Source organism: Rutidosis leptorrhynchoides, chromosome 10 (assembly GCF_046630445.1).
Source record: "Rutidosis leptorrhynchoides isolate AG116_Rl617_1_P2 chromosome 10, CSIRO_AGI_Rlap_v1, whole genome shotgun sequence".
NCBI classification, from domain to species: Eukaryota; Viridiplantae; Streptophyta; class Magnoliopsida; order Asterales; family Asteraceae; genus Rutidosis; species Rutidosis leptorrhynchoides.
In genome coordinates this window covers 53,303,782-53,364,729 of record NC_092342.1, presented here as the reverse complement: position 1 = coordinate 53,364,729, position 60,948 = coordinate 53,303,782, and the positions used below count along the sequence as shown (strand labels likewise).

Here is a 60,948-nt window from a genome sequence, read left to right as displayed (position 1 = left end):
CTTTTGCTTTAGATACATTCATGAAAGGATATGGACACATGGCTTGTAAAGTGTCAGGATAGCTTTAAAGTATTTGATAACTTATGTATATATTATTTTCAGTTATTCAAATGGGTTGAAGGGTTCAATTCTTAGAACACCCCGATTCTCGAATATTTGGAATGTGTAATGTACTAAGGTGAAAATTTCAATATTCAAGATATTTTCATTTACGCATGAGTTTTTGTTTTAATTTATTTAATTCTCATGAAACGAATTGCACTAAATTGGGGAGGATTGTTGGAAATTTAGTGTAATTGAGGGATTTAATCTACACTTGTAAATGGGTTAGGAGGTACGGAGTGTACACCCATTAAGAAATAGATTACCCGGACCCGAAAGTGGTTTTCAATTATCACAAGTTTGAGTGATTACGGAAGTATTTTTCATGCACCCACTTTTGCTGTTAAAAGTTGGTGAAACATCTCCATCGTGGAGTAGGTGAAACATCTCCATCGTGGAGTTAGTGAAACATCTCCATCGTGGAGTTAGTGAAACATCTCCATCGTGGAATAATACTTGTTTTTGGGTACCTATAAATATGGACTATGATTCATGAGAACACATACACAAAAACACCTTAACACTCTTATGCAAAAGAGTTCTTGTTTAGGCCACTCCCTATCGTAACTAAACTATTCATCCTCTTAATCTTCCACATCAGTGCCACATCAGCACCAATATCCTATAACTAACTCATAACTAAACACTCCCTATCATGGCTAAAACAATACTCCTCTTAATATACAACGTACAAGCAATAAAGCATCAAGTCCAACAATAAAAAGTCACTGGGACCCACAATTCCTATAACTAACCTAAATACTTCCATTAAATCCATGGTGAATGCGGGTAACTAACGCGGGTAACTAATCCGTGCCTATGGTTCATTACGGGTAATGAGCGGGTAATGACGGGTAATGGAACCATAAGGAGTGGTCTTACTGCCAATAACAATAACTAATCTCTGTCCTATCCCAAAGTGATATTCGTGTAACCCAGGCAATAAGGGTCGAATAATTACTTTCGGAAAGTGATACCACGATTCAGTGATTTATCCGGCTATCGATTATTTTACCCTACACGAAAGCTTTAATAAAACCTCCAACATGTTTTAGGTATTAAGTGAATGTAAATGCTAAAGTTATTTAGTTTAATGACCCGTGGAACCACAGATTCCGACTAAGAAACTTGTCGTTGTTTTTACAAACATATTGATGTACTTAACTTGGTTAGAATAAATGAACTATATTCATTCTCCCATCTCTCTCTTCCTATTTTAATAACAATTACTATTTTCTTTGTCATAAAAGCCTACATTACAACCTTTTATTAAGACATATATTTCGTATACATATATAACGTAACTAATCCCGTAAAGAGATATATTATAAAATTACCATGTTAATATTTTTATTAAATACAATTAATTATTTTGATGACATCATCATGGGGGTTAGAATTTTTCTCTTTATTTTTGAATTTTTTTATATTTGGATAATCCCTATTAATAACATCATTAAAATAATTAATAAGGTTTTATTTTAATTCAAAATTATTTAGGTTAACGACATCATCCATCATATTTAGATTTTTTCTTTTTTCTTTTTTTTAACAAAGGAAATAACATTTTTATGATGTCATCATTTTACAAATTTAATAGAAAGTATAGATAATCTTTTCAAAAATACTTTTTTCCCTGTTGATCCCTATATTATACCCCATATTGCTAACAACGTCCATCATGTTATTTTTTTTGCCTTTATGATCCTTTAGTTATCAAAGTTTTGCAAGTCGCATCCCTCCGTCAACCTGCCATCCAAATTGTCTGTTAAGTACCCACACGTGAGTAACACGTGATGGGTATTTTCGTCCTTCTTGATTCATTGCACAAAATATCTAATTAAGTTCAACATCAACAAAAATGAGATTTAATAACCCGTTATTATAAACTAGTGAAATGACCCGTGAAACCACTAGTTTATTTAAACATAACACTTTAATGAAATGTTTTAGATATTAAGTGAATGTAAATACTAAAGTCATATAGTTTAATGACCCGTTGAACCACATATCCCCTACAAATGAATTCTCTTTGGGAAGAGGTATCCGGCAGTGAGATCCGCTATCTCCTTTTCTTTTTATTCTTGTCGTCGAAGGATTAAACATTTTGACAAAAGCCGTCACCGAGAGAGGGTTATTTAAGGGTGTTGAAAACGAGAAGGATAATATGAAAATCTCGCACCTCCAATATGCAGATGACCGTATTTTTTTTGGGGAATGGAGCCGTGCAAATGCTTACAGTCTTCAAAATCTTCGTAAGTGTTTCGAATTAGCATCGGGATTGAAAGTGAACTTCCATAAAAGTTGCTCATATAGCATTGGTGTTAATGTTGAAGAAACTAAATATGTAGCACGTCGGTTGGGGGTGTCAAGTTGGCTCATTCCTTTTCACATATCTCGGGTTGATGATTGGTGCAAAATGAATAAATATAAGAATTGGAACGTGGTCATTGACAAGATAAATTATAAAAGCTAAACTTTCAAATTGGAGAATGATATCGTTGTCATTTGGAGGAAGATTAGTGCTTATCAAATCGAATCTAAATAGCCTACCATTATACTATTTCTCGCTCTTCCGTGCCTCACCTTGTGTGTTAAAATTACTTGAGAGTGTGAGGAGAATTTTCTTTGGGGTGGGTCGGATTTGGGGTCCAAAATCTCATGGGTAAAATGAGAAAAAGTTGTTTCTTCTTACGATAATGGGGGGTTAAACATCGGGCTTATAAAATTTTACAATATTGCTCTTTTGGGGAAGTGGTGGTGGAGGTTTAATACTAAAACCAATTCACTTTTAGTCAAAATCATTCGTAGTATTTATGGTTCGGGTGGTGGTTTTGATTTGGAGACCGGAGCAATTCGTTCTTCAAAACCAAGTCTTTGGCGAAACATTCTTTTGGCAGGTACTGAAATTCAAGAGATGGCCATTCCCTTTCCAAGCTCCTTTGTCAAATCAGTAGGCGACGGATCAACAACATCATTCTGGGACGATTTGTGGATCGGGGGAAACAAGTTGCGATCACTTTTTCCAAGACTCTACAGGCTCGAGGGTTTTAAAGCTCAAATCAAGGATCGATTAGAAACAGCCGATGAGGTTCTGGTTTTGAAGTGGGAGTGGACACGCCCTCCAACAGGCAGAACGAGGGCTGAACTTGATGATCTAGCCAATTTAATTGCAGGGTTTAGACTTGATGGCAACAACAGGGATCGAGACTCTTGGGTATGGTCACTCAGTCATAACGGGAAGTTTACTGTCAAAGCCTTATCCTTAATTATCGATGAGCAGCTATATGCTGGTATATCGTCTTCTCGTGAAACTGTCCGCAATAATCTAGTTCCAAAAAAGTTAGAAATATTTGTGTGGCGAGCTATTCAGAAGCGTATACCCGTCATGACTGAACCGGATAAGAAATGGATAGACTTACATAGCGTTCGATGTCCATTGTGTGATGATGATCTTGAGTCAGTGGAGCACTCGCTAATATTTTGTAAACATGTCATTGAAATTTAGAATAGTGTATTTCCGTGGTGCGGGTTAGGAAACATGTCTAACCTAAGCATGAATGAACTACTCCGTGGTAATGGGCCGCCCTCAATGACACCTCAAGGTAAAAAAAAAATTTGGCAAGCGGTTGAATGAGTATGAGCGTATCTAATTAGGTCTAATAGAAATAACATGGTGTTTAGTGGTAAAAGGTGGACCACTCCGATTGTGTTAAATGAAATACAAGTCAAATCGTTTGAGTGAATATCTAATAGATCAAGAGGAATGAAGCTTGATTCGCTAACTTGGTTGAACGATTCTAGTATTTATCTTAAAAATAGTGTCGGGCACAAAATGTACTTCTTAGTTTGTGTGGGTTTGCTTCCTTCGCAACCCAATTTTCTGTGTATGTTTCATTTGGGGCTGTTTTTGAACTTTTAGGTTGCTCACTGCCAGTGTTGTAAAAAACCCGATTACTCGTCGATTAATTCTCGATTAATCATTTTTAAGAGCACTCCATTCCGATTTTCAAAAATTCGTTTAATTCGGTCAACGTCAATTGGTGGATCAAAATCGAATTTAATAATCAAAGTCAGTCAAAATCAAAAATGGTTAACATTTTAATATGAATTTAAACTAGAATTTCATAGTTTTGAAGCAAAATCAACAATTTTAGACAATTATGTTAAAAATTATCTTTATATATATGGTTTTTTTCCATAGTTACACATATAATTTTTAAAATTTAATATTTAAATGTATACAGTACAATCCAATTAATCTCCGAATTGCCGATCAATCGTTCCAAAGTCCCGACTAATTAATCCCGAATAGCGAATTTTGCAACCTTGCTGTCACTGCTCCATCTCTTTGCATATATGTTCTTTGATTATTGAAAAAAAAATAATAATAATTTCATAAAGTAAAAAAGTGAAGAAGGAAGTTGACGAGACTTGAAAATGACTAGGTTTTGAAAACAGTATTTCTTGATTCTTCCCAACACGCACAATGCTCTCTGTGTACTCTTCTTATAATCCCCTTTTCTGGTACCTATTATTAGGCTATTACTAAAAAAAAGTTCACTTTTTAAAAAAACTGATTCTGGATTTTTGATTATTAAAACTGCATTTCTGCTACTGTATCAACTATCCCACTTTTACTTTTTATTTTGGAAGATGATACTCGCATACCAGTTTTTGGTCCATACACACTTTTTATTATAAAACTTATAATAATAACCTTCAATTTATCTTGAAACTTAGAACCTTTATTGACATAATAGTTAAGTGTGTATTGATTAATATTGAGTGTGAGTATCATCCTTTTATTTTATTTTATTTTCATTTTATTTTCATTTTATTGTTAAACAAAACAAACTAAAAAGTCATTTTTTTCATTTCCATTATATTAAAAACTACTACTAAAAAGTATTTTCATGCGTCTGTATTTTTAAAGGTGTGATTATGGAAGTTAGACATAAGGGGAAGAAGAAGAAGAAAGTTGTTGCTGGGCTTCATGCTCATGACTTTTCACAGTTGATTTTTTCATGGTCTCTTGATGACATTCTCAATGAGGATCTTTTCAAAAACCAGGTCTTTTTTTTTTTATTTTTTTATTTTTATTGTTAAATTTCTGATTTATTTATTTTGATTTTTCTTGTCAATTTTTACCAGTAGTCTTTATATGTATGTAAAATGTAAATCATATATGTTGAGATCCAATCCAACAAATTATTAAAATCACATTTTGCTATTTTAGTTCATAACTCAAACCCTAGTATTATTAACATCATGTGCATTTGTAGCATTACAAATTACAAATTAAAACTATTTTCTTTTTAAAACCCTAAACCCTAAAATCAACTTTGTTCTATCATGAAGTGTTAAGTTCATATCTAATTCCTTTATTATAGACTGAAATGTTTATTCTATTATTATTGGCTGACTACATGATTAGTGACATGAAGATAAGTTAATATGATTTTGCCCTAAAATTATGAACTACAGATACAACTCTTACTAATTACTAGCTACCAATTGTCTTGCTGCTGTGTATCAAAATGTGTTTTGCAGTTTATTTCGTATCTTAAATTCGTGATACTTTATGTTAACTTGATGCATTATTTGTAGGTGGATGATATACCACTTACATTTTTGTCTAGCGAAAACTATCTCGATTCTTTTGTTTATCCTTTACTAGAGGAAGTACATGCCGAATTGGCTTCGTCTATGGAGATCATGTATCGAGCTCCATTTGCTGAAATTTTCTCTATCAAAGAGGTTAAAGGTGATGGCATTTACGATGTTACGGTTGGTCCTTGGAAAAACAGATATAGTGAACGTGGTAAACAACCATATCGAACGTTACCAGGTGATCTGCTTATTATATCTGATGGGAAACCAGAATCGGCTGCTGATTTGCGTGCAGGAAAAACATGGGTTTTTTCTTTAGTTAATAACATCGCAGATGATGATGATGATGATATTAATGACGACGATGATGATATTAACGTTGATGATGATGATGCTGTTAACAATGATAATACATCAAAAAAGTTTAAAGTTAAATCTCCACTGCGAATCAAATTTCAAGATGGGATGTTTGTTACTTTTTTGATGAATATTACAACCCAGAAAAGAATATGGAATTCTTTGCATATGCATGTAAACATGAATATCATCAAAGAGGTTCTTTATTCTGATTCTACGGTAATAATTTAGCTTAGATAATTTACTGAATCGGTTAGTTTTATAGAATTTGTGAGTGGTAATATCAGTACTAATATGGTTATGGTTATATTATATTACTTGCAGGTTAAAGAAAACTGCAATATCTGTTCTTTTGGTGACGAACGTCTTTTATCTCAAAGAACAAACTCTGATCTTTTGGATAAGCTTAACGAATCGCAAAGATTGGCAATCATGGCGGCCCTTTACAAAACAAAATGTTGTCATAAATCGTACGTCGAACAAATATGGGGCCCACCGGGAACAGGGAAGACAACGACTGTAAGTGTGTTGCTATTTATTCTTTTGCAAATGAATTGTAGGACGCTTGCATGTTCTCCAACGAACGTTGCTGTTGTACAAGTGGCATCACGGGTGCTAAGATTGGTTAAAGAATCATTTAAAACTACAACTGCAAGCGGTGAATGTATTTGGTCTGTTGGTCATTTGCTGTTGTTTGGGAACAAGGATAGGTTGAAAGTTGGTGTTGAGATCGAAGAAATTTATTTGGAGCATCGAGTTAAGAAGCTTACTGAGTGCCTTGGTTCGTTAACTGGTTGGAAGCATTGTATGAGTTCTATGATCGATTTACTTGAAAATAGTGTATCTCAATATCTTGTTTATGTTGAAAATGAAAAGTTCAAGGAACAGAAAATTGCGAATGATAATCAAATCGAAAGTGAAGGTGAAACCGAGAAGTTGGAACTAAAATCGTTTATTGAGTTTTTACGAGACCGGTTTATTGCTTGCACAATACCACTTAGACGGTGTCTTATTACATTCTGTACGCATATCCCAAAAAGTGCTATGACTGAATCTACTTTTGATCATATCATCTGTCTGTTGGATAATTTAACTTTTTTCGATATATTGCTGTTTAAAGAGAATTTGGTTTCGGAAGAGCTTCAGAACCTTCTGGAATCTAAGCTACCGCTAGGCGATATCATAAAGTCAGAGGATACGTCTTCTATCAATTATGTTAGAGCCGTTTCTATATCTGTACTAAGAACTCTGCTGATGTCACTTGAACGTCTCGATCTACCATGTGTTTTAAACGTATATGCGATAATTGATTTTTGTTTTAAGAATGCTTCTCTCGTATTTTGCACAACGTCTAGTTCCTACAAGTTGCATACGTTAATGATGAACCCTTTGAATGTTTTGGTGATCGATGAAGTTGCACAATTGAAAGAGGCCGAATCGACTATTCCTCTTCAACTTCCTGGAATGAAACATGCTATTCTCATTGGAGATGAGTGCCAATTACCTGCGATGGTTACAAGCAACGTATGTCTTTATTACCTTTTGTCATTGTTGTAAAAAAGTAAAAGTCACCCGACGCGTCGGTTTGGGGACTAGCCCGACCCAACTCGCCCAAAAACGTTTTAAAAGATGGTCAGTGCTAAAAAGTCGGTCAAAGTCGGTCTGAGTAGTTGTTTGAGTCGGGTCTGGGTCGGTCAAAGTAAGGTCAAAAACACCCGACTCGTCCCCGACTCGCTACTTGTACAACCTTGCTTTTTGTATAAGCTATTTATTTTCTGTTATTTTATTAAAATTTTGATATTGATGCACTGAATGATCTTGTGGACAGGTTTGTAAAGAATCTGGGTTTGGAAGAAGTTTATTTGAAAGATTGAGTTGTTTAGGGCATTTTAAGCATCTACTGAATGTGCAGTACAGAATGCATCCTTCTATTAGTTTGTTCCCAAATTTTAACTTTTATCATAATAAGATCCTCGATGCAAAATACGTCACATGTGAGGGTTATGAAAGGAGATATCTTTCGGGTCCAATGTTCGGTTCGTATTCTTTTATTAATGTTGTCGGTGGACGAGAAGAAAAAGATGACGATGGAAGGAGCTGGAGAAATATGGTTGAGGTTGCTATTGTGATTAAGATTGTACAAAATCTTTTTAAAGGTTTGCTTTTATTTTTTATTAATATATATTAATATTATTAGTATCATCGAGAAGAATGCAATCAGATTAATTATGTGAAAAGCTTGAAACATCAGAACGTGTGACGTCTGAACTTATTTCTTTAGCTGCTGTTGTATCTTGTTTTATGTTATAGCAGGTGTAAATTTTGCTTTCATGAACCCAAAGTTAATATTTTGTATGTGTGTGATCAAATAGAGTTAAATTTAACCTTTCTTCTGTATGTATATAGCATGGAATGAATCGAAGAAAAAAGTTACAATTGGTGTTGTATCTCCGTATGCTGCTCAAGTTGTTTCGATTCAGGATAAAATTGGTCACAAGTACAAAAAAAGTAATGGATTTTCGGTAAAGGTGAAATCCATCGATGGTTTTCAAGGTGGTGAAGAGGATATTATCATCTTATCAACTGTAAGGTCTAATAGCCATGGGTCTGTTGGCTTTATGTTTAGTCCTCAAAGGACTAATGTTGCTTTGACACGAGCTCGGTAATCAATCTTGTAACTTTTATATTATTTGATCTTTATTGATTGATTTGTTTTGTATTTTTATTTTTTTATTTTTTTTTAATTATGTTTGTTTTAGACATGCACTCTGGATACTGGGTAATGAAAGAACTCTTGTTAATAGTGATTCCGTTTGGAAAGATATAGTCTGTAACGCAAAAAACCGACTCTGTTTTTTTGACGCCGATGCTGATGAATGTTTGAAGATGAGGATCATTGCTGCAAAGAAAGAGCTAGAGCAACTGGATGATCTGGTTAATGGGAACAGTGTACTCTTTAAACGAGAAAAATGGAAGGTATTGTTGATTTCATTTTTTACACTATGCATCATTATACGACGTGTTACTTTGTTATTTCATGTTCGTTGCACTTTATGCCGTCAGGTTCTCTTCAGTGATGACTTCAGAAGATCGTTTACAAAGTTAACATGTGTTCGTTTGAAGAAGTTGGTTTTAAATCTTTTGTTGAAACTTTCCGGTGGCTGGCGGCCAAAGAACAAAAGTGTGGACTTGAATTGTCGAAATTCTTCGCATATTTTGAAACAATTCAAGGTTGAAGGGCTCTATGTTATATGCACAATTGACATTATTAAGGAATCTAAATATGTACAAGTTTTGAAAGTTTGGGATATCTTACCTTTTGAAGACATCCCAAAATTGGCAAATCGACTTGAGAATATATTCGCTGCTTACACAGAAGACTATATTAATCGTTGTGCTGCAAAGTATTTTGAGGGGTATGCTCATCACCATTTTACTACTACTACTAAATTAATGTTCGTTTAGGTTTTGTTTTATCGTATAATTAATTGTACTCATATTGTTGTGTATCATTTAATCTGTTTATTAACAGTAATTTGGAAGTGCCTCGAAGTTGGCCTGCATCGCAAGAACTTACCCGCTTTCGTTCTCGAAGTGACAACGAAGATGAGGATGAAGAAAACGTGAATCCCTGTGACGGTCGAAATTACGTTGAACACTCGAAAGTGAGTGAAAGTTTGTTGCTCATGAAGTTTTACTCGTTATCGTCTGGGGTGGTGAACCATTTGCTTTCTGGTAAAGACATTGATCTACCAATGCAAGTCACCGATGAACAAATGGACATTATTTTATTTTCGAAAAGTTCGTTTATAATTGGGCGATCCGGTACAGGAAAAACAACTATTTTGACAATGAAGTTGTTCCAAAAAGAACAGCTTTTTCATGTTTCTTCTGAAGGATTATATGAAGAAAGCAAACAGATTGATCTTGAAGAAAGTAAACCAAATGTTATGCATCAGCTATTTGTGACAGTTAGCCCGAAACTATGTTACGCTGTCAAGCAACATGTTTCCCAACTTACAAGGTGTGCAAATACTTGAATGCATTACTTTTTCACTGATTTATTTTTGAGGTTGTAGTCGGGGCGAGTCGGTCGGGACCTTGGAGGGACAGGACTCAGACAGCCGGGTTGAGTTGGGTGTTGACCACGTTGACTTTTAGCAACAAATAATATATATATATATATATATATATATATATATATATATATATATATATATATATATATATATAAACCCTAAACTGTTCGGGTTAAAAACTCAATCTAAACCCTAAACCCTAATGTCGAAACCCTAATTTTTAAACCCTAAACAGTGTTTTTCATTAGTCATTATTAATCGAGTCAACAGCAAGCGTCGATTTATTTGCGACTTGACTGTTACTTAGAGCCTAAATTGAATTCCAGACAGGATTTAAAACCCATGGAAATTTGATTCTACCATTTTCATGGCGTCTCATTTTTTATTTTTATTTTTTTAAATTTTTTCCTACTTATAGGCCGGAGGTCCTTTTGGAAGCAATCACTCTATCCATATAGAACATTGAGAGGGATGACTTTCTCTACTCTTGGGAGTGTTTCACTTCGTGTGGAGAAATGACTTGTCTTTATTCTAGGATAGGGGAAGGATTGTCTACATCTCACCTCCCCCATACCTCGCATACGCGGGATTGGGTTTTGTTGTTGTTGTGTAATTAGTTCTGGTTATCATACATGAATGTTATTCTTCGAGCGTTTTCGGGTCAAAATAATAACAATTATCACAAAGTGTCTTTTTTAAATGTTCATATTTTCACCTAATCTTAATATTTGTGAAATCTTTTTTTTTTAAAGGAAAAAATAAGATTTATTTCCCTCTTCCGAAAAGTGCTTCCCTCTTGATTATCACCCTATATATATTACACATAAATATATTAAACATAACTATTTCAAACATAGATATATGGCACAAAATTTGATATAAAAAGTATTAACTTTTTTACCTAACTTTGACTTTGACCGACTCACACTCGACTAGGCCAACTCAGCTCGACTTTGACCGACTTTTAAGGCATTTTTGGGCGAGTCGGGCAGACTAGTTCCCAAACCGACGCGTCGGCCGACTTTTACAACACAGTATATTTTTACTGCATGAGTATCTATAATTTATTTTACTTTATTTACAGTATTTCAAGCAGTGGGAATTCGTCACTCGAAATCAATCTTAATGAAGCAGATATGATTACGTCAGATTTCGATGAGATTCTTGACACATTTGTTGATATCCCTGTTAAAAGTTACCCTCTTGTTATAACGTTTCATAAATTTTTAATGATGTTGGATGCTACGTTGGGGAATTCGTTCTTCGAAAGATTTCAGGAGGCGAGAGAAGTTTCTCATGGTAATAATCTTAGTTCACGATCTGTTGCATTGCAGGCGTTTATTAGAACAAGGGAGGTAACATTCGATAGGTTTTGTTCACTTTACTGGCCCCACTTCAATAATAATTATACAAAGAAGCTCGATCGTGCTCGAGTGTTCACCGAAATTATATCTCATATAAAAGGAGGCCAAACGTGTGATGGCAAAATGAACTTTGAGGATTACGTTTCTTTGTCTGATAATCGTTCGTCTACTTTAACAAAGAAGAATCGAGAGACGATTTACACCATCTTTCAAGCCTACGAGAAGATGAAAACCGAACGTGGAGAATTTGATTTGGGTGATTTAGTTAATAGCATTCATCATCGGCTTAAAAACGGGATCTACGAAGGTGACCAAATGGAATACGTTTACATCGATGAGGTGCAAGATCTGAGTATGAGACAACTATCGCTTTTCAAATATATTTGTCCAAATGTTGACGAGGGCTTTGTTTTCGCGGGTGATACAGCACAGACGATCGCAAGAGGTATCGATTTTAGATTTCAAGATATTCGGTCTTTGTTTTATAAGGAGTTTTTAGCCACCAGAACAAATGGAAAGCAAGCAAAAGGTCTCGTATCCGAGATTTTTCAACTCAAACAAAATTTCAGAACTCATGCTGGGGTACTCGATTTAGCGCAGAGTGTTATTGAACTTTTGTACCGCTATTTTGCTCACTCAATCGACATCTTGGAGCCTGAAACGAGTCTTATTTCTGGTGAAGCTCCTGTGTTGTTGGAGTCGGGAAACGATGAAAATGCGATTGTGACGATCTTTGGTGGCAGTGGTACCGGAAGCGGGGGAGAAATTGTTGGCTTTGGTGCTGAACAAGTGATATTGGTTCGTGATGACAATGCAAAAACCGAGATTTGTGAATATGTTGGAAAAAATGCGCTTGTTCTTACTATAGTCGAGTGTAAAGGTCTCGAGTTTCAGGTCAGTATCTGATCCCCTTTTAAATCACCAATTTTTTATTTTTATTTTATTTTATTACAAGTTTGTTTATGTTTAATTTGCAATGTTTTTAGGATGTATTGCTATACAACTTTTTTGGGACATCACCTTTGAAAGATCAATGGAGAGTTATCTATGAATACATGAAGGAACGCGATTGGCTCGATGAGAAACTTCCGCAATCGTTCCCGAACTTCAGTGAATCACGCCATAGTGTCTTATGTTCCGAATTGAAACAATTATATGTCGCTATAACTCGAACAAGGCAGAGGCTTTGGATATGTGAGAACAAAGAAGAGCTCTCGAAGCCAGTTTTTGACTACTGGAAAATGAGGGGGCTAGTTCAGGTTAGAAAACTCGACGATTCAGTAGCACAGGCAATGCGAGTTGCGAGCTGCGCTCAGGAGTGGCGTGATCGTGGTAAAAAGGTTGAATTTTGATCTATTATTACTTCAATGTTAATATAGTCTCTGAGTATTTTATACTTTTATTCACAAATCACAAGACTTTTTTTTGTTTTCAGTTGTTTTATGAGAGTAATTTTGTAATGGCAACAATGTGCTTCGAAAGAGCTGGTGATGCGATGTGGGAGAAACTGGCTAAAGCCTCCGGTCTTCGGGCATCAGCTGATCAAATGCGGGGGACAAATCCCGAAGCTTTTGTAGGGTATCTTAGAGAAGCTGCTGGAATGTTTGAGTCTATTGCAAGACACGAGCCTGCTGCTTCCTGTTATTGTGATTTGGGGGAGTATGAAAAAGCTGGTAATGTTTTTTTTTTTTAATAAGTATGTAGATTTAATGCTTGATTAAGAGCTAATTGCTTTAAATGCTAAACAACTGTTTATAGGCTAGAAACACTGTCAAACTTATAAGAAATCAGATTAAAGGTAACCAACTTTTTATGGCAGCTGATGTGCTGTAAAGTTTTACATCGTCAATTTTTGTTTTAGGCCTAAATAAGTTGGTTACCAGCAAGGTTATAAAAGTCGTGAGTCGGGGGAGGTAAAGATGTAGACAATCCTTTCTCTATCCTAGAATAGAAGAGAGGTCGTTTGCCCACATACGTGTAGAGAAAATTTCTCCACCCATGGGCCGCAAATGACTGACTCTCAAGGTGTTTTTGGGAAACTCGGGACGGGCTAATCCCCAAACCGACGTGTCGGCTGACTTTCACAAAAGTAGTTCTCTAATTAACCTTATGTATGTGTGCAGGAAAAATTTATTTATACAAGTGTGGAAAGATGGAGGCAGCAGCAGAATGTTTCATTTTAGCAGGGTGTTATGGGGAAGCGGCAGAAGCTTATGCAAAAGGAGACAAGTTTTCTGACTGTTTGTCGGTTTGCAAAAACGGCAAACTATTCAATAAAGGGTTACAGTATATAGAACACTGGAAAGAGCTTGCTAAAGTTCAAACTAAAGAATTAGAACTGATTGAACAGGAATTTTTAGAGGCTTGTGCTAATGATTTCCATGAACGTAAAGATCATAAATCGATGATGAAATTTGTGAGAGCTTTTTGTTCTATGAAATCCAAGCGCAGGTTCTTGAGATCGTTAGGCTGTCTAGATGACCTTTTGTTGTTGGAAGAAGAGTCGGGTCATTTTCTTTATGCTGCTGAGCTGGCGAGGTCATGGGGTGATGTTTTAAAAGAGGCCGAGCTTTTAGAGAAGGCAGGACGTTTTAAGGATGCATCGGTTTTATTATTGTGGCATGTTTTTCTTACCTCGTTATGGGGGAATGGAAACCGAGGTTGGCCGTTGAAGCAATTTGATGACAAGGAACGGTTTTGCGAGAAAATAAAGTTGCTAGCGAAAATGCATTCGGACGATTTCTTTGATTCTGTTTGTAGTGAGCTCAAAGTGCTCTCTGATCATCCGAGTAGCTTGTCCGAGGCGAACAAAGATTTGCACGCTTGTCGGGCCAACTATACTTTAAGGGGAGAAATATTTTCGATTAGGAAGATTATCGATTCTCATTTTCGTCTGAGTTCGTCAAAGTACGAGTGGGAGGACGAATTACCACCTGACAATAAAGAACATTGCGAGGATAAGATCTCGCAGAACCGTGTTTCGGTTAGAACGTTAGTTTTCTATTGGAATATGTGGAAGCAACAAGTCGTGGATATATTCGAGAGTCTTGGAAGAATCCACGATGAAGGATCGAGTGAACAAGGTGTTGCTTTTTGTTTAAGTTTGTTTGGGGTGAGGAAACAGTGTGTAGAAACCAATATCGTTTATATGTTGGTTAACGATAACGCCGATTGGATGAAGTATGCTGGTCAAAAGGCTATTCATAGAGACGGGAAGCGTACAAGTATAGATATCAGGGATTTGGTGTTTGCGATCAGGTCTTTTTGGCAGTCTGAGTTACTTTCTGTGGGTTTGAAGGTACTTGAAAATCTTGATACTCTTCGAAAGTCAAAGTCAAACGGTTCTGCGTTTCATCAGAGCACATCTTTACTTCATATTTTTGAGGTTTCAAAGTTTCTTTTAGACTGCCAGTATCTTAATCTCGCAAATCACGACGATAGGAAGCTGAAAAGTTTCTTGAACATTTCTTTAACTTACTTTGATCTCGTGTTTCCGTTAGACTGGCGGAAATCAGTGTCCGCAGATTTGGTTTCCTTGAAAGAAACTGATCTTTCTGTCAGTTTACTAGATGAGATTGTTCTTCAGAGCGTTAAAGTCAAGGGTGACCCCACCTTTTGGACGATCGGGAGGGTGATGATGTGTCTCGGGTCCAAAAAATCTGTAGCACTTCTTGAGGTAATCATTAATAAGATTCCTCAACGAATTCCAGTATGGAAGTTGTTTTTAGAGAAGATTAAGAACGACGGCTTGAAATACGCTTATGACGCTGAAGGACTCAAAATTGCTTTGGATGCTACTTTTAGATTCAGTTGGAGAGTTTCGGGCTACATTTCTCCTGACAGTTTTGTGCATCTTCTCGATCGTCTTCTTTTAGTGCAATCTTTATCGTTATCGTTTGTTTTCACGACAAAATCTTCTTACGTTGGTTCGATCTCGCATATTCACTCTTCTCGTAGTCCAACATTATCAGCAGCCTCGAAACAAACGTTTTCTGAGCAGGTCGTATTCTTTCTTGTTCAAACAGCCCAACAAATTCTTTACAATAAAGAAGATACTATATCGTGGATTCAGAAATCGAAGATTGATAGTCGTTATTACCATCCTCTTTTAGCATTGAAGTTGGTTATGATACTGTCATTAATTTGTCTGCAAGTAACAGATTGCTCGAATGTTATACTTGAACTGCTGTCGGGATATAACAATATGGCTTATTTGCTTCCAAAAACTTTTGTACTAAATCTTCAAAGGAGAAGAAAGGGTCGTTACTTAAAGTTGAATCCCGATGTTGTTGCAGAAGCTTTCGCAAGCGTAGATGATCCTCTCTTGATCATGAGTTCCGTTAATTCAGGGCCAAAAATCCACGCTCCTCGTGCTATATTCGTGGACCTTCAGAAATCGAAAGACGAGATAATGAAGCAATTGTTTCCAAGGAAAGCTACGTTTCATGAGGAATCATTACCAAACTCGTTACCGGATGCAAACAAAAACGTGAAGCCCGCGGAACTTCAAATGAACTGGAACGTTATTAAGCAAATAACTGAAGCTATGAACGGAAAGAAGGGCGTCGCACTGTCCACGTCATCACCTACAGCTATAATAAAGGTAGTGTAAACTTCTATTGCTTGTTATTAGTATATTGTGATTGTCAACGGTAGGTTTTCTTTTTTTTAGAACAGCAGTTTGGATCACCTAAGGGGACTAAACCACCCACGCGTTCCGCCCCCAACTCCTGCTTAGGAGGAAACCCGGCCCAAACGAAGGCATGGGCGGTAAAACCCCCTCCCCAATTGCCCCCGCAACGCGATGTGCGGAAGGCACCCTTGGGTGGAATTCAAGGGTTAAGGGGCAACCTTGTATGCAACGCTGCACTCCACGGGAGTCGAACTCCTGACCTCTCGCTAAGAGAGGCAGGCCACTACCACTTGAGTTCAATTGTATGTTTTCTGATTATCTGATTTGTTGTCAGAAAGAGTTGGATAAAAATATTGGCACATTAGCAACTGCACTTGCGGATAAAAATTTCTGTGATGGTAAAGATACGACAGTCGTACGTGAAGCACACGATGATTTGAAGATGGTTTATTCTGCATTTAATACAAGGTTAGACTTTTAGCAATGTATATGTTGTAGTGCTGTCTCTTTATATTATATACACAAATCTTCACTGAAACCTGTCTATCTTCGGCTCATTTGGTGGTTGGATATATTTTTTTAGTCGACAAAAAGCGGAGCATGTAGCGATGATGAAGAGTGTGGAGAGGTTGCAGAGTAGTGCATCGAAGATAGATGATATTTTAAATCGTTACGTTACTAGTCAGGAGTCAACGGGCGAACGAATGGTAGAGTGCCAGATCAGCGGCACAACTGAGGTTATAGCAACTGTTAAGGACGAGGAGGATCGAGGTGAAGAAGATTCACAAGTGCAAACGGTGAACGGAAATCAAAACGAAGGTCACAAGAAAGGGAAGAAAAGTAACAACAAAGGAAACAAGTCAAAAAAGAACAAAGCTAAAAAGAAAAAGTAGGTTGTAATTTTACAGATAGATGCTGCTGCTGGTTGATCTGTTTTTGGGTTTTATTTTTTGGGTCAAAAATGATACTTACTATAGTTGGTTAGATCCAACAGTTTTTACTCATCTGGATCACTGGATGATGTTATATATCTTTAATATTCCCAACTGTTGTGCTTAGCTTTGTGAAAGAAGAATATGATCAAAATGTTGTATTTGTTAGAGAAACCAACTGAAAATCCAGCTTTGCTTTTATCTCTTGTAACTATCACTCATCTTTAACACTGCTTTATTGATTTATTTAATTGAGCACAAATCAAGAGATTTGCTGGTCAAGAATCGGCATTTATGAACAAAAGACAAAAAGACCTGCTGCAGCGTTTTCTCCTTCTGTGGCAGCTGATTTTCACAATTGAAACCTGCAACTCGTTAAATGAGTTGTGACTTCTCTTTGACTTTTTTGCTACGTTAGTCCTTAAGTTATACATGAAATTGTAATTCGAGTCCCTTAAGTTTTTAATTAGATTTTCGAATCCTATTAATTGCGTAATTTGGCAATCAACGTCCATCCGTCTACCTGTGGTCTAAATGGGCCGTTAAGTCCGTCACGTGATTAACATGTGATGGGCATTTTTGTCTTATTATTTTATTTCAGCCGTTGTTGCTCTGTTAGTCCCTCGTATTTAGAATGTTTAGCTACGGTGATTTCTCAAGTCATTAAAAACGAGGGATTACTGGCGCAAAAAAATCTTTTAATTTATTTATTTTTAATTTATAAATTTATAATATAATTATAATTATATTTACTTTAAAAATTCTTATAGTATAATTATTTTCACTTTTCTTTAATTTAATATACTTCGTATTTTTTAATTTTATTTGTCTACTTTATAAATATAAATTTAAAAACAAGATGAAATCAAAAATTGGAACTAACCATTATTGGACCAAATTGGGGTTTGTAAAACTTGAAACTTGGTGAAAAAAGAGTGGTATTTTGCGGATCTGGTATTTGGGTTGATCTCAACTTTCATGATTTTATTTATGATTTGATTACATCGTTCAAGATTGATAATTATTGTTTGTGTTTGTTTTTTATTTTGGTTTACACAGGAGGTTTTACAGAGGGTTTTTGATCCAATTTCTTGGATCTGTGCTTACTAAATCTTTACTGCATTGATCGGGATAGTTGCCTGATTAGTGTGTTAAAACCGTTCAGTTAGTATAAATTATTTAGGTGTAGTAACATATCTGTCAAAGAAGAGCTTCCCGATTTAAGGTTGTGATTAGGGTAATTACTATAGTGTTCAGTGAATGATGGTTTACCCAAAAGCATGATTCGTGTCAGAAGCAAGATCTTTTTGATGTTGTAAGATGATCCGGGGTTGAGTAATTGATGGCAAAGGAGAGATCTCTGATCCAATAAACAGTACCTTAAAATATGTGATATTGCACATCTATTAATGTTATATTGCACATCAGGTAATGTTAAGGCATTGCTAATTATTAAGTGGAAGATCTAGATAGAAGTTAAACCAACTAAGGTTAAGAAAAGCCATCACCTTTCTTGAGTATACTACTTTGTTCATGAGCCTAGGATATTCTTCGAAAAGGTCCTTTAAATCAATTAAGATTAACGGGAGTGAGTATACTTGTATTGGCTAGAATCTTCAAAGCCTAGACTCTTAGTGACAAGTCAAATATGATTGCTCCCATTTGACTGAGGTTTAGTGTTTATCTTAGGAAGTAAGACTCCGTCTACGATCTACCTTTAGCTCTAGATATTGTGTATCTTTACTTTATCTGTCATTTACTGTTTTTCTATAGTTACCTATACATACATATCAAGTTTCACACATCACCTTGCTTTAAAGGTTATCTTTAAGACACATTAGATCCTACGTTACCGGCAAACATACAAAAATACGAACCCATGTTATACTTATCACTTACTTGTTATAAAAAAGAGACAAGTAGGTGATTTGTAGCTAGGAACTTCAACTAATTATAGCTAGTAGTATTATTAGTGGTAGTGGTGGTGGTGGTGATAGTGGCGGTGGCGGTGGCAGTGGTAGTGGTGACGGTGGCGGTGGCGGTACCGGTGGCGCAACAACAGTAGGAGGAGGAGTAGTAAGCGTAGTAGTAGTAACAGTAGTGGTGGTAGTAGTAGTAGCAGCAGTAGCAGCAGTAGTAGTAGTAGTAGTCGATCTTGGCATCGTCTAATAGAGCTGTTTGCGAAGGGGATTGTGTTCCGTTGGTTGACAATAATGGGGGTGTTGGTAATCAAGTGGTTATTATAGAGGAAAGGGCTACCTTGGCGGATAATGATGTTTCTTACCCTGCTAACCTCGATGACGTATCAGCGAAGGTAAAGAAGGTTTAAAAGGCAATGGATGATACCAAAATAATCACCACTGCCAATGACGATCCAATTGATGATTCAATTTTCCCCTATGCCAGTAAACCGTGTGAAAAGATCCAATGTTTAACTGCTTGGAAGTTTTGCTAGAGAAATTAAATCTCGTTCGAGTGTTTGGTTCGCAATCCAGCTGCAGATGGTGTGGAGATGAATGAGTTCAATTTGAGTTCGAGTATAACCACGCCACAAGAGTTGTTCATTGGTAATGTTCGTATTTCCACGTCAGTTGCTTCGGCATCGGAACCCACGGATGGTATTCGAGTTAAGGTTTCATCTATCGATTTTAATTTGCCTACTTTTGATTCCGTCGATGAACTAGATGACGTTACGATTGATTTGGCGCCCGTGTTAAAATAGAAAAGTGTCGATTTCTCCTGTTTCTGTTAACGAAGTTCAATCGTCTATTGGGGATCTTGTTATTGATTCTAGGCCAGAGTTAATGGGACTTATGGATTCTGGGCCTAGCCGTTGTGTTTATAGTGGGACAATGGATGGTTTAGTGTCAGGCCCCAAGGATTTTGAGTCCGTTGCACTCAAGTTCGACAAAGCTTTCGGTAAAAAGACTACATGTTTGGACTCTAGGGGTAATACCGAGGGGGAATCTATCCTGGCTTTCATTAAGGTTATACATAATATGGAAGGTGTAGAAAAGGGAGCCGTTTTTTATTCAACAAAACCTGACTTCCGAAACGTTGCAAGCTAGGAAGCCGAAAAGGAAACTAAAAAGAAATTGTCCCACGACGAGGAGATGGCGGTGTTTGACAAATTCATCAAAGAAGCTTGAGTGTTCTTGGACCTTTTGTTGGCGTTTATCCTTTTTGTAGTTAAATGATTCTTAATCTTCCTTGTTATCGATTAGATTGGATTTCATCTTCCTTGTTTTATTTTGATGTGCCTTTTGTGATTCGTATGCTTTTCTCTATGTTTGTGGCTGGTGAGCTTCGTGTAGGATTTGTATAGTTATGCTCGGGTTCTTGCAAGTTTAAAGGAGGATTCATTTTCCCGATAACTCGTTTTATAAAAGTTCATCCATTTTTGGCTGAAAAAAAAAAAAAAAAAAATACTCTTTTAAAGCTTTGACTGTATTACTTCAAGAATCAGAAATGCAGAAGTCAGAGCATCACTGAACGGCTAATATCTCAACGTCTTCAATTTATTTATTAATTAACAAATGTCACCCAAATTAGGGTTTATTTGAGCTCAATTCCCATTATATCTAGCTGTTATGTGCTACAATGGATGAAAAAACTCAGAATCCTCCTTCAAAGGTAATTTTCATTTTCTCTAAACTCTATCTATATAGAAATATTACTCCGTATTCGATTAGCTAGGGTTTATGATTGAATCATTCAACTTCGTTCTAATACCTGCAAGTTCCAGCATAAATATTGTCTTTGTTATGTTTTTGTATGGTGGTTCAAATTGTTTTCTTCCTTCCTTGTTGATAATACTCAAATTTTGTAACTTATGTTCATTCTTATAGCAGATACCAAGTGTTATCAGTGCTAATCAAGAAGCATCAGCTGATTGGAAAGAGTATACAGCTGCTGATGGAAGAAGGTAATATATGTATATGTTTATACTACCTTAGAAGATGATCATCTATTGTATAAGAATTTCATTTCTATATTATTTGTATCGATTAATCATTTGTTTTTAAGATATTATTACAACAAGAGAACGAAACAATCTTCATGGGAGAAGCCGACGGAGTTAATGACCCCTTTGGAGGTAAGTCTCGGCATTAAAAGTGTCGCCGTTATGTAGTTATTGACGTCTTGTATATATGTGTAAATCACGTCTTCGTTTGGTTTGAAGTTGGATAAAGTCGTCTTCCGTCTCGATTTTCCAATTTTTTTTTTTATCATACATGGATTGATAAATTTGAGTTAATTATGTCTTTCCTTTTCTTTGCATGTTTCTTGATTTGTAGATGTCACTCCGAAAGATGTTTCACTTTCTAAGCAACTTGTTATTGTGTCCATTAACTCATTAAATTTTTCAATATCATCCTGCTTTGAAGTTTTTGTGCAACTTGTGTTATGATAATGTGCTCGTTCTTCTATTACTGGCAGAGTGGCAGAGTGCATGGCAGAGTGCAGAGGGTAAAAAGTATGATTTATGCTTTTAACTTGATTATATTTCAATTTGTTATATTCATTCTTACTAATGTAGTGTGCAATACGGATGCAGATACTACTACAACAAGGATACAAAGCAATCTCAATGGATAATACCCGAGGAATTAAAGGTTTTAATCATGACCAGTTACCTCTCTTTATTATTTGACTTACTGCAAGAACATAAAGATTATTGCTCAGAACATTTGTATGCACTGTATGCACAGTTGGCTCGTGAGCAGGCTGAGAAAGAAGCATCTAAACCTTCAACTTGTATGAACACAGCTGCTAAAGATGTTTCTTCGATCCCTATTGAAAATGCTCCCTCTAACATTGGTGGTTCTCCAATGAGACCACACGCATGCATCTTCAGTGTAAATTTTTATATATTCCCGATATAGTGATAATTTGTTCCTCAGTTTTGTCTTATTTGAAAATGTTAATTTCAGGAACAAATCTAAAAAATTCATCTTCAGAGGGTGTTACAAAAAATGTAGTTGGAGTCTCAGCGGTGCAAGACACTGAGGTATGTTTATTTAAATTTCTTATTTGATTTTTTTTATTCTTAGTTTGAGAAAATGATACACACACAATTTAATGTTAAAATCTCGGGAAATTGACAAATATACACTGTTTTTCAAAGTCTTCAAACAATATACATTTTTATCAAAGAAATTGGCAATATACACCATTCGGTCGAACATCAAATTGGTCGAATACTTCAACGTAAGGCCGAATACAACATTTTTGGATGTAGTCAACAAAAAACCACCACGGCCGACCACCTAATGGACTCCTCCTCCTGATACATATTGATCAAACCCTTCAGTCTTCACATTTCAAATTCATCCCTTCGTCGCTCCATAAACCCGGCCTAGTTCCAAACCCTAGTTCGCCTGTTTCGTTCGTGCCTGTAGTCGATCATCCAACTGTGGTCGATCCAAACCGATTGAGGATAAAAAACAAGAATCGAACAGATGTGAGGGTAACCTTTGATTAATCCAAATAATTTGAGGATAAAAAAAACAACAATTTCATAAAGATGACAGATGTGAAGGTAACCTAATTCTTAGTTTGTAATTTTGATGTAATTTTCACAAATTCATTGTGACATTTTATCGAAAAAGTTGGCATGCATTTAATATTTTGTTTTAATTGTGTTAATTCTTTAGAATCAGTTTATGATAGTAGTAATTTGATTGCTATAATCCTTATTTACGTAATTTAGGTAATATGGTTGTTTACATTTGCTTTTTATGATTGAAAAATATATGTCACAACACAATTTTAAGTATATGTATATGTATATGTATATGTATATGTATATGTATATGTATATGTATATGTATATGTATATGTATATGTATATGTATATGTATATGTATATGTATATGTATATGTATATGTATAAGCTGTATGTATATGTATATCTATAAACTGTATGTATATGTATAAACTGTATGTATATGTAGTTGTATAAACTGTATATATATATATTATATATATATATATATATATATATATATATATATATATATATATATATATATATATATACATATACATATACATATAACAGTTATGTTTGTTTTAAAATAGCTTTTTTTTACTATATTTGACTAACATTGACCTATTATGGCTGTTGTTTTTACAGGAGGATATCCCTGAAGATGATAGACCTCTTAGTAGATTGAGGCCCACCAAAACAGAGGGTAAGTGTGATTGGTGGGTAGCTAGTAAGAGTTTTTTTGAGAACCCCGAGAAGGAAGTCCCAATCACCACTGCAAATATACCAAGGTTGATGGATGAGGATGTTGATGAGACAGATGATGTTAGTCATTTCGAGATTAGAAAAAGAAAGAAAGCCGTTGATCTTGAGAGTTTCAAAAATGTTAAGAAAAGATTCAAAGAGACAAAAGCTTAGGCCGGTAATTAGGCCTCGTGTTGGTCAAAGATCTGGGACTCAGACAGAATCTCAGACACAACAACAACAATAACAACAACAACAACAACAACAAGTGCCACCTTCTAGTGGTGGTTCTGGATGTACTTCTTCTGGGTCCCAGCCACAGACACAATGACCGAGTTGATCCACACCTCCTCCCACTCAACTTGTGCCAACAGTTGAACAACAGTACAATAATATGAACAATTTGTTGGTTCAAGTAGTGGGGGAGATGATAACTATGAAAACTCGGATAGCAAATCAAAACGAGCTAATTGCTAGTCAAGGAAGGTCGATTGAGTATCTGACAAAGGAGAACGAGAGGTTGTCTGACCTGGTAACTTTCCAAGGATCTCAAATTAAAGCAGCGTTGACCGGACGTGTAGATCGTTATAGGTGATTGACACTGCTATTGAGGATGTATACAATATATAGGCCGCTGATGGATGACACAGCTAATTTTGATATACACATGTATCGCCATCTTACTCTATATCTTTGATGAAGAGAGGTGTCAGCTTAATCCATTGCCGGAAATCCTTCCTGCTGTCTGCGCTTTCCACTGTAATCTAACCCATCTTTGCGCTTTCCACTGTAATCTAACCCATCTTTATGCCTACTTACTCTCTGGGAAGTCTCATAGAATCATAGTGGAAAGTACTGATACAACATAGTAATGGATCTGTGATCTATCCATCTAATATTATTGATCTTTTTATGTCTAGTTTAAGTTTAATCTTCATGTTTTATTTTCAATAAATGTGCTTCGAGTTTGCGGATGAAATGGAGTATATAGGAGGTGGCGACTGACGAGCAATAGGCGCAAACTCTAAGAAAGCTACGGACAGCTTGATTCATGAATGATTATTTAGCATGGCAGAATTTTAGATACACACCCCTAGTTCAAATAGGGTATTTTTATGTTCTAATACCTTTTTGATTCACACCAATGATTTGTATAGTTCTCTCCATCCTTGCTAAAACTTGTGAGATTTCATCCTACTCCCGCCTTCACTACTGTACCTACACCCTCAACTCATTATATAAATAATAGGAAGTCCATCAAATAGATGAAAGACCCAAAGAAAACACAGCCGGCATACAAAGCCAGTAACAAAAGGAACAACAAACGAAATAACCTAACCAAGAACTAACGACACTTAAAAAAACCACCAAACAAAACCAACATGCAAGAAACGAAACACTACCCAAACAACCACGAGAACACCAACCAACAAACACCTAACCAAACCAATGGGAGGTAAAAAAACCAACAAAACACCCAAGCAAGTCGAATGGAAGCAAGAACCGTAATATTACATATAATAATATGCACGTGCCGAAGTTGTGATGTGGTCCAGCGGTTGGTGGCCTGCTTCCTTTAGGGAAGGTCAGGAGTTCGACCCCCGTTGGCTACATATTAAAAAATACAATTTCATCACTGTCATGAAGTATCCACCCATGCCACCTTTCCCATATCGTTTTTTTTTGGGTGGGTCGGGGGGGGGGGGGGGGGGGGGGGGGTTTACTTGGCCGTGCCCTTGGATCGGTTTCAAGGTTTCCTCCCGGGCAGCGATGGGGGCATGGTTATTATCGCTGCATCGGCATAGTCGAAACGGGAGATGATCGCAACGGGTGGTAAAGTCCCCCTCGAATGATCCCAATCGCTGTTAAAAAAAAAATATATGCACGTGCCAAACACATGATACGAGTGATTATGGTCCTTTTGCACAAACATGACAAATATAGGAAATGTAGACCTAAAAGTAAAATACTACTGTTGAGCCATAATATTCTTAGGCTCTTATACCCATAAAAATCCTCTCAAGACACTAGGGTTAAGATATAAATAAGTTAAACTCAACCCTTATTCAAAACAAGATTTCAGTAAGAATTAAATATATTCTATCATTACACGGATATAGCTGCCAAATAGGCAATAACTCAAGAATCGAATAAAACCACCCTCCAACGGATCTTCATATCAGCTAGGGTTATCACAGTATTCGGACATGAGATCTTCCACGTGGACCAGTCCAACCCAAATCCACTTAATCCTCTCGGATTATTACTCAGTTAAGAATTTATGCTTCATCAACCCCCAATCGAATCTTCAAATGCCTTCATCGTTGGTGTTATGATCTTCTTGAAATCAAATGAATCGAAGAGGATCTAGCAAACAACTAAGAGGCTTCGCAATAAGAATCGGCTTCAAATTTGATTACCAAGATTGAAATCACAATTAGATGAAATTGTTATGGCTCAATCAATCGAGTCAACAGCAAGCGTCGATTTATTGGCGACTTGACTGTCGCTTATAGCCTAAATTGAACTTCAGGCAGGTTTAAAACCCATGGAAATTTGATTCTACCATTTTCATGGCGTCTCACACTTTTTTTAACCTACTTATTTGCCGGAGGTCCATTCGGAAGCAGTTTCTATATCCATAGAACATTGAGAGGGAGGTCTTTCTCTACTCTTGGGGTGTTTCATTCTGGGTGGAGAAATGACTTCTCTTTATTCTATGATAGGGAAATAATTGTCTACATCTTACCTCCCCCATGCCCAACTTATGTGTGATTAGGTTTTGTTGTTGTTGTTGTTGTTGTTGTTGTTGTTGTTGTTGATGTTGCTGTTGTTAGAATCACAGAGTTTACAGAGAATAGAGAAGAGAGTGTTTACACACTAAACAAATTCATAAGCTAATTGTTATTACATTGTCACTAGTATTTATAGCAACTATCAAACAAACCCCATTAACTGATTCAGTTGCAACATCAATACTCTTTCCGTTATTTCTATTGTTTGATGCCGATTTTGGTCGTTTGAGTGGTAAAAAACGACATCAACTTTCACTCACTCTTTTTGGGTTGAATTTTCGTCTTTTTCATATGAAGTGCCTCATACACTTTCTCATACTAAAGTCTCATGACTCGCACAAGCTTACTTGGAAGGACCTATAACAATCTTTATGTAAGTAACTAGAGGGGGGTGAATAGTTACTTAATACGTTTTTAACACTTTTTCGATTGACCACTAAATTTGATTAACTATGATCAACCAATTCAACTCAAACTTGATGTGTGTGGTGTTTATGTTCAAAATGATAAGTAAAGTAATGTAAAGAACATAGACACAGGGATTTATAGTGGTTCGGGTGGATGTTAACTAATCCACCTTAATCCACTCCCCGACTACACTAATCGGGATTTCTTGCTTCACTAAGCACTTTTCTCCAAACCCGGTGGAGATCCGATTTACAAGTCTTCAACTTCTTTGGTAGACAACAAACCTAATCTTTCTAACCCTTTGAAAGACCAACTCCAACCTAGCTCAACCTGTCTTCAACTTGGACAAGTATTAATCTCCAAATAAGATTAATCAACTTCCTAAGTTCCTTTAAGGAAGTAGATCACTAAGTTAGCATATGCTTCTACTAATTGAAGTTACAAGACTCATACAATTAGTAATAATGATCCTAAGACAATTCTAGGATATACATCACACTAAGTAAATTCACAAGATAGATAAATTTGATTAGTAAGTTTACAACAACCAAATCCTATATCTATAAGATCATAGAATCTTCTCTTGCTTGATCACATTTGAGTAGTAATTAAAGCCCTTGTGATCTCTGGAAATATGCCTTTGAAATGTTCAAGAGGGTCAGCTTCAAATGCTCTCCAATGCTTGCTATTTATAGTGGAATTCAAAAATTAGATGTTGCCACACGGTCACTGACACGGTCGACCGTGGTTCGATCCTGCGCGCCTCAGTCCAAAATTTGTATCCGTTGTATAGATGTTTGACTCAAATTTAAACATTATGTTTTGAAATCTTTACTTCATCTAGCACCTGCAAAAGAAACCCAAAATCCTATACAAGTATTATATGCATTAAGTGTGTGAGATTTGGTCTTATTGTGTGAAAATGACATAACACTCCAAATGTGGTAAACCCAACATTCTTGGAGAAGTGTCTTGATTGTCATTTTGGGTAATCTCAGTTTGGTCAAGACTTAGTTAGGTTCATTAATGCATTTGGTTCAATCCTAAAGACTAGTCAACATGTCATTAACTTCCTAGTTTCAATTAATCACAAATCATATTCATTTTAAAATTAAGTAGAGATTAATTGAATAATGTTTTTCTAAGTTAAACACTAAGTGTAAGTTGTACTTAGACATGTTACACAATGTGTGTTACTAGACAAGACCAAATTAAACATTATTATTTGTTAACCATGTTACACTTTATTCCTTGAAGTAAACTAGTTATTTGAATCCTAGTGTTCTAACAAATAGCAAGTTTAAGAGCATGTTAGCAAGTTGGCAAATTAATGAGTATCAAACATATTAGCAAGTAACAAGTAATACTAACATATAGCAAGAGATAGTTATTATAATATCAATCATATAGATATTTGCACAACAATATGGTTTAAGCTTTAGCAAGCTTACTTGCAATGTAACACATTGCATGATTAATGTGTAAACACACATTAATGTCCAACACATGTACAAGAGAAGAGCAATCTCTAGTTGGATTTGGTGACCATCCTAAATGTATCTAAGAGTATTTTAGGATTATAAGTCTTTACTAGTTACACTTTAAAATGTTGTTCTTCATTTAGCCTTAATTTGTCACTAAGTAATCTTTAATTGTAATTAGTGTTCTAGTAACATTAGCTTATGTGTGTTGGTACTTGGTGATCATCCTAAGAATGTCTAGACAAGTTTTAAGATCACAAGTTACTGATTAACACTTATGTGTTATGCTTAATCATGGTTAAATTGTCATTAAGATGTAATTAAGCGTGATTAACCAATATTAGCGTTTTTATGACCAAAGCTCAATTGAATATGGAGGAGGCATCTATTCTAAGCGTGTTGAGAAAGGTTTCATGAATTATAGATGTCGGGAAGTGGTCAAATTGAATTCGGTCAAAAGTGGTGACAGTGAATTCTGCGGTTGCACTGCGGTTGACCGTGCAACTTGTTTTCATAAAACGGCGTTGCAGATTCAGTATGGGCTTCTACGGTCAGGTATACGGTCGACCGTACTTTGACCATGTAACTTTATGATGTTTATTATCATTATAAGCTTTGTTTGATTTGGTCATTTGCAAGATCAAGTATGGATTAGTGAACTTGCGTGTTTTATGTTAAGATGTCGATCATTACTTATGCATATGTATGTGTCATCATCAAAACATATTCTTTGGTTAAGCATCATACTTAACTTTGTCGGTTAGTCCATTAACCAACATTCAACCAACACTTTACACACTACACATGCCACAATCACCCACGGTTATGGCCCATGGCCCAAGCCCACGGCCTGCCAGGGCTAAAGTGAGCCTATTTAAGGAGCTTTTTGCTCCCCATTTCAACACACTCCACACATTTTCAATTTCATTTTCCATTACAATAATCTAAGATTTAGAAGTTAGTAGTTAGTCTAGCTTTATTTCAGAGGATACTCCAAGAGTCACCGCGATCTCGGGCAAAGTTCTGTATCTTTCAGGTTCTTATCTGTAACGCTTTACTTAGTTGCTCTTTGACTTGTCATTATCCTGCAACCGGAGTCCTTCCTCAATACGCAGATGACTGTCCAACTCAACAAGAGTTAACTCATCCTTCTTATGTTTCAAATAATGTTTAAATTCTTTCTAAGAAGGTGGTAGTTTGTCAATGATGTATGAGACTTGAATAGACTCGTACATGTTCATCTTGTGTTGTGTGAATTGACCAAGTATACGAATGAGCTCACAGTATTGTTCCATGACCGGTCTAGAATCAACCATCTTGTAATTATTAAAATTTCTCACTAGGAACTTTTTACTTGAAGCATTCTTAGACATATACTTAGTTTCCAACATGTCCCATAGTTCTTTAACAAAATTAACATATTGATAAATATCAAAAAGATAATCAGCCATACCATTGAGGATTAAACCTCTAGCGATATAGTCATCGTTCTCCCACTTGCTCATTTGCATAATTTGTTCAACAGTAGCCTCATCATCATGATCTTTAGGAATAGTAGAAGTCGGAACATATGACACGCTCATGCTAGTGAGAAGAAAGTGCATCTTCTTCTGTCATCTCCTAAAATCAACCCCTTCAAACTTATCAAGTTTGGAGAAATTCGTCATCATGTGCTTCATCTTAGCCGCCATCGATTATATCAAAATAGTTATTTTCGATTGTTGGAGGTTTTAGAGTTTTCATGTATGATAAAATAATCGATGGCCGGATAAATCACTGAATCGTGGTATCACTTTCCAAAAGTAACTATTTGACCCTTATTGTCCGGGTTACTAGAATATCACTTTAGGATAAGACAGAGATTATGTTTTAACTTTTCGCACAAAGTAGGAACCCGTGTGTTAAAGAGTATTATGTGATTTGCTTGTTGTTTCTCCTATAAATGATTTCACTATCTTATATAGGCACCTAAAAACATGGAAGATATTATGTGAATTAATGGCCAATTAATTCTTCATAAATATTTTAATTTCAAGAGTCACAATGGTTACACGACCATTGATCTTCAAGAAGGTTAAAAGACTAATCATAATGACACTAGCTCATAAGTTACATGATTAGATCATTATTGCTTTAACCACAATCTTTTGTTAAATTTCGTGGTTATTAAGAAAACTTAGCATGGAAACAGTTAGTCAAAATTTCGTGCTTATTAAAAAGACCAAGCACGAAAACACTTATTCAAATTATCGTGCTTATCATATATGAGATTACTCATCAATTAATCTTAGGGTGTGTTTGGTAGAGGAGCTTATTGTCACGGACTTATCTCAATAAGCTCACGTGCGGCACTTAGTCTCTACTAAGTCAGCCTTACTCAGACCTTATAATGATTCAAGTAACCAAAAGAGAAAATATTATAGAACAAGTGGAATTGAAGAAAATACTTATATTGCTTGAGAATGCTTTACAAGAGAGAATGTTTGAGATTTGAGGTGTGGTGTGCCAAATGAGGCCACCCCTATTTATACTACTCTTACATCAAAATGGATGGCTATGATTAAACTAAATCAATGGCTATGATCTAAGTACTAGAAACTTTATGACCTAGAAATATCTATGGAGTTTCCATACCATTCCATGAAAGAATCAAGGAGAGAATTCTAGATATCTTCCATATGCTTCTTGGGCCTTCCATGATTTGGATTATAAACTTAGTGGGTTGGGCCACAAAGTTGTTGGGTTGTGACATTCTCCCCCACCTAAGCTCACGACGTCCTCGTCGTGTGATCCTCGTGATACTTCTTGATTTTGTCTGTGAACTGCCATAATAAGTCTTCGGCTTCCCAGCTTGCTTCACTATCGGGCAAGTTACGCCACTTAACTAGGTATTCTCTATAGCTCGGCACACCTCGTCTCCGTACAGTTATATGCAACAAGATATCTTCCACTTCATGATCGAACGAAGTCGCAACTGCCATTGGTGCTCGTTTGGAAACTCCTCATTCTGGGTCTTCCTCGTCTCCATGATAAGGTTTCAGAAAACATACGTGGAATACTGGATGGATCTTTAACTTGGGCGGTAGTTCAACTCGATATGACACTTTTCCAACACGTCCAATCACCAGGAAGGGGCCTTCGTATCTCCGAATTAGTCCCTTGTGCACCTTCCTAAATGTTTTGAACTGTTGCGGTAGAAGCTTTACCATTACTTTATCTCCAACGTCGAACTCAACGTGTCGTCTTTTCTCGTCTGCCCACTTCTTCATATTCTTGGCCGCTTTATCTAGTGATGCTCGTGCCAAGTCCGCTTGTTCGTGCCATTCCTTCATCGTCTTATAAGCGGCTGGACTATTTCCATCATAAGAAGCGGCTAAGGCATTTGGAGTTAATGGTTGACGCCCCGTCACCAATTCAAAAGGACTCTTCCCCGTGGACTCACTCCTTTGCATGTTGTAGGAGAACTGGGCAATATCTAATAGTTTGGCCCAATCATGTTGATTAGCACTTACATAGTGTCGAAGATAGAGCTCTAACAACGCATTCACCCTTTCCATTTGTCCATTTGTTTGGGGATGGAAACTCGTAGAGAAGTTCAAGTCCGTTCCCATGATCTTGAACAACTCTGTACAAAAGCCCCCCGTGAACCTCGGATCTCGATCGCTTACTATCACATGGGGTATTCCCCAATACTTCACTACATTCTTGAAAAATAGTTTTGCGGTATCATCCGCGGTAACTTCGGATGATGCGGCTATGAAGGTACCATACTTAGAAAACCGGTCTACCACGACTATAATACTCCCACACCCTTCCGACTTGGGTAAGCAAGTAATGAAGTCCATGGAAACACTCTCCCATGGTCCTTTCGGTGTAGGTAGCGGCTGTAATAGTCCTCCTGGTTGGCATTGCTCTATCTTGTCTTGTTGGCATATTAGGCATGTCCGCACGTACGTCTCTATGTCGTCTTCCATCCTTGGCCAATAATAAGTGCCTTCTACTAATACCAGCGTCCTCTTGATACCTGGATGACCAGCCCACTTTGAATCATGACACTCCTTCAAGATTGTCCGTCTAAGATCACCCCACTTAGGCACATATAACCGGTATCCTTTGGTGAATAATAGATCACCCTTGAGCCAAAACCTTCGCGTTTTCGCAATCTCGAGCCAATCCAACAAGGTTTTTGGCTATAGGATCATGCTCTAATCCCTCCTTTATATGATATTGAAGGAAGAATTGTGGTTTTGTGATCGCTGCAAACTCCGCCTTACGACTTAGGGCATCAGCTACCACATTGGCTTTCCCAGGCTTATACTCCAACACATAGTCAAATTCGGCTAGGAAGTCTTGCCAACGAGCTTGTTTGGGACTCAACTTCTTTTGGGTTTAAAAATAACTCGTTGCCACATTATCCGTCTTGATCACGAACCTTGATCCCAAAAGATAATGCCTCCATGTCCTCAAACAATGAACCACCGCCGTCATCTCCTTCTCCTGCACAGTGTACTTCCTTTCTGCCTCGTTAAGTTTCCGTCTTTCGAACGCGATCGGGTGACCCTCTTGCATTAGAACTCCTCCAATAGCAAAGTCCGATGCGTCTGTGTGTAACTCGAACGGAATGGTCACATCCGGAAGTCTCAACATCGGTTCTTCCATGACCGCTCCTTTCAACTCTTCGAATGTTGCTTGACATTTCTCATCCCACAACCAAGCTTTATTCTTCTTTAACAATTCTGTCAATGGAGCCGCTTTCGCCGAGTATCCCTTGATAAAACGACGATAGTAGTTTACTAAACCAAGGAAAGATCGTAAATCAGTCACCTTCGTTGGTGCCTCCCACTCTTGAATTGCCTTGACCTTAGCCTCGTCCATGAGTAACTTCCCATTTTTAATTCGATGTCCAAGAAAATCCACCTCCTCTAATCCGAGTGAACATTTCTCTAACTTCACATACAAATCGTTGTCCCTTAGTACTTAGAATACTTGCTTCAAGTGCCTCACATGATCTTCCATGGTGTTGCTATACACGACTATGTCATCCAAGTACACCACGACGAACTTGTCAAGGAAGTGGTGAAATAATTTGTTCATCAAAGTACAAAATGTGGCAGGGGCATTGGTTAAGCCAAAGGGCATGACTAGGAATTCATAAGCGCCATACCTCGTTGATAAGGCTAAAAAGGAACATATATTTCATAGCAAAATCCTCCAAGAAAGACAAGATTTTAGTTGCAATTGTTCCATTTTCAAGTAATATTCGTTTATTTTAAATAAGTGCGAAGACAAAAGGCGAAAACGACGAATTGAAGACACAAAGGTCCAAAAAGCTCAAAAGTACAAGATACAATCAAAAAGGTTCAAATTATTGATGAAGAACGTCTAAAAATGACAAGAGTACAAGTTACAAAACGCAAAGTACACGATATAAAATTGTACGAAAGGACGTTCGAAAATCCGGAACCAGGACATGAACCAACTCTCAACGCTCGACGCAACGGTGTAAAAATTACGAGTCAACTATGCACAAGAATAAAATATAATATTTAAATAATTCATAATAAGAATAATATTAAATAATAAAAAGTTGTTAATTGAGCATAGTTCAGGGGTCATAAGCGAAAATTCAAATTTATAATTCGCCTATAAAAGCCTATATTACGTTCGATGAAGGGAGAAGACTTTTTTTTTCGATCTTTTTTTTCTTCTATCTTTTTCTTATTTTTCTATTATCAATATCAATATCTAAAAATCTCTATCATAATGTTAATGTAATAAGATATAACAATAATCTTAATTTTAAGTTTAAATTATGATAATAATAAGATTTATGATAGAGATCGTTTGAGTGTGTAAGTCGAAATTATGTCCGTGTAACGCTACGCTATTTTTAATCATTGTAAGTTATGTTCAACCTTTTTACATTAATGTCTCGTAGCTAAGTTATTATTATGCTTATTTAAAACGAAGTAATCATGATGTTGGGCTAATTACTAAAATTGGGTTATTGAACTTTGGACCATAATTAAGGTTTGGGCAAAAGACCGACACTTGTGGAAATTGGATTATTGACTATTAATAGATGGGGGGTATTGTCTAATTGAGTGACAACTCATTGGAGTCTGTCGAACCTATCTTCAAATTAATTAACCTAATAATTAATAATGATTATGGTTGTCCTATTTAGTGACGTTCATATGGAATCTGTTATAATCATTTAATTAATCAATTGGGTTGGGTAATTGATTATTCATTCTGATCAAGTGGATGAATTAATATTCATAAACTAATTAAAACAGGGGTGGATTACATACAGTGATAACTGGTGTAATTGTTGACAGAAATGATAACTGCGTCACAGTTTAAATCCTTAATCAGTTGGAATATTTGACTTCGGGTATAAGGGTAATTTGACGAGGATACTCGCACTTTATATTTATGACCGATGGACTATTATGGACAAAAACCAGATAGATGTATCAAATAAACCAGGACAAAGGACAATTAACCCATGGTAATAAATTAAAATCAACACGTCAAACATCATGATTACGGAAGTTTAAATAAGCATAATTCTTTTATTATATTTCTCATCGTATCTTTATTTACTGTCATTTTATTACTCGCAATTTTATTTACTGTCATTTTATTTATTGTCATTATTTTACGCACTTTAATTATCGTCATTTATCTTTACGCTTAAAATATAGAATCGACAAACCGGTCATTAAACGGTAAAACCCCCCCTTTATAATAATATTACTACTTATATAATTATATATATTTTGTATAAATATAGTTAAAAATATAGTAAGTATCACCAGCTCCCTGTGGAACGAACCGGACTTACTAAAAACTACACTACTCTACGATTAGGTACACTGCCTATAGTGTTGTAGCAAGGTTTAGGTATATCCCATCCGTAAATTAATAAAACTTGTGTCATATTTTGTAGTAAAAATAATACTATTTCGTACCCTCACGCTACCACATCAAGTTTTTGGCGCCGCTGCCGGGGACTCGGCGAAACACTATATTTTTAATTTATATTTGAAAAAAAAAAAAAAAAAAAAAAAAAAATTCTGTAAAAAAAAAAAAAAAAAAAAACGTAAAAAAAAAAAAAATAAATAAAAAATATAAACGTTTTTTTTTTTAAGAAAAAAAAAATCGTTTTAAAAAAAAAAAAAAAAAAAAAAAAAAAAATTTAAAAAATTATATATTTTTAAGATTTTGTCTATAAAATTTTTTTTTTTTTTAGTTTTATTACCTTTAGATTTTTAGACTATATTCGCAACTTTTAGTATTAAGTTTAGTTTTGCCATAGTTATTTTTACTTCTAGAATTTTTAGTTTTGCCGTAAAATCCCTTAAGTACTTTTTCTTTAGATTAAAATTTAGGTGCCTTAAAATTTTGCGACGCCATTTTTCGTGCTATTTTCTTATTTATTTTTTTTTTCTCGACGCCTTTTACCTATGTATCAATTACAATTCCAATTAGTAATCTCTATTTGTAGTTTTAATTTTAAGATAGTGATAGTTATAAGGTTGGATTAATCGCGTGTTTTTAAAGTCTTATAAGCCACTCTTCGCCTTTTTCGTTTTTCGACACTTTTCGACGCGCAATCTTTTTCTCTCTTATTTCTCGCCATTCTAGTTTTTAGGACTTAGAATTTTTTTCTACTTCTTCTCTAAATTTCTTAAAATTACGAAAATTTATTTTAAGTGGTTAAATTAATAGACATCAAAATTTTCTGGTTCGTAGTAATAGTTGGATTTGTACGTGGACCGGGTTATTGGAGCCAAACAGTACTCAATTATATTGAGACCAAACGAATCCTGCCCCTCTGCTGCATCTTTTGGCTATTCGAAACGTGGGCAAAATCAGAAAAGTCTATTGATTGGATAACTTATATAATTTTTCTTTCCTTTTTAAAAACTAATAGGATATTCAGTGAATGCACCGAGCAAGACGTTCGCCGCCGGTCATACGTTCACCACCTGTAACTCGATCAAGACATCGTTTAACGAATATCGCCGCCGTTGATTTTTCTTTAGAATCGTCATCAAGTCGACCGAGTACTTCAACTCAAATTTCCGATAATCCAGTTTTTGAAACCAATATCACAATTGAGAATCCGGAGAATACTCAGGGACAATTCCGAGACCCTGATCCATTAATTATTCCTCCGGAACCACCAATCATTCAAACAGAGATTGTTGAGGAAGAAACCATTAAATCAGAAACCTCTAGTGATTCAGATACAACACTTCCAATCATGGAAAATCTAGAACCTCTAAGTATGGAAGAACGAATGAGAGCTAAGCGCACGGGCCAAGGTCATGCCATTATTAAACCAGAAGTTAATGCTCCAGATTATGAAATCAAAGGACAAATTCTACACATGGTGACTAATCAATGCCAATTCAGTGGTGCGCCGAATGAAGACCCAAACGAACATCTTCGTACGTTTAATAGAATTTGTACACTATTCAAAATCCGAGAAGTGAAAGACGAACAAATCTATCTCATGTTATTTCCCTGGACTTTAAAGGGAGAAGCCAAAGATTGGTTAGAATCGTTACCTGAAGGGGCGATTGACACATGGGATGTTTTAGTTGAAAAATTTCTTAAACGATTCTTTCCGGCATCCAAAGCCGTGAGACTTCAAGGAGAAATTGTTACGTTTGCGCAAAATCCAAATGAAACATTATATGAGGCGTGGACAAGATTCGGAAGGATGTTGAGAGGATATCCTCAACACGGATTAGATACTTTTCAAATAGTACAAATCTTCTATAAAGGCGTAGACATCGCCACACGAAAAGACATCGACATAACCGCTGGTGGATCCATTATGAAGAAAACCGCAACTGAAGCTTACAAGATCATTGATAGCACAGCCTCCCACTCACATGAGTGGCATCAAGAAAAAGATATCTTTCGATCATCTAAAGCGGCTAGAGCCGATTCTAGCCATGACTTTGATTCCGTTTCCTCAAAAATAGATGCTTTCGAAAGACGAATGGAAAAGATGAATAAAGATATTCACGCAATACGAATCAGTTGTGAGCAATGCGGTGGACCACACTTATTGAAAGATTGTCACATTGAACCAACCATGGAACAACGAGAGAATGTTTCCTACATGAACCAAAGGCCTGGAAATAATTATCAAAATAATTATCAACCGCCAAGGCTAAACTTAAATCGAAATCAAAACATTCTTTACAATCCAAAAGGACCCGAAAATAACTGGTATAACCAACAAGGTCCGAATAACCAACCGACTCAAAACAACACTTTCAATCAACAAAGACCTAGCTTGTATAAACCACCACAACAACCCGAAGAGAAAAAGCCAAATCTAGAAGAAATGATGGCAAAGCTAGTTGAATCTCAAACACAATTTATTACATCTCAAACCCAAACGAATGAGAGGTTTGATCAGTCATTAAGAACTCAACAAGCTTCCATTTTGAATCTAGAAAAACACGTAGGTACTCTTGCTAGCATGATGAGTGAGAGGGAACAAGGAAAGCTACCGAGTAATACTGAAGTAAATCCTCGGAAAGAGAATGTTAATATGGTGTCAACAAATTCTGAAAAACCAGCACCAGAAGATGGGAAGATTTTAGATGTGAGTAACAATGAAGAAGTTACACCACCACCACCACCCGAGTATGTAAAGCCAGTGGTGACACCATACAAACCACCCATCCCGTTTCCAAGAAAAGGAGTTGAGTATGAGCAAGTAATAGGTAATAAAGTTGGTGATACCATTGGAAAGAAGAAGAAGAAGAAGTATAAGAAAGTGCAAGAAACAAAAACCGTAGAAGTAAACCCGGTGAATACAGTTTCACCAAAACCTCCACCTAGGGTAGGTGATCCGGGTGAATTTATTGTTCCTTGTCTACTTAGTGATTGTGTCATGTATGATGCACTAGCAGATTTAGGTGCAAGTGTAAGTGTTATGCCTCTTTCCTTATATAAGAGATTAGGTGTAGGTAAGTTAAGTCCAACGGATATGAGTGTTCGACTCTTTGATCAAACCATTAAGCACCCAGTTGGAATTGCTGACAACCTACCCGTTCAAGTAGGCAATTTAACCTTTCTAGTCGAATTTATTGTCATTGACATAGAAGAGGACCCAAACATTCCTCTAATTTTAGGTCGGCCATTCTTAGCGTCCACCAAGGCGTTATTTGATGTAGGAAATGGAAGAATGACACTTAAAAGTGGTGACAAATCGATCACCTTTATGATTCGAAAGTCTAAATCTCCACCAGCCAAAACCGTTGAACCAGTAAAAATAATTGGTAAGAACCATGTGGTTTTACCAACTCCAACGGTAATACTTAGCAATAATGAAATGCCTAAGTGTGGGGAAAATGAAGTAACACCTAATGATGACATGATAACAAAGAACCCCGTTGTTGATACGAAATTAAATGATCCCGTTATTAATAGTTCAATGAAGAAACTTATTAAACGGATTCGCGATGCTAGAACCAAGGGGAACTTTAAGTTATGTAACCGGTTAGTATCCAATCTATCACCTAAAGAAAAGGAGAAACTAGTTGAAATTGTGGATATTACACAGGAATCCGACCAATGGCTTAAAGAAAAAGTCACGGATATGCAAGTTGATTATGGACCAAGAGAAATTGACGATGAAGCTAATCACAATTTCGACAACACAGCTACCTAAGTGTGGGGAGATTCAAATGTTCTAAAAGGAAAATGTTGTCGAGAGTTAGTTGTTCTGTTCTCGTGTAGTTCCGAGAATGGAATCCGATTGGTCTTTTCCGCTAGCAGACACTAAAGAACTAGTTTTCTCCCTCCATTCTGAATTTTTGTTTTTTAGGTTTTATATAAAATTAATATGTTTTTTTAAATTTAATGTTTTGTGTGATTTTAAAAACAAAAAAATTGACTTTATTTCATTAAGTTAAAAAAAAAAAAAATTGATTTCTAAAATTCGTCGTGAGTTGAAGACTAGGTCGTTGAGCCGAAATTGCTTTACCCGAGGGCGGGATGAAAAATTTTGTTATCATTATTTTTAATTTTATTGATTTAAAGTATGCCAAAAAATACTATGTTTTATAAATTTTTGAACGTGGGGTTATATACCAAACTTCAAAAATATGTATATATGTTTGTATTTTATGTTATGTACAAAACAGGGTAAAACAGCGCACTTTCAAAGACTAGCATTAAGTTCAGCAAAAGCTAATAATTTTGACGACAATATCAAATGTGAAATAACAACAATATGTTTGCAAACTCGGTATTTTTAATCACTTTTCTACGTTAATCACCCTCATGAATTTATAATTATAGTCTGATTTCATGCAAATGAGGGCATTGCATGATCTTAAGTGTAGGGAAGGGTTATAAATTCTCTCGGGTTTACACTTAGTTTAATTGCCAAATTTTGTGAAAATTTGAAAAATTTTCAACTAAACGAATTCAAAATCATGTTTATACATATTTATGAACGATGAAAACTAGGTGTTAATATCGAAATTATCGTTACATCGGAAAGGACATAAATTGAGAAACAACCTAAAATGCTTGAATTCATTTAAAATGGAATAAAGGAGAATAAAAAGGCAAAGAAAGAAACTTAGTGTGGGGAGAATGTACCAAGTTATTCAATTAAAAACTATCTATCACATATCTTTGTACAAGATTATTGCAGGTACTTTTGTTTTGGATGATACTAATCAGTTTTACCCGGTTTACTGTAATATATTTGAAAGAAAGATGGATCTACACGATGAATCAATTCCATCATTAAAAGGAAGTAAAGTCTTCCGAAAAAGAAACGCGCTTCTTGATTTAGGTCATGAAGTTGTCGTCTAGACCAGCTGTAGGTTGACGAAAAATCTAGAAAAGTCATCTCTAAAATCAGTAGGAAATCCACGGACCTCAGCATCAAACAGGGTCGCCATGTGGTCAGATTTATCCTAACCATGAGAAGGATTTATCTCGTACAATGGGGGGGCACCGTGCAAATTAGCTTGATAAGACTAATGAATCAGATCCCCAGAAAGGATAATCTCCTTAAAGATTAAAAATCAGCTTTTAAGACTGATATTACTCAATCCTAGAGATTGACCTTAAAGATTGAGAATTCAAACTCATGGAATTCAATGATATCTAAACTCGAGCTTGAACGAGAAAATATTTTGATCAAAATTGCAAACCGATTTGTTTTCTGAAAACCCATTTTCAATGCGTTCATTACCATTGAACGTAAAATCCTAAGAAATTCACCTGGAATTCATTAGGTCACCTGAACCAAATCGGGTGTCAACCGTAAGAACGGTGGTTGCATAGCATGGTCGGAGACAGGACCTTGTGCCAGACCGAAAAAATCATAGGATGATCTTTACTATCGCTCCTACCAAGGATAGTTCTAGCATCCGACACGTTAAAAGACCATAATCAAATGCATGTCACGGGACATTGCCCTAACAGTTTCTTGTTCATCGCTTTCCTTTACAACCGGACGGTAGTTTACCGAAAGGTAATATACGGAACAAGTAAACTGGATGTGTGCTTTCCGATACCGGGATAGCAGTGGATTACACGAACCTAAATGTTTTAGCCAAAATAATGATCCACAAATATATTTTGCAACACCAATGATGGATCAAATCAGAAAACTTGTCTAGGGTAAAATCTAGCTTGAATTTTCAAAAGATCAAATGTTTTCATAAAGATCCAATTTCCTAAAGGATCTACATTTTTATAGTCATGTGGGACTGTAAACCGCCTTTCAAATGTGCACTTTGCTTTGGAAACCGAAAGTAAATCGGCTATTTGATTGCAAGTGTCGTTGACCTAAACCCGAGGCAACTGTGGATGACACACCCACCTTTAACCATGGTTCTATTGTTAATATCATTGTTTATACCGCTCTATAAAAATCACTGATGTACAAAGTGTGAAGAATAAAGAAGTGATTCGTGTGATGTATTATATTATTTCAAGACTGTATTGCTTGAGGACAAGCAACGCTCAAGTGTGGGGATATTGATAAGGCTAAAAAGGAACATATATTTCATAGCAAAATCCTCCAAGAAAGACAAGATTTTAGTTGCAATTGTTCCATTTTCAAGTAATATTCGTTTATTTTAAATAAGTGCGAAGACAAAAGGCGAAAACGACGAATTGAAGACACAAAGGTCCAAAAAGCTCAAAAGTACAAGATACAATCAAAAAGGTTCAAATTATTGATGAAGAACGTCTAAAAATGACAAGAGTACAAGTTACAAAACGCAAAGTACACGATATAAAATTGTACGAAATGACGTTCGAAAATCCGGAACCAGGACATGAACCAACTCTCAACGCTCGACGCAACGGTGTAAAAATTACGAGTCAACTATGCACAAGAATAAAATATAATATTTAAATAATTCATAATAAGAATAATATTAAATAATAAAAAGTTGTTAATTGAGCATAGTTCAGGGGTCATAAGCGAAAATTCAAATTTATAATTCGCCTATAAAGGCTATATTACGTTCGATGAAGGGAGAAGACTTTTTTTTTCGATCTTTTTTTTCTTCTATCTTTTTCTTATTTTTCTATTATCAATATCAATATCTAAAAATCTCTATCATAATGTTAATGTAATAAGATATAACAATAATCTTAATTTTAAGTTTAAATTATGATAATAATAAGATTTATGATAGAGATCGTTTGAGTGTGTAAGTCGAAATTATGTCCGTGTAACGCTACGCTATTTTTAATCATTGTAAGTTATGTTCAACCTTTTTACATTAATGTCTCGTAGCTAAGTTATTATTATGCTTATTTAAAACGAAGTAATCATGATGTTGGGCTAATTACTAAAATTGGGTTATTGAACTTTGGACCATAATTAAGGTTTGGGCAAAAGACCGACACTTGTGGAAATTGGATTATTGACTATTAATAGATGGGGGGTATTGTCTAATTGAGTGACAACTCATTGGAGTCTGTCGAACCTATCTTCAAATTAATTAACCTAATAATTAATAATGATTATGGTTGTCCTATTTAGTGACGTTCATATGAAATCTGTTATAATCATTTAATTAATCAATTGGGTTGGGTAATTGATTATTCATTCTGATCAAGTGGATGAATTAATATTCATAAACTAATTAAAACAGGGGTGGATTACATACAGTGATAACTGGTGTAATTGTTGACAGAAATGATAACTGCGTCACAGTTTAAATCCTTAATCAGTTGGAATATTTGACTTCGGGTATAAGGGTAATTTGACGAGGATACTCGCACTTTATATTTATGACCGATGGACTATTATGGACAAAAACCAGATAGATGTATCAAATAAACCAGGACAAAGGACAATTAACCCATGGTAATAAATTAAAATCAACACGTCAAACATCATGATTACGGAAGTTTAAATAAGCATAATTCTTTTATTATATTTCTCATCGTATCTTTATTTACTGTCATTTTATTACTCGCAATTTTATTTACTGTCATTTTATTTATTGTCATTATTTTACGCACTTTAATTATCGTCATTTATCTTTACGCTTAAAATATAGAATCGACAAACCGGTCATTAAACGGTAAAACCCCCCCTTTATAATAATATTACTACTTATATAATTATATATATTTTGTATAAATATAGTTAAAAATATAGTAAGTATCACCAGCTCCCTGTGGAACGAACCGGACTTACTAAAAACTACACTACTCTACGATTAGGTACACTGCCTATAGTGTTGTAGCAAGGTTTAGGTATATCCCATCCGTAAATTAATAAAACTTGTGTCATATTTTGTAGTAAAAATAATACTATTTCGTACCCTCACGCTACCACATCAAGTTTTTGAAGTGATCACACAAGTGGTCTTAGCCTCATCTCCTTCGGCAATTCGAACTTGATAGTATCCCGACCTCAAGTCCAACTTGCTAAAGTATCTCGCTTTCCCAAGTTGATCGAACAAATCAGCAATAAGCGGAATTGGGTATTTGTTCTTGATAGTTACCTTGTTCAGTGCTCGATAGTCTATACACATTCGCAAGGACCCGTCCTTCTTTCTTTGAAATAGCACTGGCGCACCATAAGGGGCTTTTGAGGGACGGATATATCCCGCATCCAATAACTCCTTAAGTTGTCTCCGCAACTCCTCCAACTCAGGTGGAGGCATTCGGTAAGGGGCTTTGGAAGGTGGTTTTGATCCCGGCTCCAACTCGATCGCATGGTCTATCTCCCTCCTAGGTGGTAACTTCCTTGGTAACTCCTTAGGTATGACATCCTTGAACTCATCAAGGACTTTCTCAATCTCCTTGGGTACCTCTAGTTTTCCCTTTTCTTTGGCCGTCTCTTGCCTTGCTACCGCTAAATAGCAAGTCTCATTCTTGTTGTATCCCTTCTTGAATTGCATGGCCGAAAGTGACTTGGACGCACTCTTGCTTCCACGTTCGGTTGACACCATACAAGTTTTCCCCTCATCCAAGATACACAGTGAGTTAGCGAACGGCATAGGAAAACCGCGTACCTTATCTAGGAACTCCATCCCAAGTACTAACTTGAAGTCGTCTATAGGAACGACCGATAGATCAATCGTTCCTTCCCATTCTCCAATCTTCACTTGCACATCTTTAGCCACCCCACTAATCGGTTTAGCATTCGCGTTCACCGTCTTCATCATTCCGCCCTCCTTTATCTCTTTAATCCCCAATCTCTTAGCTTCCTCGATGGAGGCAAAGTTATGAGTAGCTCCCGTATCTACCAAAGCTCGTACCCGGTTTCCTCGAACATAAACTTCCACGAATTGGAGTCCTTTAGCCATTACCTTGGGTACCTCCACCTTGGCCTTGATAGCGTTGAGTATTTGCATCGATCCCATGCACACATCCTCATCCTGACAACCCGCCTTTTGAGCTTCCATAGCATGAAGGCTAGCTTTTTTCGGACAATCTCGGGCTCTATGCGGTCCATCACATATGAAGCATCCATCATTCTTGTAAGAAGTTTTTATGCTCTTGTTATTCCCGGTTGGTGGCTTACGTGTATTATCATTTCTTGATTGGGCGGGCTTATCTCCCCCACCTTTCTCATGGCTCACCTTCTTATCTTTTGACTTGAACGAATCTTTCCTATTAGCATGGTCGACTAGTGCCTCAACTTGAGCAATTGCGGTGGCAAGGTCTTGGACTCCCCGTCTCTCCAACTCCGTTTTAGCCCAAGGTTGCAAACCATCGAGAAAATAGAAGAGAAGAATATCATCGGGAATATCTGGGACCTCCAGGCTAAGGTTCGTGAATTCTTTAATATACTCCCGAATTGTCCCGGAATGATGTAATTTACGTAGACGACTCATCGCATCCTTTTGAGCATCCTTGGGGTAGAATTGATTCTTAAGTTCAGTAAGGAAATCATCTCAAGTATCAATAGTAACCGTACCTTTCTCGATATTTCCATATCGACGACGCCACCATAATGCTGCGGTATTCTTCAGGTAACGGGTTGCCGTCTTGATCTTCATTGCATCATCCACTATGTTGACTCCCTCCAAGTATTGTTCCATCTCCCATATAAAATCATCAACCGCTCGGGCTTCCCGCTTCCCCACGAACAGTGACGGCTTGGGAACGTCCACCTTCGGAGCATTGCATCCAGTGTTGCCACCCCCACTAGCCATGAATCTCAAACAAGAGTTCATGTTGGTTTGTAAATCCACGAGGCGTTGGTGAATAGTGGAGACCTCCCCCTCCATTTCGCCTCGCAACTTCGTAATCTCACCCATGAGCATACCCTTTAAGTCATGTATCTCACGTCTCATGTCAACGTCTAGCACGTTGATTGCACTATTGCAATCATCTTTCAATTTGTCAAAGTCCCCGTCCAAACCATCCAAACGTTGGTGGACGTCTTCGACCTTTGCTTTCACGTCGTCCATGGATGTCTCTACATCCATGATCCTCTTGTCCAAGTTTGCGACAAAGTCTTTGGACGTACCTCGGTTCTTCTTGGCTCCTTGGCGAGTCTCTACCCGGCCACGAGTCTCATCACCCATAACACCACTTGTTGCGCTCACATTCTTCTCGGTCTCGGTTGCCATCTCCTTGAATCAACCTGGCTCTGATACCAAATGTCACGGACTTATCTCAATAAGCTCACGTGCGACACTTAGTCTCTACTAAGTCAGTCTTACGTGGACCTTATAATGATTCAAGAAACCAAAAGAGAAAATATTATAGAACAAGTGGAATTGAAGAAAATACTTATATTGCTTGAGAATACTTTACAAGAGAGAATGTTTGAGATTTGAAGTGTAGTGTGCCAAATGAGGCCACCCCTATTTATACTACTCTTACATCAAAATGAATGGCTATGATTAAACTAAATAAATGGCTATGATCTAAGTACTAGAAACTTCATGACCTAGAAATATCTATGGAGTTTCCATACCATTCCATGAAAGAATCAATGAGAGAATTCTAGATATCTTCCATATGCTTCTTAGGCCTTCCATGATTTGGATTATAAACTTAGTGGGTTGGGCCACAAAGTTGTTGAGTTGTGACATTATGGAAGCTTATGAGAGCTTATAGGAGCTTGAGCTTATGATTTTAATAAGCTCCAAGTAATAAGTTTTGTTTGGTAGACATAAAAAGTAGAGCTTATGAAAATCATAAGCTCTAGAAAAATAAGCTAATTCTAGTAGCTTATGAAAAAAAGTAGAGCTTATGAACTAGAAAATAAGTTCCAGCTAGTTTACCAAACACTTATAAAAAATAATAAGCTACAGCTACCAACTTTAAAAATAAGCTCCAGCTCCAGCTCTAGTCCATAAATTTCAGCTTCAGCTATAAGCTCCGGCTCCAGCTCTGGTCCATAACTGCATTCAAAGTTTTAAATTTTAAATTAGGAAAGTATTCATTATTTGTTAGGAAACTACTTATTATATATCTGGAAACTTAATCAAAAGTTTATTTAGGATTGATATTATGTGATTACGGAGTATATTTATTTAATTAAATTCTACATCTGAAATTTATATTTCGTTCATTCGAGTTTGCGAATCAATTTGCGTTTGAAGTTTAGAGTTACAATGAATTCTAGCCCTCAGAATCCCCATTCGCAGGTAACTTCTATCTTCTCTAAACCCTAATTTATCTAATTTCGTATCCTCTCTCTGTATTATATGAAGTTGTATATGTATTAGGTTTGCCAGGGTTTATGATTCATACTCTAGGGTTTGTTATATGCATACTGTCTGTGAGGGTAGGATTATACAATTATGAGTCTGATAATAGTTTGATCTCCTGTTGTATCGACACATATATTTAATTATGTCGATCTTCTTTATATACATGCGTCATATGACGTCTTTATTATATTTTTTCTAATATTTTTAACCGCAGCTGCCACAGTATTATAACCCGAATCGTCAACCGCAGCTGCCACAGTATTATCACCCTTCTCCATCACCACAACCAATGCCCATGCCTTATATGCAGCAGCCATCACATTTCCAGAACTCTGCTACCACCATGGGTGGCCCTAGAGTATTTCATTCTTCTTCATATGCGGTAAGGCCCTCCGCTCTCTTATCCCTTTTTGGTTCTTGTGTTTAAGCAGTTTCTCTTGGAAATTATTAAATTGTTTTGTTGTCTTAGTTTATTTACTGGTGGGAAACCAACAAATATGTTTTCTCAGCCGAGTCATGTCTGAGTCGGCCGAGTCATGTATGAGTCTGTCAAACTCGGGCCGAGTAGGCTGAGTCATGTCTGAGTCTGTCAAATCAAAGTTAGGCCAAAAATTTTATATTATTCAGAATTGAAGTTTGTAACATATATCTATGTTTGAAATATTATATGTTCAATTTATTTATTACTAAAAGTCAACGTTGGTCAACGCCCGACTTGTCCCGAGCGACTCGTCCTCGACTCGCGACTTTTACAACCTTGCTTCTCAGTTTCATGTTGTCTCACAGATGCATGCACCTGTTCCCTCAAGCGGAGGACAACCTTGGATGTCTTCTGGACATCAGCCATCAACTGTCAATCATACAAATCAGGTATATTATTATTTAATTTTATGGCTGCTTCTTTCAAGAATTTATTTAAGAACTAATGTGAAAGTCACATAAAGCTATCGTGTAGTTTGCCATTTCCTTTACTTGGTCACCGATAAAGAACGTTGAGTAAATGATGTATAGCGTCTTAAAAATATCTTATTATCACTAGATTATTAACGTAATGCCTTGTCTGGCGTCATTTGTGACATATTTGTTAATGCAATAATACAATTTAATAATTTAATAATGTTCTAATGTTCTAATGTTCTAATGTTCTAACGTTCTAATATATTAATATTAATGTTTTATTTTAAACAAGAGTAGCTATAGCTATAGCTATGGCTAATATATATAGGATTAATATTAAATATACTAAAATGAACCATATTTTGTTTTGTAGATGTCAGACAACGCACCACTGTCTCTTCGTTCTTTGCTTGAGAAGGACAAACTAAACGGGTCCAACTTCTTAGACTGGTATCGTAATTTGAGGATCGTCCTCAAACACGAAAAGAAGTTGCACGTGCTTGATACTCCTTTACCTGACCAACCACCCGAGAACGCAACTGCTGCTATTCGTAAAGCTTGGATAAAGCAAAACGATGAGCAGACTCAGGTAGCATGTCTCATGCTTGCAAGTATGATTCCTGACCTTCAAAAAGACATGGAAGCATTTGATGCTTTTACAATGCTTAGTGAGTTAAAAAACATGTTTCAACATCAAGCTAAACAGGAGCTATTTGAAACTGTCAAATCACTCCATGCTTGTAAAATGGAGGAAGGTCAATCGGTCGGCTCCCATTTCTTGAAGATGAAGAACTATTTTGACCGGTTACAAACACTTGGTTCTCCCATGGGCCCCGATTTGTCTGTAATGTTTATTCTTTGTTCTCTACCTAAATCATATGAGCAGTTCATAATGAACTACATTATGCAAGGACATGAGAAATCTATTATGGAGTTGTATAATATGCTTAAAACTGCTGAGAATAACATACCAAACATGACTTCGACAACCAAGACTCCGACAATCAGGACTCCGAATGCACTAATGATAAAAGATGGAGGTGTGAAAAAGAACTTTCATGCCAATGGTAAGGGAAAAGGCAAGATTGTTGCCCGAAAAGTTGCGCCTGAACATAAGAAAAAAGAGAATCCTGCAAAGGATGCAATATGTCATCATTGCAATGTGAAAGGTCATTGGAGGAGGAATTGTCCTGTCTACCTAGCCGATCTTAGGAGCAAAGCGGGCCTGTCCAACAAATCAGGTATTTATATGATACGATAGAATTATTATACATTATTCGTCTAATATTTGATACTGGTTATGGAACTCACATTTGTATGATGTGTAGGTGAAATAGGAAACTGAATGAAAGGCGACTTGGACCTACACGATGGCAATGAAGCATAAGATGCTATTGAAGCCATCGAAAGCTATGAGTTTTTTTAACCTTAGTAGCCTTGTTTAAATATTTAAAATTGTTATTTTGTTTATAGTATGACTAGGGGATTATTTCAATTTCGCGTTTGAGATTTTTTATGGTTTTGAACCTACTGTTACAAATATTGGCATTTCAATTTACTTCTTCTATATGATATTGCTCCTGATTGCATCCATCAAATTGTTATGCATAATGTTGTTTCAAGCGATAGTTCTATATGTGATTGTAATGAGTTGTCTTTATAGCGTTGTAGTCTTGTTCATATGATGAGCAAACTCGCATATTAAAACTCCATTCTGATGGAAAGAGTTAATCGAATCTGATTGTTTGGTGTGTTATGGAAAGATAACTAAGGTTCATCGAAATCAAAGATCTATTAGGGCACATACTATATGTATGTGGATCTTTTAGGATTATTTCAAGAAATGTAACGCTTGAAAGAATCAATGATTTTACTCTTTCTACAATCCCATCGAGAACAAAAAAAGGTTTGTTGCTCGGGCTGTTGAGTTTTTGAAGAGAAATCTGATAACCACAAGATACAACACCTTTTCATTGGCACTAGTGAATATGTTGAATTTGAACCTGAGCATATTGATGTAAAAGGCACAAGAGAACAAACAATCTTCATGGGAGGTAGGTCATGTTCTAGACATTTTTTCTATTCTTTAGTTTTATAAGTCCTCATTTATAGATGTAAAACATGTCTTTGTTTGGTCTGGAGTTGGATAAAGTTGCTATCTTTCTCGACTTTTAAACTTTCTGTGACAGATGGATCGTTCAGTTTGAGTTATACATGTCTTTTCTTTTCTTTGCATCTTTCATTGGTCTGTAGATTTTATGGAAATTTGAAGAAACTGATCTGTCCTCGCTTTAAAGGCGGTTTTTCCTGGCAGGCAACAATTTATTATTGAATATTTCTATAATAACACTTAGGATCATTGCCCATTCGATATTTTTAACTTAATCTTGTGATGGAATTTCTGCATGACTTGTGTTGCATATAGATTTTGTGAAGTAATACTACTTGAATATTGCATTTTATCGTAATTTTGTAATGTATGTTTATTATGATGATGATGATGATGATGATGATGATTGGCCCTGTAACTGTTACACCGGTCCTCCCAGCTGGTGCTCTCCCGAATGTGCGGTCCGAGTCATCATCCATTGCAATTTCTGCTCCAGCAGTTGGTGTATCCTTGATTATTTTTGCCAACTTGCATTTATCTCCAATGTAATTCTTTTTATTCCTGTTAGAATGATTGTTTGTTCTTCAGTTTTGATTAAAGTTAAATAATTTAAATTCAGGGACTAATTTAAAAAAAAAATTACTTATTGGCCGGAGGTCTACTCGGAAGCAATCTCTTTATCTGTCGAATAGAGAGGGATGAATTTCTCTACTTGAGAGTGTTTCACTCTGGATGGAGAAATGACTTGTTTTTATTCTCGGATAGCGGAAGGATTGTTTACATCTCACCTCCCCCATACACCACTCTTGTGGTATTGAGTTTTGTTGTTGTTGTTGTTGTTGTAGGGGCAAAATAGAGAACTCATTTTCACAGCGTGTTCCAAAAGAATTGAATGGGGTGTCAGTGCAGGCCACCGAGGTATGCGTAGTTAAATTCCATATTTGACCTTCTTATTCTTAGTTTGAGAAAATGATATATGTGAATAATAAATAAATGTAATGATAATATCTCCCCTTCAGTTATGCTTTGTTAAGTCCTCATCTTTAGCATTTTTAACATAGTTAGAAAATGATTGACAACAATTAGAATAAAAGAGAAAGTTAACAATGGTGAACATGTGGTTTCTGAAGGAACATATAAAGAGGGCGGAGCATAAAAACCGTGATGAGTTCTGCAAAATAATAAGGTAGAATCCATTATATGTGTTCTGTTAATCTGCCCTAGACAATGTATGATGCCTATATATGATTCAACTTTTTCTTACTGTATGTGTACTTTATAAGGTCACTGTTTTAACGACATGGAAATTTGAAGATTTCAAACTTGTTCTTGATGAGCACATCATTTGATCTTTATCAGATATAAATCTGCAGGTATATCTGATAATTTATATCAATTTAACTAACATGATGTTCAATCATTAATAAGCGTATCATGAGTGTTCTAATGTTATGCTTGTTTCCAGCTTGTGTTCGATGACCTAGTTTAGTTGAGAGAGGCAGTGACAGCAAAAAGTCAAGAAAGGTACATTTTGTTTAAAATATATCCCCTTGTTACATAGTGTAATATCTATCAATTAGAAGTCAAAAGATGAGTGATCCGGGTAGGTTGGGTAGCGGGTCAAAAGTGGGTTCAGGTTGGAACGTGCCATTTCATATTCCCGATCAAAACACTAAAGATATTAGGCAACTTCTAACCATTTGACTGCTTCAACCCAAAATAGAATGAGTTGAAATCTCTACCTCATTCGATGGTTGCAAATGGCAGTTGCAGGCTTGCGGCGGTTGTTCTGGCGGCTGATGTGCCGGCTGTTGCGGTGGTTTGGTTAGTCCGATTCGGAAAAAAAAACGTTCTAATAAGTCAGGTAACGTTCAAAACTTGAGAAAAGTAAGTCGGTCAAAAGTCAACATTTTTGTCTGGCGACTTTTGTGTGGGGACTTTTTGTCTGGTCTTGTTCTAGTCTAAATGAAAATTCCAAGCCCATTAAAAGATTAGCTGCGAAAAAAATTACTTACATAGTATCCTTTAAAGATAAATTAATAAAAACATTATAATAACAAAAAACATTATAAAAACGTCATATCTTTTGTAAAAATATTTATTTTTAATAAATTTATGTTTGAAATATATATAATTAAAAGTCGACATTGGTCAACGTCTGTCTCATCCAAGATAGCCAACCGCCTAGGCCCAAAAATTCAGAAGGGCTCAAAATTTTGAATATGTAAATATTATTCTCAATATATTTAAGTTAAAATACCTTGTTTTTAATGGTTAAATACAATGTAAGTAAATAAGTAGATAAATTGAAGTATTATTTTTTTATGCATAGTAAAAATTTTTAACGTATATGTGCTCCCATTTTTTATGTTTGTCTAGGGCCTTTAAATTGCTGAGACGGCCTTGCTCATCTGACTCATCCTTTCAAGGTCCTGACAGAAACCTTGCCTCGTTCTAACAGCTATGCCTGATATAAAATCATTATAAGTGATTAATCCTGTTTTTGCAGCATGCACATGCACCTGAATCTGAGTGACAGTAAGCATACAAAACACAAGGGACAATCTCGTAAACATGTTGGTAACGAGAATCTTATGTTGCCAAGGCATAGATTTGTATTTTTTTTTATAAGTAATTCTTGAACTGTAGAAATATTTGTGGTTAGTTGGACTATTTGTACAATCACCAAAGTATAAAGGATAAATAGACAATAGCCATAGCAACTTTGAAGGGTTTTCTGTTATCTTAGTTTGTTTTCAATAGGAATTTACAGAAATTTTGACAATCCTAAAAGTTTGCGACTGGTGAGTTTTATACCTGATTTAATTTTACTGAAACATTTTTTGGTTCGATTAGAATCAATAATATGAAGTGACAATTTGGGAATAAAATACTAAAGATGGGTAGAGGTGTTAGCTACAAAAGTTGATGACTTAAAGTTCTATCTAAAAATTCTCATTTTGAACGTCTGCAAAACAAAAGGAGGAATCTGCTGCCTGCTAAAAGCATAAAGACATAATATGCGTGCTGATTTTGAGTTAAAGTCGGATCCGTCCTGCGATGGCTTTTGTCGCAAGTGGTTCAAATGAACAAGATGAAGTCGAAGGCAAAAGTCGTGGTTTCTTCTAATGTAGATGGGTCTAAAAAGGGAAGAAATGGTTTGAAGCAGCGAAATCGAAGGGCTTACGAATTTTCACTGAAATTTATCATTGCAAACGAATTTTCGCAGCAACACACGGTGACTTTTTGCTCGTTATAACTACTAGTAGGGCTTACATAATAATATACGCCTAAAAGATTTATATTACTATATTACGAATGACAGATAAAAAGTCACATGATAATATCATGTGCAACAAAGTTTGAGATTAATCTCGTTTTACCAAAAAATTAAAGATGATAATGTACCCAAAACCGGGTACTTACAAGTTAACAATGCCTATTCATTGATATCATTCCATAAGTAATGCTTTCAAATGTGAAATTCGGAATTTCAAAGTATGAATAGTCCTTTTTTGTTGAGTTTGAGAGCTATGAAATTCATCTTCTTGAATATGTTGTATCGCATTTGGAAAAGATGTTAGGTGAAGAAGACATATGAATTAAGTAAAATGAGATTATAGAATGTACATGAAAGTTTTCTTATCTTCATCAATTTGTAGGTCTTTTTAATTTCTCTTAATGTTCATTTATTTATTATTTTTTTCTTTTTATCATTTTCTATTGAGAATTATCTCTAAATATTCTTTTAATTAATTAATACATACTGCTACAATTATGATCAAGTTATTATTACATGTACATATCTCGTTTTATTGTTTTTTTTTTGTTCGCAAAGGAAACCTCCCTAGCGACAATCGCATTGGGTCCCCACTAGCGAGTAAAACCCCTGGGTGACCAGCCCCCCGAGCGACGAGACCCGTCACCGGGTGAATTACTTACAGTGACGCCCCCTCTAGTTAAGAGCTCAATTAATTCAATCTTGGGCATTACCAAGAACTGAACATGGGTCTCATGCTTCATTGAAAACTCGATAGCCACTTGAGTTATGCCTAAGTGGTTTATCTCGTTTTATTGTTTAATACATAATAAATTACTTTAATAAATATAAAGGGAGAGAAGGAAATAAAAATTATATCATATTTGTGAGACTTTTTTAAGAAGAAAAATAAGCATAAATGAAAGAAAACCAAAAGGAAATAAAAAGAATAAGAGAAACAAAAGGAAATAAATGAATATTAACAATGTCCTTTTTATTTATTTAATAAACTTATTAACATTCTAACACAGGCAGTCTATGTGTTATCTACTTATCATTTCCTACCAATCAATGCAACACGATATTATAAACATTACATCCCACATGATGATCTGGTTAGTTATAATCATGAAACCTTTTTACATTATAATCCTGTTCTATTACACTTTGTGCAGATAGATAATGAATGTTACTCGTTTTCTCATACTAGGTAAGATAACTTAAAATGCCGAGAACTGTCAAGCCCCATAAGGTATAAATAGTTGTTTCTTTCATTTTATATCTTCAAACCGCTTCTTGTTTAATGACACTAATATATTTTTAGTTTATTTTTTTCAAAACGAGCATTGTCCTTACATTAGAAGAAGAAGGCCCAGGGGCCTATCCAAAGTGTTAGCTGTGTTTTCTCCAAGGGAAATCAAATCTTCAAAGGTTAGTTCGTTTACTTTCGTTCTTGTAGGAGCCTTTCTTGATAGAAAGACAACTCTGACAACATTTTCATCTCAAAATCAATTTAAAGATCGAGTGTCAGCCCCAAAGAATCGTCCACTCATGATTGTTTATGATTTACTCTAGTTTCTATATATAACTAGAAATGTGGCCCGCGCGCTATGCTGCACGATGACATTATCATTATCATTATTATCATCATATATACTAAAAGACATGAGTTTTGAACACTATTCACCATGGCATTATGGTAATTACCCCAACGTTGGGGTAAATTGCTGATCTTTTTTTTAATCATTATGCTTTTTACAACTTTTTCTACTTTTTCTCTTCCTCTTTAATTCCTTTAATTTTAAATGCCTAACTAACAACCGTTTACAATTTTATTTTAAACTAACAGTTTTTTTTTTCTTTTTTTACATTCAGTAAATTAACTTTCGACTGTTTTTTCTAACCGTTGAATTAATGGACCGTTAACCGACCAATATTTTTTCACTTCCTTTTTTTACCTTCTTTTGCCTTTTCTTTATTTTTTAGATGTTCAATTCACCAACCGTTGATCATTTTTTTAACGTTCAATTAACCAAACGTTAACCGATCAAAACTATCCCGCGACAAAGCGCGGGTTTCTTACCCTCGTTAATAAAAAGCAAAATATATTTACAGACTTACAGCATTCGGAATGCTACATACATTACGTTACATTGTGTTCCTAGTTGAAAATGGAATCTCTTCCTAGCTATTACAATATGAAGAAAATAAGTGTGACTTTTTCTTTTGTAGACTCCCAAGATGTTAGAAATTGGGTATGAATTGACTGCCGGATTCGTTCTTGAATCGTGTGTTCACTTTCTCTATAAAGTATTTCGACCCTACGATTGCCTCGGTTGCACGAAATCTTTACAGGGATAAGACAAGAACGCAATCAGTGTTTTTGGCAATGAAATCACTGATCAAATTGTTAGAGAGTATGTGTGTTTTTCTGTTTGTTAAAATGAAAGCAAAAACATATTCCTATATTTATAGGAAGCGAAAAGGTGCGAGTGAAAGTACGCAACCTTTCAACCAAAGGATGTAACCCTTCAACGAAAAGACGCAACCTTTCGTTCACATCATTTAGGAAATGACATCACTCTTCATGAAATGATGTAACCATTCATGGTTACCTTTCATCAAAAGATGTAATTTCCAAGACCTTATTGAATTAACTCGAACGAGCGTGCACTCCGCACTCTCCAAACTCGTCATTAAGCTTAATTCGATAAGCCTTTGCTTTCTAGTAAATCCCAATTAACTAAAATGATTGTTGATAACACTAAAATCACCAACAAATCCCCCCCATTTTAGTGTAATCCTTGATTTACTAAAATAACTAAACAAACAGAACAAACTAATGCATAAATGAAAATGTTTCAGAAATTGAATTTTCACTTAGTATAATATTTACGAGAATTCGAGTATCAGGGTGTTTCAGAAATTGAACCCTTCCACTCATATGAAGACTATAAAATATTATACACATCAGTTTCTTACATATCTCTAAGACAATCTTGACACTATTATAAGCCATGTGTCCCAATCCTTCAGTGAACATATTGGCAGCTAAGTCCAAAGCTCCATTGAAGCGGCAAAACTTCATGTTCACATAGGTAGCTCTTTTAGTCTTGCACCCGCATATGCAATTTTTCAAAAGAACTATTAAGAAGTTAAACTTCAACCTAACTCCACTTACGGGTCTAAACACATACTTTGGGATCAGTATATTTATGTGTTTCAATCTTCAGAAAGTAAGCTTACCTCATTGAATTCAGCTCCTAGCGTTGTACTAGAAGGGAATTGGGCGTCTCACTTTGGAAGATCTGGGTGGACTTCAATCCCATAACATTAGCCAAATTGCGCGCTTCCGGCTAATGTTTTAATCTAGTGATTTGCCAAATTTTGGTGTGACCCAACAAAATCCACATATATCACTCCATTCGTGATCAACTCACGAAACATAGTATGTCTAAGGCATAATTGTCTAAACTTTCACTTGTTTCAATAACATGCCTTAGTCAAAGGACATCCCACAACTAGGGATCACCATGAACTTTTAATCTTATTCATTATGACTTCAATCAATTTTCTTTTCTTTGCAATTCTTTAAACCAAGGATTTACCAAGTCCTTATTTTACTGTAAGAAACTTGTGAGTACTCAAACCAATTGATTGATTAGTCTTTCATATGTCTACCTCTCACAAGTAATCAATGTAACCTATAATTTATACACCCTTGATAATGTATCTCCATTATCCTTGTGTACACAATTATTACTATTACATTGGATAGTTAGATTATAATTATAAACATACCTTAGTCAATCCACTTCTAGAACCAAGAAGTAATGACAATTAGTTTATAATGTCAATAATCTCAACATCCATCCTTTGAGCTAATACACCTCATCTATACCAAGTGTAAAATCAACAACTTGTAGATGTATAATCTTAATGATCAATAGTAAACTCAATATAATTTCAATATGCTTTAAGGATTCACATTGTGAATTAACCATAATCCATGGTTTGCTTTTACAAGTACTAAAGTACTTAAGCACCATCACAATGAATTCCACTAAACCATGCTTAATCTTTGTAACACCATACCATATTGATCACTTGATATAATCACATACATCATATCACCAATTTTCAAAGCATACCAGTATTCAATAACAATTAAGCAACATCTAATCCTCTTTCCATATCAAACTATAATCGTTTCACTAACTTGTACCATTTTGATAAATCATCAAATGGTTAATGGATATCCTTCACCAATAAATAACGATTTCATGATCATTTTATTTGATAACACAATAGTCACTTCACAAACTTATAAGATTGTTTTGTGACTATTCTAACGAATTATTACCACTCGTTAAATAGCCCAACAATTGTTACCAATCAATTCATTGTCTTATCAACAATCACAAATATTAACAATCCACGGAAAGTGTCCATGTCAATCATCCAAAAGAATGTAATTACAACATTCTTTTATTTACACCACACATCCATGTATATTATAATAACAATAATAATAATTATGATCATATAATACTCGTTAATTCATTCCTAAAAAAGCAGTTTCTTATAACCTAACTGTTACTTATATTAGGAATTTAAGAATGTCACCACCACCAACTCGAATGATCATGTATATATCCAACACTTCACAATGAGGGAATTAATTATATAGGCAGTTACCGATTAAGGCACATCAACAATTAAATGATTTTATATGAAATTCCCCATAAAGTCATCCCTTCAAATGTATATCCATTTTACTGTTCCTTTTGCCGAATTTTTTTTTTTTTAGAAACAAAATTCAAGGTAGCGGTTACCATACATGCATTCATGCGGTGTAAATTAGTTAATACAACCGTTGACATGCACCATGTTTCTATTACAAGTCTACCAAATAGTGTCATGCAAGACATTAGACATGGTGTAATTCTGCCTCCGGTAACAAGAAAATTTTAATAGCTCAATAAATTAAAGGGGAACTTACAAGTACAACTGTACAAGTCAAAGTTGACTTGTTGATCCGTTTGACGATAAGGACATGAGAAAATCACTTGATGCTTATGCTTTCCAAAATGCATCATGACCAGATTGCAATGGAGAGACAACGGTTACATATATTTTCATAGAGATATGTAGTTCTCTAATTCAAGACAATCATCCGTATAACGAATACGAAGTATATGTTAAGCAAATAATTTCAATTCCAATACCACATAAATAACCGGCCGTGATATTTGATTGAAACTTTTACACAATTGACTTTTGTCAATTTTCCTCATGAAAGACCTTCCAAAGACATGTCAATATTTTGTCACATGAAATCATGAATGGTACTCATGATGAATGGTACTCAAACGCGCAACAATAAGTTAATTACCGTTATGATAATCACAATTGTTTGATTGTCTATGTAAAAGAAATTAAACAGTATTATTATAATAAATAATTAATGATAATCAATTATAATAATCACCAATTTCTTTAATACGTTTGGGTTGCCATGTGCTTCATTTTTTATAAAACAATATATTCAATGAACGAGAAGTGCATGATCACAACAGTAACATGTTTTATGAAGATGAATTAAATAAAAACTTACATACACGAGTCATATGTGACTCGTTAATTCCATTGATAGTAGAAGTTCGTATATCGTTCAACAGAAGTTCCATGATAATTTCCACCAATGTCTTTTCAAAACTCATTCAAGGTTTATCACACAGAATTCCATATCAAATCCCAAAAGTCTTCAACGATTCATCTTTATCATTATCATGAAATACTTTATAGATTTGTTAGAAATTGGGTATGAATTGACTGCCGGATTCGTTCTTGAATCGTGTGTTCACTTTCTCTATAAAGTATTTCGACCCTACGATTGCCTCGGTTGCACGAAATCTTTACAGGGATAAGACAAGAACGCAATCAGTGTTTTTGGCAATGAAATCACTGATCAAATTGTTAGAGAGTATGTGTGTTTTTCTGTTTGTTAAAATGAAAGCAAAAACATATTCCTATATTTATAGGAAGCGAAAAGGTGCGAGTGAAAGTACGCAACCTTTCAACCAAAGGATGTAACCCTTCAACGAAAAGACGCAACCTTTCGTTCACATCATTTAGGAAATGACATCACTCTTCATGAAATGATGTAACCATTCATGGTTACCTTTCATCAAAAGATGTAATTTCCAAGACCTTATTGAATTAACTCGAACGAGCGTGCACTCCGCACTCTCCAAACTCGTCATTAAGCTTAATTCGACAAGCCTTTGCTTTCTAGTAAATCCCAATTAACTAAAATGATTGTTGATAACACTAAAATCACCAACACAAGATTCCGGTACCTGCTGCCCGCCTTTGCTCCTCTACAAATCGCATTCACAAACATTAAAAACCAGTCAGTTTCATGTAGTTATAACTTGCAGCTTCACACACAAATCGCATTCACACACAAATCGCATTCACAAATAGTACAAACATCAAAAACATCACAAACATCAGATGTTAGTCAGTTTCATTCACAAATCACATTCACAAACGTCGATAATCACATTCTGCTTCCAACGTTGAAACTATAACTTGCAGCTCATTTAACACGTGTACAATATATTGTAACAAACAGAACCATATACCTACAGTTATAAGCCTAGCATATAAAAGGATCAAGAGTTTATGTGAATGTATTATGTCATAATTTCACAATAGGCAGCAGCAGTAAACATCAAAACTGTGTCGGGTCGAATAACAAAATTCTATACTACTAGCTACTAATATTTTCTTTTTCAGTAGGTTTAGATGACAAAAACAGAAAAAATGAAAGAGTAAAAAATGGGTACACTTTTGGTCAGAGAGGCAATTTTTTTAGATTTTGCATGAGTCTTTCAACTTACAACTAGGTAGCCAGGTTGACACAAGCTGTAGCAAGGTTGATGAAGGTAGCCATTTGAAGATTTTAAGATTGAAGATCTAAGATTGGGTGTAAGAGGATAGATGATTGAGTGAATTGAACATACTTCATTTCAACTCTGTTATACAGATCGACGATTAGTAGTAGGTAAAACTTTTACGACTTTGCATCATTATTCATTAGTATGTATGTTTTGTGTTGATTGAAATTTGAAGCAACGAAAAACTTTTAATTTCAGTTCTTTGTCCGCTGTTTTACTACGTAGACATGCCGGCTGCTTGAGCTGCTTTTAATCTAACAACATCATCATTCCAAGGTAAAATGAAAATTTGAGTCACTTGTATGCATATTTGCATACCACAAAAAGGACATATTCAATTATTCATCATATTCAAAGCATCAAACTACACATCCTTTAAATATACACTAATTTATCTAATAGGTAAATGTCTCAATTTTTCATCACTGATAAATAAATTCATATGAACATAAATAAAAAACTGCAGCATTTCACATTTTCTTGGAAGATCAATACAACTGTATTTAGCAAATATTGAAAGATACAAAAACAAACCAAAGCTATATAGATAATTTCATCCCAAAAACAAAATCGGTTGATTCGTTTATTCTTATATATAACCGTCACTCATTTACCACAACTTTATACAACAATATAATGGAGAGAAAGCACATTAAACTGACTTTTCCTTTCTACACAATCAATTAATAAATATAAATATAAACAATTAAAAAAATCACATATCTTCAACCAATCAATCCACACCTGCATATAACTAGCAGTCGTCAAACGTAAAGTGCCTGTACAATTGCTGGTTCATCAGCGGCGGGGACCACATCTTCTGAACTGTTTTCGCCAGTGCTTCAAGTGGCGAAAACGTGCATTATTATTTGGACCCAAAACCAGCATCTTCTTATTGGGTCCCAATTTGGTACCAAAAAAAGTCAACATCTTTCTCATACTTTTTACATAACCTTGGATCTTATTGGCATGGTACAATCATCATCAGCCTCAAGATCACTAAATGAAATGTCTTCATCCGTTCCAAAATGAACATCAGCACCAACGTATCCATTTGGTTCTGAATTACGATGAAACCAATCATCATCATCATCGTCATCTTCAATGGACATTGTGTAAGAGTAAGCTGCCCTGCAGTCTAATGAAGTCTTCTGTTCTACATTTACAGACATAAGATTGTCACTCTTTGCGAATGAATATTTATGCGTCACTGTAGGTTCAAACGCGTGTGCAGACGTATTAGTAGAAGGTGAGTCTGATGCAGTAGCAGAATCTTCATGCAAAAAATTACTCCCGTCTGAAAATTCGGATTCGTTAGTCCGCTTTTGTAACTCTTTCACCCACATACTTCGTGCTGCAACTATCTGCAGTTCAAAAGCCAGTTCAACATTGTTATATAACTACTGCCATCATCTTAGAGACACATAATGAAGTCTCAATATTGTTATTACACGGGGTTGAAATTGATGAACTGGATTGATTCCTAAATCGTGTAAACACTTTCTCTGTAAAGTA

At 35.7% G+C, this 60,948-nt stretch overlaps 5 protein-coding genes and 1 long non-coding RNA gene across 6 annotated transcripts in view; 5 read left to right on the top strand and 1 right to left on the bottom strand.

Moving 5' to 3' along the window:
• Positions 1–3,643: 3,643 nt before the first annotated feature.
• LOC139870279 (uncharacterized) lies at positions 3,644–11,635 on the top strand (the record flags this gene model as incomplete). Its single annotated transcript, XM_071858111.1, has 11 exons — positions 3,644–3,707; positions 5,039–5,175; positions 5,713–6,021; positions 6,139–6,291; positions 6,397–7,596; positions 7,901–8,228; positions 8,479–8,734; positions 8,832–9,048; positions 9,136–9,488; positions 9,605–10,096; positions 11,236–11,635. Coding segments are annotated over exons 1-11 (3,909 nt in total), but the record flags the coding sequence as incomplete, so codon positions are not given.
• LOC139871901 (uncharacterized) lies at positions 11,619–17,279 on the top strand. Its single transcript, XM_071859654.1, has 6 exons — positions 11,619–12,409; positions 12,502–12,855; positions 12,951–13,188; positions 13,639–16,118; positions 16,483–16,616; positions 16,732–17,279. Exons 1-6 carry the CDS (start codon positions 11,639–11,641, stop codon positions 17,039–17,041), a joined length of 4,287 nt encoding a protein of 1,428 aa, XP_071715755.1. The 5' UTR covers positions 11,619–11,638; the 3' UTR covers positions 17,042–17,279.
• A 2,914-nt stretch (positions 17,280–20,193) lies between these two features.
• Positions 20,194–21,176, top strand: LOC139871564 (uncharacterized). The gene is made up of 3 exons (XR_011766677.1): positions 20,194–20,713; positions 20,932–21,005; positions 21,107–21,176. It is a non-coding gene; the product is annotated as an uncharacterized lncRNA (long non-coding RNA).
• A 24,826-nt stretch (positions 21,177–46,002) lies between these two features.
• On the top strand, positions 46,003–48,668 carry LOC139871732 (uncharacterized). The gene is made up of 5 exons (XM_071859466.1): positions 46,003–46,136; positions 46,417–46,584; positions 46,989–47,072; positions 47,473–48,340; positions 48,428–48,668. The coding sequence occupies exons 1-5, from the start codon at positions 46,104–46,106 to the stop codon at positions 48,442–48,444; spliced, it is 1,170 nt and encodes a 389-aa protein (XP_071715567.1). The 5' UTR covers positions 46,003–46,103; the 3' UTR covers positions 48,445–48,668.
• A 97-nt stretch (positions 48,669–48,765) lies between these two features.
• Positions 48,766–52,026, top strand: LOC139871734 (uncharacterized). Its single transcript, XM_071859467.1, has 8 exons — positions 48,766–49,754; positions 50,055–50,127; positions 50,340–50,395; positions 50,493–50,582; positions 50,675–50,733; positions 50,977–51,073; positions 51,589–51,638; positions 51,719–52,026. Exons 1-4 carry the CDS (start codon positions 49,579–49,581, stop codon positions 50,503–50,505), a joined length of 318 nt encoding a protein of 105 aa, XP_071715568.1. The 5' UTR covers positions 48,766–49,578; the 3' UTR covers positions 50,506–50,582; positions 50,675–50,733; positions 50,977–51,073; positions 51,589–51,638; positions 51,719–52,026.
• A 7,895-nt stretch (positions 52,027–59,921) lies between these two features.
• Positions 59,922–60,948, bottom strand: part of LOC139870277 (uncharacterized) — a 2,962-nt gene continuing 1,935 nt past the window's right edge. Inside the window, exons 3-5 of the mRNA XM_071858110.1 lie at positions 60,387–60,797; positions 60,048–60,104; positions 59,922–59,930 (exon numbers count right to left, since the gene is read on the bottom strand). Of these exons, the coding sequence (XP_071714211.1) occupies positions 59,922–59,930; positions 60,048–60,104; positions 60,387–60,797 (477 nt within the window). The remainder of the gene's footprint in view (positions 59,931–60,047; positions 60,105–60,386; positions 60,798–60,948) is intronic.

Excerpts from the sequence above, each read along its gene's own strand:
- LOC139871732 (XM_071859466.1), top strand. The coding sequence starts at position 46,104 with ATGAATTCTAGCCCTCAGAATCCCCATTCGCAG. Across the intron at positions 46,585-46,988 it reads TTCATTCTTCTTCATATGCG|ATGCATGCACCTGTTCCCTC; the intron begins GTAAGGCCCTCC and ends GTTGTCTCACAG. Across the intron at positions 47,073-47,472 it reads CTGTCAATCATACAAATCAG|ATGTCAGACAACGCACCACT; the intron begins GTATATTATTAT and ends TTTGTTTTGTAG.
- LOC139871901 (XM_071859654.1), top strand. The coding sequence starts at position 11,639 with ATGAACTTTGAGGATTACGTTTCTTTGTCTGATAATCGTTCGTCTACT. Across the intron at positions 12,410-12,501 it reads GTAAAGGTCTCGAGTTTCAG|GATGTATTGCTATACAACTT; the intron begins GTCAGTATCTGA and ends CAATGTTTTTAG. Across the intron at positions 16,617-16,731 it reads TATTCTGCATTTAATACAAG|TCGACAAAAAGCGGAGCATG; the intron begins GTTAGACTTTTA and ends ATATTTTTTTAG.
- LOC139871734 (XM_071859467.1), top strand. The coding sequence starts at position 49,579 with ATGTTTATTATGATGATGATGATGATGATGATGATGATTGGCCCTGTA. Across the intron at positions 49,755-50,054 it reads AACTTGCATTTATCTCCAAT|GGGCAAAATAGAGAACTCAT; the intron begins GTAATTCTTTTT and ends TTGTTGTTGTAG. Across the intron at positions 50,128-50,339 it reads TGTCAGTGCAGGCCACCGAG|GAACATATAAAGAGGGCGGA; the intron begins GTATGCGTAGTT and ends TGGTTTCTGAAG.